This window comes from Panthera uncia, chromosome B1 (genome assembly GCF_023721935.1).
Source record: "Panthera uncia isolate 11264 chromosome B1, Puncia_PCG_1.0, whole genome shotgun sequence".
Taxonomy (NCBI): domain Eukaryota; kingdom Metazoa; phylum Chordata; class Mammalia; order Carnivora; family Felidae; genus Panthera; species Panthera uncia.
The window spans coordinates 174,915,806-174,985,523 of record NC_064811.1 but is presented as its reverse complement, the minus strand read 5'-3'; the positions used below and the strand labels follow the sequence as shown (position 1 = coordinate 174,985,523).

General features: G+C 44.5%; 1 long non-coding RNA gene across 4 annotated transcripts; it reads right to left on the bottom strand.

Moving 5' to 3' along the window:
* Positions 1–28,655: 28,655 nt before the first annotated feature.
* On the bottom strand, positions 28,656–49,618 carry LOC125923399 (uncharacterized). 4 transcript variants are annotated; one of them, XR_007458023.1, is made up of 7 exons: positions 47,942–49,618; positions 44,325–44,406; positions 43,908–44,034; positions 41,086–41,284; positions 37,917–38,027; positions 33,695–33,896; positions 28,656–28,733 (listed from the first exon to the last, which is right to left on the bottom strand). It is a non-coding gene; the product is annotated as an uncharacterized LOC125923399 (long non-coding RNA). The 4 variants fall into 4 exon arrangements; XR_007458024.1 differs by lacking the exon at positions 28,656–28,733 and adding an exon at positions 31,818–32,770; XR_007458022.1 differs by lacking the exon at positions 28,656–28,733 and adding an exon at positions 31,818–32,765.
* Positions 49,619–69,718: the final 20,100 nt, after the last annotated feature.

Sequence of the window (69,718 nt, the reverse complement as noted above, 5' to 3'; positions counted from 1 at the left end):
TGAGTTAAATCGTCGGATGCCCAGCTGGTGTGTGCTTCGTGTGGGGGGAAAGGACCCACACATTTGGTGACCAGAAGTGAAGCGCTCCGTGTGGGAAGTAAAGGAGGCACACTGGGGTGCGGGGGAGAACCAGAGGATTTTTTAAAGCATTCAGCTTCTATTACGGTACCGGTTAATACCATTTTCCAGTAAAATCCGATGTGCCTCGCATCTTTTCAGCTTATGGTGAGGCATAATCCTGAGAAACGGTGGGGCAGTACGATCCCATCTGCTAGCATGTACTGCCCTCTTGGGTACATGTTTCAAACCAAAAGGAATTCAGAAATTGAAAAAATAATGACATGGCCTTCAAAAAGCAGAGGAAGGAGTGTGAGAAGAATTGAAAGCCTAACAAACTATTTAAAATCAGAATTTTTAAAAGTTTATTTACTTAGAGAGCATGAGCAGGGGAGGGGCAGAGAGAGAGAGAGAGAGAGAGAGAGAGAGAGAGAGAATATCCCAAGCAGGCTTCTGGATACAGTGAGAAGGCTTCAAGCCCCATCAAGCATATGTTTACTTGCTGAAATAAGTCCAAAGAAGCTTCATGAGAAAAATTCCCATAGCACCGCTCCTCAATTTCCAGTGCCCACAAATCCACAATAAAAACATTAAATGCTGTTTTCAGGATATGGACAATTGATGTTTTTTCAACCATTTGTTTACAACGTGAATGAGAATAAAAGCAGCTAGGGGCGCCTGGGTGGCTCAGTCTGTTAAGTGTTCGACTTCAGCTCAGGTTCATCTCACAGTTTGTGGGTTTGAGCCCCACATCGGGCTCTGTGCTGACAGCTCGGAGCCTGGAGCCTGCTTCAGATTCTGTGTCTCCCTCTCTCTCCACCCCTCCCCTGCCCACGCTCTGTCTCTCTCTCAAAAGTAAACATTAAAAAACTTTTTTTTTTTTTAAAGAATAAAAGCAGCTATTAGAAAGCTTTGCTATTTTTTGATGATCTGTACTATGCAGTATAAAAACAAAATGCTTATGCAAATAAATGCAGCTTTTCAACACATGCCCCACTCACTCTCAGGCTGTAGCCAAGCCCCCTCACATAGAGAGACTCTATGGCAGCGTGCATCATTCAAAGAGTGACCTCAAGGGGTGCCTGGGTGGGTCAGTCAGTTAAGCGTCTGACTTTTGATTTCTGCTCAGTTCATGATCCCAGGGTTGTGAGATCAAGCCCCACATCAGGCTCTGTGCTGGATGGGGAGCCTGCTGAAGATTCTCTCTCTCTCCTTCTCTCTGCCCCTACCCTGCTCTCTCTTTCTCTCTCTCCCTCAAAAATGAAGAATGACCTCAACCTTTTTTACTTGTAAAACAGAACTGGTAAAAAAACTACACACCTTGCACATGGTTAAGCTGATATAGAGACTTCTTCATCACACTTAAATCACTACAAAAGATGTCATTTCTGATGTATTTGTAAATGCTGACATTTAGAAACAAAACTATCAGTCCTTCTAATATATTCAACAGAATCCAAATATTCTAGAGATTTAATAACCACCACGATCCATTTTAAATATGCATGAGCTCCTTTCACAGTAAGACATTTGACATTATTTCTTTTCCTCCTTGTCTCCATTTCATTTCTACCAGAATCGTCTCCTCTGGCAACACTTTTTTAAGCTCGGAACTCTTTTTTTTCAGCCATGCTTCATATTTCTTGGCCACAAAGACATATGTATCTCAATAGAAATTTGAATTTTTTTTGTTTCCAATCATCATAGAACTCTGTTACAGTTTTCTTCCTTTGGATTGATTACCTTTACAACTAGTGGTACATAATTTTAATCAAAGCAACATCTTTCAGGATCTTTCAAATTGTGATAAATATTCAGCATAAGAAGTGAAGACACATTAGAAGTACATCATTTCATTACGTGAATGGGGCTCTTTTATTGCTAACTTCCTGTAAAAAAAAAAAAAAAGACTGAAACGAAGAGAAAGGTCATTGACATAAGTAAATAAGTGGAAATGGTAGCTATGTTGTTACATCCACCTCTTAAAATTGCTCTGCAACGATTCCTCTACACCAGGAACTGCGCCCTGATCGATCATATCTTCATTTCCAATCTTCTGTCAGCTGACAAATCAGCTCTTTCATTCTGCTCCTGACTTGCAAAAGCACTTGTTACCCTGACATTACAGCCCAGCAGACACCAATATATAAAACTGTTCTTTTGCTAGTCACCGCAGAGTTTTTTGCGCTGCAGGGCAGAATGGGCTTGGAGCGGGCGGGGTGTGGAAGCAGAGCGGGTGGGAAGGGCAGGGCGTGTTGGGAAGAGGCGCCCCCTGGTGGCGTCACACCTTCAATTTTAGACAAAGGGAAGGATTTTAGCACAAAGGGAAGCGACTTATCTGTAAACAAGTGTCTGAAGACCGGCTTGCAAGAAACTCTTGTAAAGTTCCCGTGCAAGCTCAGAGCTATCTATACCTCTGTTTGAAGACTACAGATTCGGAACCCTGGCGCTAGAGGATCTTGCTAAGAGTACAGGCTGCTAAGAGAAGCGCTAGTTGGGCAAGGTGCAGAAGGGGCTTGGCAACAGTCCCCTTCCCTCCCTAGGGTCTATTCGTCTCCAAATAAGCTTCCTGGATCACCTGCCTCTGATATGGCCTGGGCGTTTATTTATTATATTTAACGTAAGGATTTCTAGACTCCGCACCAGGTCAACTGAACTGGAGTCTTTAGGAAGAGAGACCTAGGAAGCTGTTTTTATTTAAGGAGCGAGCCCTGTGTTTCTTAAGCACAGTAAAGCGGGAGAAATAGTCTCTCGGCAATCTATTTTTTCGCATCTTGCTGAAGCATCAGAGGGTATATCCTTAGCTGTATCTTTTGCCTACGGCTGCCTTTACTAAATTTCATCCTATGTCTTAGGATTTGCATAAGTCACACTATTACGTCAGTTTATTACATTGTCATAGTGCACATTGAAGTCTCTATCACCCAGTCTCCTACATTATAAGCCTCATTAAGGAATGTAATTTAGAAAGCAGTGCTTAGAAATATAGTTATTTCCGGGGCGCCTGGGTGGCTTGGTTGGTTAAGCGTCCGACTTCGGCTCAGGTCATGATCTCGCGGCCTGTGAGTTCGAGCCCCGCGTCGGGCTCTGTGCTGACAGCTCAGAGCCTGGAGCCTGTTTCAGATTCTGTGTCTCCCTCTCTCTCTGACCTTCCCCTGTTCATGCTCTGTCTGTCTCTGTCTCAAAAAAAAAAAAATGTTAAAAAAAAAAAAAAAAAAAAAAGATAGTTATTTCCCTCGCTGGTCTGGTATGAGATGCAACACATTGCAATGAAAATGTGCTGACCCGTGCAGAACATGAATGTTTTTTTCTTTTTGCCCTAACTGCCTGAAGCTCATAAGTTAATTTAAAGTTTAATCACACCAACTACGTTGAGCTTCATAATTTAAAAAAGGGATATTCTTTTTTTATTGATCCTGAATTTTTACATCATTTTTTTTTTTCCAAGTCAGTGTCTGGGGGCATCTGGGTGGCTCAGTCCACTGAGCGACTGACTCTTGATTTTGGCTCAGGTCATGATCTCACAGTTTGTGGGATTGAGCCCCAAGTCGGGCTCTGCACTGCTAGTGTGGAACCTGCTTAGGATTCTCTGTCGCCCTCTCTCTCTACGCCTCCACTGCTCACACACTCTCTCTCTAAATAAATAAATAATAAAACTTTAAAAAAGTCATTGTATATGTTTTTGTAATAAACTATATTCAAACCTAAATCTAAGTATTTTTTAAGGGGAGCCTGGGTGGCTCAGTTGAACATCTGACTTCAGCTCAGGTCATGATCTCACAGTTGCTGGGTCCAAGCACCCCCTCCATCGGGCTCTGTGCTGATAGTGCAGAACCTACGTGGGGTTCCCTCCCTCTGCTCTTCTGCTGCTGTCTCTCTCTCAAAAGTAAATAAATAAACATTAAAAAAATAAATATTTTTAAGCACTATTTATTTAAGTAATCTCTACACCCCAGGTGAGGCTCGAACTCACAACCCTGAGATCAAGAATCACACGCTTTTCCAACTGAGCCAGCCAGATGCCCCTCAAATGTAAATATTTGACAAGACTTTCTGCAAGTGACTTAGGCCAAAGGTTTGATTATTTCCTTTTTATATTTTATTACTTTATTTATATTTATTACTTTATTTTATATTTTATTTTATTTTAAAGTTATTACTTTTTTGTTTATTAGAATAATATAGGTTAATTGTATATAATTTTGGAAAGCCCAATCAATGTATAAAGAAGAATCAATCCACAATCTTATCATTCGGAAATAGTCACAGTTAATATTTTCTTGCTTTTCTTTCTTTCTTTTTTTTCTGTACATATAGAGAGGTTTTTTGGGGGGTGGGGGGTTGGTTTTGTTTTTACAAAATTGGAATCATACCATACGCTGTGAAGCCTGATTTTTTTTTAACATGATTGTATCTATCAAAAAGCATTTAACCGTGTCATTAAATATTCTTGAGAAACATAACCTGATATTTATCTCTTTTTCCGGATCTATCAAAATACATATATATCCTCTGGTTTCTTCTGCTCTATCAATACTGTGATAAGCATATGATAACGCACATCTGATGCTCACCTGTGCATCAGATAAACTCCTAGAAGTGGTGGAGGCAAACTCCTAGAAGTAAAATTACTAGATGAATAGGTAGGAACATTTAAGTCTTTTGTGATGTTGCACCAATTCACTTCCTAGAAATGCTCCCTGAAATTTGTTTAATTCCCCAAACTCCACAGCAATAAAACCCATCAATTCTCCTTCAACAAACTTCCTTTATCCACTCCTACTGCCCTGGTTCAGGTCCTGCCATCTCTTACCGGGGCTGTCAGGAGCCCCTCCTGCCCATGGGTCCATCTCTGATTCTTCTCTTCCCATTTCCCCTCCCCTCCCCTCCCCTCTCCTCTGCCTCCTCCTCCTCCTCCTTTTTTTAATTGGGAAGCTTTTTCTTTTTTAGTATCTTGTTTCCCTTTTGCCCAAATTAGCTTTTCCCCCTCTTTAATGAGTGAAAAGTTGTTCATTCCATGAAACAGAGCTTTCCAGAAGTGGCAAGAGTAGTGAGCAACATTCTTCATCTCTTGTTGAAAACGTCCAAGTCCTTCTCTTTATTAGGTGAGGAGCTTGGATGCCCTGTGTGTGTAGGTGGAGAAGAAGCCCACATTTGGCACCCAAAGCCCACACAGCTTGGACAGATAACTCTTGAATCGTGGATCTGACTCTCTTACTTCTTTGCTTAAAAACACTGAAAGGTTACCTAATGTTTGATTACCACCTGGATGAAGTCCACGTTTCCTGCACAGTAATCAAGACCATCAAGATCTGTCCCCCGCCTACTTTCTAGCGTCATCGCTCATTACTTGTGCCTCATGAACATGCTGTTCTGACTCCAGCCAACATGCGCTGTGGGTCTGCTGAAAATTCCCCCAGTCTGTGATCTCATCCCTCCGTTCGCCTTTCCCTATATTCTCTGTCCGGATTTGACACAGACTTCAACGTCAGTTTTCACGCTCCTCCGGGAAGCCCGCCCCAACCCTCTGCTTTGAACCTTCTGCTCTTGTCGTTAACAACCACAGATCCTGCTTTGCCCAGTGCTCCCACATCCTTGCTTTGCCTCCACCACAAGCCTGGTGAGTCCTCAGGGCAGGGTCTGTGTCTTCTCTACATCCACCTCTCCCAGCCGAGGGGCTGCCACATGTTTATGCTCAAGAGATGTTTGCTGTATTAATGAATTAATACTAAGTGGAAAATGCAAACATGAAGAAGATGGAAAGAATGGTTGGGACACCCCTTCCCCAAATAAGGCTGGTGCTTAACTGCATACACTAAAGAGACCCACGATGGGATGGTCACGACCAAAAGGTAGCCTCCGATCATCTCTATCCGATGACATATGTTTTCTATTATATTAAAATCATGGGACACCTGGGTGACTCAGTCAGCTAAGCATCTGATTTTGGCTCAGGTCACGATCTCACAGTCTGTGGGTTCAAGCCCTGCATGGGGCTCTGTGCTGATAGCTCAGAGCCTAGAGCCTGCTTCAGATTCAGATTCTGTGTGTGTGTGTGTGTGTGTGTGTGTGTGTGTGTGTGTGTGTCTGCCTCTCTCCCGCTCACACTCTGTCTCTCTCCCAAATAAATAAATAAAAATTTAAAATAAAATAAAATAATGTACTGAGACAAGGTCCTTGATGGAAATAGCAGGATAATGGGATGAAGGATAGGGCCGTGCCTTTAGCTTTTGGAACCGTGAGCTAGCAAAATGGAATGCGTGAACACCTATTTGCTGAGGACCCTGTAATCCTTCTAGAAAATAGTGACAAGAACTTTGGGATATTTGTCAAAACATTAACTATTCTGATTAATATTTCTAAGCCAAGCCTGGCGATACTCTCCACTACTCCACCGGCAATCTCAGTGAAGGACAAAAAACCTGGTAATTTGTTAGTCAAGTGCCCTTCAGCCCAACGTCTGAGAATTTATCTTAAAGGCCTTCATGTAGGATATTGTAAGCTAAGAGAGTCAAGTTACCCATTGGAAATCTAATTAATGGCTGAAAATGCTGGTGGGTAAGGAAAGTCAGTCAGGAAGAGCCCAGAGTGCAGAGTGCAAGACAGCATGGGGGAAAATAGCAATTGCGCATTGTAACCACCAGGTGGCGGAGCAGAACTCCAAAAATCTCAGCGGTAGAAGGCAAACCCATTCCTTGGCTGTTCTCCCCAAAGAAAAGAAAGTCTTGGAAACGGAAATTTGTCTGGGGGAGTGCTCAGAGTCAGACACCATTGAGACTGTAACCCAATACCTTACTTTCGTCCTTCTTCCAATTTTACACTAAAAAGTAGTTCCATAAAATATATTATCTGATAGAACGGATTCTTGAAAGCCAATTGCTAAATTCTAAAATGAGAATTAGATTTTATAAATTTACAATTAACTCATTGTATTTAAGCTAAGGTAATAAACACTCAACATTTTTACTGTTTCCTAATTCTTTTATTACATGTTACTATTTTCTGTGCCCTTGAGGTTATATACATCTATTGTAGCTCTAGGATCCAAACACTATCTAATAGGGTGCACGTCCACATGATATAAATACTATATAATGGGTGCTACTTCATGTCTTTTCCCAACTCCATGTTCAGTGACATCAGGCTGGTCATTGGAAATTGGCCACTTGGAAATTGGCCCTGGAAATTGGCAAATGCTACAGACCAGCTCTTCAGAGGGCCGGTTGTTAAACATTAGCCAGATACCAGTGTGCAAGGAAAAGGGGACATGACACATAAATTGTGCCTGGAGGCAGAGGGAAAGGAATTTGGCATTCCAATTTGCCTCTGATAATAATTCAGACACAGCAAAATGCAGTAGCTAAAAACTTGTATTCTGTAGTCAGGATTCAGGCTTTGAATCTGTTCTCTGCCACTTACTAGCAGTATACCTTCAACTCTCGACTCTCAGTGTCTATTTATGTATAATAGTACCTACTTCATAAGGTCATTGTAAGGATTCCATGAATTCGTATGTATAGAAGCCACCTTAATTAGCTGCATGTACTGGCTCTTGCTATTGCTAAAAGGTGATGATGAATTAACACCCACGACAAAATTAATGACCCAAACAACAGAGACACACTTGAATTGTAAAATCCTAAGGCTTGTTACATTTTTACATTTTATTTCCCATCATGATTTAAATTCATTTTCTGGAAGGAGACTAAACACAATGCCAAATTTCAGTACAGAATCATACATGTGTCCTATCATACCTTCCCTTATTTCGGAAGTAAAATTTAAACGTCCAGGGTTTAGTTGTACAGGCTTTTATCCTGATTTCTTAAATATTTTGTAAATATCAGAAACTCAGTTGGGTTTTCCCAGAGAGCATGCCATTTAACCCAAGAGTGTATTTTAAATTGTTGGAGTCAAACAGAGAGGTTACTCAGAAATTGGGGTCATCGAAACTCCATGTCAAATTCCTCTAATGAGGGGTTAAGAATTTTTCTCCATGTTTGAATGGCCGCAGCCTCTGAGAATAAATTTAAGGAATACTCTCTCCTAATGACAGAAAGGAATGAGAAGAATTTAGAACAATGAGACATGTGATTCTCTTTCCAAAATTACAAACTAAATAAAGGACCCAGCTTTGCAATATGAAGAGCTTGATCAGTTAGGACTGGATTTTTGAGTGATATAAAACTTAGGATGTCTGCTTGCATATTAGCTGTGAAAGCTCTTTCCAGAAGTTCTGGCGAATGTGGGAGTGCCGCCTGCCCTCTGAGATCCTGAAGTCTTAACACTTTGCTGCAGAGGAAAACTCAGTGATCCACCAGAGTCACCTCCCAGTTGCAGACACCGGAAAGCTGTTACGTAAATGGGTCAGAAACTGTCAAATCGATTGCATAATCCAGACTTTAAAATCCGGATTGCAGGGGCACCTGGGTGGCTTGGTCGGTTAAGCATCCGACTTCGGCTCAGGTCACGATCTCCCGGTGGGTGGGTTCGAGCCCCGAGTCGGGCTCTGTGCTGACAGCTCAGAGCCTGGAGCCTGTTTCAGATTCTGTGTCTCCCTTTCTCTGTGACCCTCCCCCGTTCATGCTCTGTCTCTCTCTGTCTCAAAAATAAATAAACGTTAAAAAAATAAAAATAAAAAAAAAACAACAACCCGGATTGCAGAGCCCTCTACTCACGCCTGTCCCTCACACCTGACACTTAGCTAACACTAGTTAGCTAATCAAACTAGTATTTACTGGCTCTCTGTTATTTATGCCCAACGTTGTGAGAAACGCTGCTTTGAGGTTTATTTTTAAAACTGTAGCTAAAGGAAAAAGAATACTTTTCCAAGACACACAAAAATTAAGAGGGCATGTTCTGCAAATCTGTAATAAATAACAATTCGTGCTAAAAAAAAAAAATCAATGACACTTTAACCATGTGGACATAGTCCAAGTTCATCACTGTGGGTCCCATAGGCCACCAGAAAATGACAGGGTGTTTCTGCACCAGAGTATACGCATTGCCATTCTCAGAATTCCTTCTGTTACATGATATACTCGTGGCCTCAGGGGATAAACATGTGACATTCTAAGTCATTTGAGACTACAGCTGTCTTACTGTCACAGTCCCATTCAGAACTATTTTGGCACAGCCACAGCTGCTGGGAGGGCCCAGATGGGTGTAACCATGTACGAGGAGAGTAGTGATCTGGCCAAGACAGCTGAACTGACAAGGTGCCATCATGACATCAACAGTCACAGCCCTTGATCGCGCTTTTTAAATTTTCAAATATACATTATGTTCCAAAAATAGATACATGCCCATGATTGAATACGTACAAAATATAAAAGCATAAAGGAGATTGATTTCCTTTTCTTTCCCCCAGCTTTATTGAGCTATAGTTGACATACAACATCATGTAAGTTTAAGGTGTACAACATTATGATCTGACACAAGTATAGACTGTAAAATGTTTACCACACTTAGGTTCGTTAGCACACCATTCATCTCACACAATTGCCTTTGTTGTTGTTGTTATGGTGGGAACATACAAGATCTACTCTCTTAGCAATTTTCAAGTGTACCGTGGACTATCGCTAAGTATAGTAACCATGCTCTACATTCCACGGCCAGAACTTACTTACCTTATAAGCAGAGGTTTGTAAGCTCTGACCAAGATGTTCCCATTTCACCCACCCCCTGGCAACCACTATTTTGCTCTCTGTTTCTATAGGTTCAGTTCTTTTTAAATTCCACATCTAAGTGAAAACATATAGTATTTTTCTTTCTCTGTCTGACTTATTTCACTTAGCATGATGCCCTCAAGGTCCATCCGTGAATAGCAGGTTTTCCTTCCCCTTTAAGGCGAAATAATATTCGTGTGTGTGTGTGTGTGTGTGTGTATAATATTCTATTGTGGTGTATATATATATACATATACATATATGTGTATATATATACATATATGTATATGTGTATATGTATGTATATGTATGTATGTATGTATATGTATATATGTATATATATGTATATGTATATATATATACACAAATACACATATATACCATATATACACACATATACACACACACCATATTTTATTTATCCACTCGTCTATCAGTGGATGCTTAGGTTGCTTCTGTGTCTTGACTATTATAAATAATACTGCAATGAACATGGGCAGATACCATTTTGAATTAGTGTTTTCATTCCCTTTGGATAAATACCCAGAAGTAGAATGGCTAGATCATATGTCAGTTCTATTTTTCATGTTTTGAGGAAACTCCATACTGTTTTCTTACAGTGGCTGCACCAATTCACATTCCCACCAACAGTGCACAAGAGTTGCCTTTTCTCCACATCTTCGCCACTATTTGTCCTTTCCTGTCTTTTTGGTAATAGCCATTCTACCAGGTGTGAGGTGATCTCTCGCTGTGTTTGGATTTGCATTTCCCTGATGATGAATGATGTTGGTTATCTTTTCGTGCATGTGTTGGCCAGGCATATGTCTTCTTTGGGAAAATGTCTGTTCAGGTCCTCTGCCCATTTTTAAACCAGTCTGCTTGTTTTTCACTATTGAGTTGTATGAATTCTTCATATATTTTGGAGTATTAACCCCTTATCAGACATATAATTTGTGAATATTTTCTCCCATTCAGTAGGTTGTCTTTTCATTTTGTTGATGGTCTCTTCTGGTCAGAAGTTTTCTAGATCAATGTAGTCCCATTTGTTTATTTTCACTTTTGTTTTCTCTGCAAGAAGATTAATTTTAAATGTAATATCCAACCATCTAGATATTAACACTCTTACAACATTTTTTTCAGACATGTTCCTATGTGTTTGTGTGGGGAGAGAGAGAGAGAAAGAGAAGGGAGGTGGGAGGCAGGGAAGAAGGGGAGGGAGGGAAGGAGGAAAGGAGAAATATTTTTCCCCCTTACTATCTCTACCACTTATTTTGAAATGGTTTCAGGCTTACAGAAAATTTGCAAAAGTAGTATAAAAATTCCAATATGCTCTTCACCCAGAATCGCCAAATGTTAACATTTTATTATATCTGTCTTCTGTGTCCACCCCCCTTTTGTGTTGCATTTTTCTGAACCATCGGATGGAAAATTGCAAACTGATGTCCCCTGTCCTCTCAATACTTATGCCATATTTCCTAAAAACAAGACCAGTCTTATACATACCCACACAGTCTTAACAAAATCAGAAAATTAACAGTGATGCTCTCATATTATTTAATCTACAGAATTCACCATTGAATTTCACTTATTGCCTCCTTATTGCTCTTTTAGCAGAAGGGGGAAAAATACAGTCCAGTCCAACATGACTAATAGAATTTAGTCTCTCTGGGGTCTAATCTGGACAATTCTTCAGCCTTTCTTGCCGGCTCTTCAAGATTTTCTTGCTGGACATTTTTGAGGAGTACAGGCCAGTTAGCTCGTAAGAGAGTTTGGAGTTTATCGATGTTTCTTCATAATTAGATCCACACTTCAGCAGGAATGCCACAGAAGTGAGACAGTGTTTGTTCTCAGGACATCAGATCGGAGGCACGTGTGCAGGGTTAACATATTACTGGAGATGTCAGGTTTGATATGCCAGTTAAGGATGGGGTCTGCCAACATGTTACTGTAAAGGGTACTATTTTACCCTTTGTAATTAAAAACTGTCTTGTGGAGAGATGACTTTTAATACCATGTAAATATCCTGCTAACCTTGCATTTCTTTTACTCACTATTTTTACCATCCTGGCTGATTGTTGCCGGAATCGATTATCATTATGGTGTTTATAAATGTTGATAATTCTCTAATTCCGTCACTCTTCACTTATTAATTTACATTCTACTCTAAGGAAATGCTTTTCCTCCTCCTCCTTTATTCACTTATTTATTCAGGATCAGTACTCATGGATTCTCATTTTAATCTTTATTTATTTTGATGCTTATATTGTCTCAGACTTGGTCATTGGGAGCCCCTCAGTCTGGCTGCCATGTCTTCTTGACATGTGCCCAACATCCTTTGAGTACGTCCTCGCTGATGTGCACAGTAAGAAGGTCCAGCCCTAGAATCAGCCAGTTTGCGAAGTATTCTAGGTCCTTTAAGTGGAGAATGACATTTAAAACCCAGATACGGGCACTGAATGTGTTTGTTGCTCCTAAGGTGTCATTGTTGACGGACATCTTGGCAAACAGGAGTATGTTTGGGTCCTGAGATTCATGATCATTTCCAAATCTGTATATTTAATAACCGTGTTTATGCTAACACCTCCAAATCCAATACAACTTTACAGGGTACGTTCTAGCCTTCTCCCTTCATGTATTTGTAACTTTATTCCCTGATGGTGAAAAACCTGGATCCCATTATTTGTTCAATCTAAGAGCCTCCATAACATAGTTTCAGAATTGCTAACATATACCACTCTGGGCAGGGGAGGGGGATAGTGGCGGGGACTCCTAACTAGTCAGTAGTTTTTGTCTAGCCTGCGGGTATAAAATCAAATCACTGTCTTTAAAAATTACTTAATTGATTTCCTATGCTCCCTTTTTGTAGGGTTGTTATTTATTTTATTTTTTTTTAATGTTTCATTTGTTTATTTTGAGAGAGAGAGAGGGAGAGAGAATGAGTGGGGGAGGATCAGAGAGAGAGAGAGAGAGAGAGAGAGAGAGGATCCCAAGCAGGCCCTGTGCTGTCAGCGCGGAGCCAGATGTGGGGCTCAAACTCAGAAACTGTAAGATCATGATCGGAACTGATATCAAGAGACAGACGTTTAATGGACTCAGCCACCCAGGTGCCCTGGGTTATCACTTATTTCAAATAGCATTAGGATTATTTATGTCTGCTCACGTTCTATTTCAACTTTTATCCCGTAGCCAAATTGATCTATTTATCAATGTGCTTATTTATTTCCTCTTTGAGTATGTGAAGAATAAACATGGTTCTAAAAGTCAAAACTATACAAAAAGCTTACTCAAAAGTGTCACTCTCCTCATCCGTTCTACCCTATTTCACCCATCTACCCTGAAAGGTAACCAATCTCATTTATTTCCGGTCTATCCTTCCATTGAATCATAGGATTTTTTAATCTTTTTATTATTTTTAAAATTATTTTTCTTATTTATTTATCTTTGCTCCAATAAACAGATAAAATGAATATTTTCTTATTTCTCCACGTCTTTGTTACACAAAAGGTAGTAAAATATAGATACTCCTTTGCGCACAGCTTTTTCATTTAATAGCATATTCCGAAAATTACTCCGCAATCAGTCCATTGTGAGATCTTCATTCTTTTTTTTCTTTCTTTTTTTTTACAGCTCTATTGTGTGTATATATCATGGTATATTCAACCGCTCTTGTATGCAGGCACTTGGGTTGTTTCCAATATTTTAAACAATGCTGTAGTGCCTAACCTTGTGCATATGTATTTTAATTTTGCTGGAGTTCATCTGGAGGATAAATTCTTTTTAAGTGTATTTTAGTTTATTTTTAAAATTTGTTTTAAGTTTATTTATTTTGAGAAAGAAAGAGAGAGAGTGGGGCAGGGGGGTGGGGCAAGCAGAGAGAGGGAGGGAGAGAGAGAGAGAAACCCAAGCAGGCTGTGAGCTGTCAGCACGGAGCACGACAGGGGGCTGGAACCCACAAACTGTATAAAGTCATGACCTAAGCAGAAACCAAGAGTCTGTGGCTTAACTGACTGAGGCACCCAGACGCCACTGCAGGATAAATTCTTAGAAATGGAATTGCTGGGTCAAAAGGTAGTTTTAAATAGATAATGTAATTACTAGATATTGCCAGAAACCCCTCCAAGGCATTGTATGGGTTTCCTATTCCCACCTGCAGTGCATGAGCTTGCCTATTTCCCACAGCATCTCGAATTGAGTTTGTTGTCATACTTCTTAATTTTCGCCAATCCAGTAGGTGAGAAATGGCATTTCAGTGAAGTTGTAATTTGAATTTCCCTAATTATGAGTGGAGTTGAATATTTTTCACGTGTTTAGGCTGTTTGGGATTTTTTTTAAAATTAATGATCTTTTGCCTTTTTTCCTATCAGGTTTTTGGTCTTCTTTCCCTTAATTTTAAACAGTTCTTAATATATTGGGGGACATTATTCCTTAATCTGTGATAAATGTTGCAAATATTTTCTCCCAGTTTATCGGGTATATTTTGATTTTGTTCATTGTTTTTGGCAAAATATTTTTATCAAACGATTTTTTTCATATTTTTAAATTTTTTCCTTTGAGTCTTAGAAAACCTTTCCTTATATACATAGTATAATAGATTTCACTCCTGCTTTCTTCTAAATTTTTTATTTAAGGTTTATTTATTTTTGAGAGAGAAAGAGAGAGAGAGAGAGATAGACAGAGTGCGAGTGGGGAAGGGGCAGAGAGAAAGGGAGACACAGAATCCGAAACAGGCTCCAGGCCCTGAGCTGTTAGCACATAACCCGACGCAGAGTTTGAACCCACGATCAGTAAGGTCATGACCTGAGCCAAAGTCAAAGGCATAACCAACTGAGCCACCCAGGCACCCCTTTCCTTCTTTCTTCTAGTACTTCGTATGATTTGATTTTTTAAAAATTCAGATAATAGATTTTGTGTCCTTTTAAAAAAGCTAACATTATATATGGAGACTTTCTTGTGTTGATAAAAATTATTTGAAAATCTAGATTTAAAATGCTGCACTTTCTTTGAGGGATTGATTATAATTGCTTGATTCATCTTTTATTGTTGGACTGATAGGTAGCTTCTACTTTTTTGATAATCTAAGTAATGCTATAATATGTATACAATATATATATAAAATATATAATAAAAATAATTTTTATCCTTATATATATCCTTATATATAAATCTTTGAACATGTCTATGATTATTTCCTTAGAATGTCTAGAAAAATATAATGGATGATGTTATGTCAGTGGGCAGGTGACTCAATAAATAAATGATGGTAAACCCACCCCATGGAATACTACTCAGCATTTAAAAGGAACAAGTTACAGTCACGCAACAACATGGATAAATCTCACCGTCACTATGTTGAATGAAAAAATAGAGACCAAAAGAAAAAAAAGGACGATGTAATATGTATTATGTAATTTATATAAAATTCTTGAAAATGTAATTAATCTACAGTGACAGCAAGCACAGCAATGGTTCCTTGTGGATGGAAGTGAAAAGTGCACTAGGCTATAAAGAAATAGATTATAACAGGTTATAAAGGGAATAGATATTACATAGAAACATTTGGGGGACATTTTCTCAAATGATAGCTTCATGAGTGTATGTGTATGTCAAACTTATCAAATTATGTCCTTTAAATATGTGCAGTTTATCGTATGTTAATTATACCTCCTTAAAATTGTAAACAAGATATCAGGACAAGTAGACCAGGAGAAAAAAGATAGCAGGTCCTTCAAAGGCCCTTAATACTTACTTAACTGCCAATTCCCTGCCATCTTCTGCTTTACAGAGTAGATGTGTATAACCACCTCTCCATATCATTAACAGCAACTTTGTGCCTTTAAAAATCTTTGTCTTTTACAAATACCAAAACAATCTAAGTTGTTCTAAAGTGCATTGCATTAATAATGCAGTTCAACATTTTCGTATGTATGCCTGTGACTTGTATTTCTTCTTTTATGAATTGTATAGATTCTTGACCATTTTGTTAAATTTTAATTTTTAAGTAGGCACACATGAGCGGGGGAGGGGCAGAGAGAGGGAGAGAGAGAATTTCAAGCTGACAGTGCAAAGCCCAACATGGGGCTCGATCTCACAAACTGTGAGGTTATGACCTGAACCGAAATCAAGAGTCAGACGTTCAACTGACTGAGCCACCCAGATGCCCCAACATTTCTTTTCATAATATGCCATATCTTCATTCATGTATGTTGCAAATATTTCTTTAAATTTGTCTTTTACTTTCTTATTTTGTCTAAGATATTTTTAGATGGAAAGAGTCTTTAAAAGATGCATGTAATCAAATGTGGTGATTTCCTTCATGGCCCTTATTAGAAAATCCAACCATATTCTGAAGTCAATTCACTCTATTTTCCTAAAGTGTTTAATTTCAATTTTTACACTTAATCTCCTCATTTCCCTCTGGAATTTACTCAGGTGTATACTAAGAAAAAAAATATCTAGCTTTTTCCCCCCCTCAGTAGTAGTATAACATATTTCTTAAGATCATTTTGGTGATATTTCTAAAGAATAAATGGCCATTAAAAAAAAAACAGGATTTCTATTCATACTGTCCTAGTTGTCCTATCAGTAAAATAGGTTTAGTAATTTTCACCTCATCATTGTTTTACATATAGAGAACATTAGCTTATGTCTTACTTACGGAGCTGGTCAGTTCTTACATACATGATAAGCATTTTGATTTTTTTTAATGTTTTATTTATTTTTGAGAGAGCACGAGTGGGGAAGGGGCAGAGAGAGAGGGAGACACAGAATCTGAAGCAGGCTTCAGGCTCTGAGCTGTCAGCACAGAGCCTGATGCGGGCCTCAAACCCACAAGCTGTGAGATCATGACCTAAGCCAAAGTCAGACACTTAACCAACTGAGCCACCCAGGTGCCCCTCTATGAATCTTTTTAACAAGATAGTTGTCCTGGTACACTTAAACTCTGACCCAGCTGAACAAATACAATGTTCGTGGGTGGAGAAAATTAAGCTTATGCCATTTCTGTTTGGCTTTTAGTCTGTATATAGCTGAACTTCTATCCAGGGAACAGTGATCTTTTTGACTTTCATCCAGAAAGTGCTTTGTAAGTAGACTACTATTTTAATACTGTAGGAAATCTTTATAACACTTTATGATCACAGGCATGGATAAACTGTTGGCTACATTATGCACTTATAAAGCAGTCACAAAATAGAGACATTGCATCCTTAGCAAGGATTCCACTTAACATGGCCAGCTTTATTAGCATTTCCAGCCTTGTGGATATTGTTGTTTTTTCTTCCCTCCCAGGAAAACATACACAAACATTTGGAAGAGTCTCTGCAGAGCCTCACCATGCTAATGTCACCAGTGAAGCCTTCTTGAAGGGCTTGCATTTTGGTGGTCTGTCTCACCAGGGGTGCAGTCAGTTTCCTTGTGTGTCTACCGGTATGTCTAACTCCATTGGATCTGCTATAACAAAATAGCACAGACTGGAGGCTTAGACGTCCCAGATAAAAGTGCTGGTAGATTCGTTGTCTGATAAAAGCCTTGTTATGCCCAGAATTCGTGATCCCCAAAGACCACCAGGGAGCCGAGTCCGATGCAATAGCAAAGAGCCTTTATTCGAGCTAGCTCGAGCTCAATCCCCTACCTGCACCTACACAGCGGTGAGATACTGGAGAGAGAGAGAGAGAGCGAGTTTCAAAAGCACAAAGATTTTATAGGGGTCTAGGGGCAGTTGGTGAGGTAATGACTGTGGCCTCACCCGATTGGCTGGGGAAGGGTCGTGGCCTCGGCCGATTGGCTGGGGAAGGGTCGGAGTCCTGTTAAGCAGGTCGCAGGGCATGTTTTGATCAGGAAGTTTGAACAGGTGAGCGGGAGGTTACTCAAGGGGAGGAGGCGAGGTCTGAGGTTTCTGCGATTTTCCCGGAAAGGGGCCATGTCGGGGACATAGTCACTCAAGGTAGAGGACACAGAACAAGATGGAGTCAGCCGGCGTAGGTCCACTCTTTCAGCCTGCTTCCTGGTCCTTAGATGCCCTTCTTGCTGAGTCTTCACAGGGCAGAGGGGCAAGGGAGCTCTCTGAGGACTTTTTTATAAGGGCACAATCCCATACAGGAGGGCCCTACCCTCATAGCCTAATCACCTCTCTAAGACCCCACCACCTAATACTATCACAGAGGGGGTTAGATTTCAACATATGAATTTTGGGGGGACACAAACATTCAATCTGTAGCATGGCCACGAAAACGTTTTAACGCTATGGATTCCTTTTTATTTTAAGGCCAATTGGTAGCCACCTCCAGGGTGGGGGCCCATCCTTTTGGGAGAGGGTGGGACTTCAGATTTCTTTGGTGTGTACAGAAAGTTTTAAGAGGAGGTAGAAGAGAAGTAGAGTTGGGAGAATTCTGTCCCAGAGAGGAGCAGGGAAAGAGTTCATGGCTGTCGCAGGGCCTCAAAGAGGAGGAATGGTGACGGAGGGACCTACCTCTTAAGGCTTCAGGGATTCTGTGGACTGATTGCAAATCCTGCCTTGTGGGCCAATCCTCCCCCCACCTCCTCCCCCACTTTCACACCATTCAGCAGAAACACACCATCTGATGGAGACAACTGGGGGTGGGGGGCAGGCTCCTCTCTCTCTCTCCATCAGTTATAATACAATGGTTCTCCAAAGATGGATCCCAGGCCAGCAGCACCAGCCTAAGTTGGGATATGCCGACTGAATCAGAAAGCCTTCCGGTGGAGCCCAGCAGTCTAGGTAGAAGAAGCCCTCCAGGTGATTCTGAGCTTACTAAATTTGAAGGACCGGCCTGCTCTTCTGTAATTGTATGTTAACTCATCTCTATTCTCAAGACAGAAAGTGCTTTAGGGGCAGAGACAAATGTTTTTCCCAATGCCTTTAAAGTACAGAATAGCAAATATGTTTGTTGAAAGAATGAATAAAGCAAAGGGTCTCCTGTACAGTCTTAACTATTTAATAACTGCTTGGTAAATACTTTTGACAGCATCAGACTCAAGGTGGATCTCTAAAGAAGCACAGCCCATGAATGGCTGAGAAAAATCCCTCCCCTACCGGAGAAATAAAAGACATCTAGCTGTGAAAATAAACATTTCTCTAGAAGCCATCTAGGACTCATTTAAGTAAATGTCCTTTTTTTTTCTAATGGGAAATGGAATGCAGTTTCATTGCCAAACAATTAGAAAATGCAAAGAAAGTATAAAAAAGAAAATACGAATGTATCTCTTACTCCACCTCCTTCTGAGTCTTTTCTATGTACCATTATACTTATCCCCCAATTATAATATTAAAAATAAAAATAAATCTTTTCTTTATACTGGAATGCAACACATGCTCACTCAGAAATATTGGAAAATACAGAACAGCATCACAGAGAAAATCACGTCACCAATAATTCCATCATTCAAAAATGTAAATACCCTGGGGGATCTCCCTCCAGACTCTGTGTGTGTCTTTATGTATGAATTTTAAAACCTGTATATGTTCTATAACCTTCTCCTCTGTGATTAGCACCAGCTTTTCATGTGATTACCTCCTGTGGCATGTAGTGTACAAAGCACATCCAGGATTAGACGACCTTCCGGGAAAGCCCCTGTGCTAGATGTGGCCCAAAGGCCCAAGGCTTGAATCTGCTCTCTGATTTTCCTTAGCACCACTCTGACTTTTTAAAGGATGAGTTAATGTAATGGGCAAAATGCTGGAAGCTTCTTAGAGTCCCAGGCTTTCACCGAATGAGAAGCCTGTTCCAAGAAAAAGTGTGATCACCTGGGCTTTCCTGGACGATGGGGTTGTGTTGGCATCATTCAGCTCTCTTCTGGCACTTGGGTAATGGTTAGGATTTCAGAACCAAGCAGTCATCCATAAATGCTCATCTTGCTGTGTTTCTTCCTTTTGTCTTCAAGATAATCATTTGAAAATAGGTAGTTGCCCCCACCCACCCATCCTGGAACTCTCCACTAAACCCATCTATATGGGCTGGGACACTTGGGATCCTCACCAACAGAAGTGAGTTCTGTGGCTTTGATCTTCTCATTTTCAGTGTATCTGTGGGGGGAAAAGTGTGGTGGTGATGAATGGGGAGACAAGGCAATCTCAGATAAGGGTGGTGGTCATCTAAGGGACACTCACTGATGTTTTGTAATACTGTAATTTCAACGCAAAGGTATTGTGGGTAACTTGCAAAGCAAAGTGTAAAAGAGGAAAGACAATCACCTGTCCTCCCAAATCTCATGTAATCCCTCTTGGCATTTTGTCTTTCAGCTTTTTGTCTGTGCATTTATCTTCATGAGCACTGAAAAACTATTTTCTGTAAAACTTGCAACCTCATTTTTTTTCACTGAAAATTATAGCAAAAATTTTTGTATGTTATAAAACATTCAGAACATATTTTTAATGCCATTTCCCATCATATACTCTCCTGAATCCTTTCCCCATGGTTACTTTAAAATTTTCAAGTTTATTTTAAAGTTTGTTTATTTTGAGGAGCGAGAGAGCTCATGTGAGTGGAGGAGGGGCAGAGGCAGAGGGAGAGAGAGACTCTCAAGCAGCCTCCACACTGTCAGCATGGAGCCCAACTCTGGGCTTGATCCCATGAACCATGAGATCATGACTGAGCTGAAACCAAGAATCGGACGCTTAACTGATTGAGCCAGTGAGATGCCCCTTAAATTGTCATTAAAAAAAAAAAAATCACCTGGTGCTCATCACACAAGTGTACCCCTTAATCCCCATCACCTATTTCATCAATCCTTCTACCCACCTCCCCTCTGGTAACCACCATTTTGTTCTCTGTAGTTAAGAGTCTGTTTCTTGATTTGTCTTTCTTTTTTCCCCTTTGCTCATTTGTTTGTTTCTTAAATTCCACATATGAGTGAAATCATATGGTATTTGTCTTTCTCTGACTTACCTTATTTCACTTACCATTATTATATTCTTGAGCTCCATCCATGTCTTTGCAAATGACAAGATTTCATTCTTTTTGATGGCTGAATAATATTCCTGTGTGTGTGTGTGTGTGTGTGTGTGTGTGTGTGTGTATGGGTGGTGTGTATAAAACATCTACTTTATCTGTTCATCAGTCAATGGAGACTTGGGCTGCTTCCATAATTTGGCTGTTGTAAATAATGCTGCTTTAAACATAGGGGTACATGTTACCCTTTGAATTAGTGTTTTTGTTTCTTTGGGTGAATATCCAGTAGTCTGATTGCTGGATCATGGTGCAGTTCTATTTTTTTCTTTTTGAGGAACTTCCACACTGTTTTTCACAGTGGCTACACCAGTTTGCATTTTTACCAACAGTGCAAGAGGGTTCCTGTTTCTCTATATCCTTGCCAACGCTTGTTGTTTCTTGTGATGTTAGCCATTCTGACAGGTGTGAAGTGATATCTCATTGTCGTTTTGATTTGCATTTCCCTGTTGAGCATCTTTTCATGTGTCTGTTGCCCATATGCATGTCTTATTTGGAGAAATGTCTGTTCATGTCTTCTTCCCATTTTTAATTGGGTTACTTGTTTTTTGGGTGTTGAGTTTTATAAGTTCTTTATATATTTGGATACTAACTCTTCTTCCATTCCATAGATTACCTTTCAGTTTTGTTTCCTTTGCTGTACAGATACTTTTTATTTTGATGTAGTCTCAATAGTTTATATTTGCTTTTGTTACCCTTGCCTCAGGGGACCCATCTAGAAAAAAGTTGCTATGGTCAATGTCAGAGAAGTTACTGATGGTACTCTCTTCTAGAATTTTTATGGTTTCATGTCTCACATTTAGGTCTTTAATCCATGTTGAATTTATTTTTGTATATGGCATAAGAAAGTGGTCCAGTTTCATTCTTTTGCATGTTGCCGTTCAGTTTTCCTAACATGTTTTGTTGAAGAGATTATCTTTTTCCCATTACATATTCTTTCCTGCTTTGTCAAAGATTAATTGGCCATATAATCGTGGGTTTATTTATGGATTTTCTATTCTGTTCTATTGGTCTATGTGTCTATTTTTGTGACAGTACCATACTGTTTTGAGCACTACAGCTTTGTAATATAACTTGAAGTCTGAAATTGTGATACCTTCGGCTTTGTTTTTCGTTTTCAAAATTGCTTTGGCTATTCAGGGTCTTTCGTGGTTCATCTACATTTTTGGACTGTTTGTTTTAGCTTTATGGAAAATGCTGTTGGTATTTTGAAAGGAATTGCATTAAATCTGTAAACTGCTTTGGGTAGTACAGACATTTTAACAACATTTGTTCTTCCAACCCATGAACATGGAATGTCTTCCCATTTTTTGTGTCTTACTCAGTTTCTCTCATCAGTGCTTCCTAGTTTTCAGAGTACATCTTTCACCTCTTTGGTTCAGTGTATTCCTAGGTTTCTTATTATTTTGGGTGCAGTTGTAAATGGGATTGTTTTTGTAATTTCCTTTTCTGCTGCTTCATTATTGGTGTAATGAAATACAACAGAAGTCTGTCAATTGATTTTGTATGCTTCAACCTTACTGAATTCGCTTACCAGTTCTAGCAGTTTTTGGGTGGAGTCTTTCAGGCTTTCCTATATAGAGCATTATGTCACCTGAAAACCATGAAAATTTTACTTCTTCTTTACTGATTTGGATGACTGTTGCTTTAAATTTTTGCTAAACATTCTTATATATGTAGCTTTGTCCATATTTCTGTGAAGTTGGGATAGATTCCTGAGAGTGGGATGAAATTTAGACATCGGTGGCTTTGATAGCTATTCCTCATTGTTTTCCAGAATGGTCCAACTTCCACTGTCATGGCCTCAGTGTATGAGCACAAAAGAGGCAAACACGAAAGGTGCACTGTGTGGGAATGTTCACAGCACCAGGTGGCACAAGATGTCAAATCTAAGGTGGATTTACTGACATGGTCCCTCTTAGCGTCTTCATTTTACAATCCTAACAATGCAACACAAATCTGTTTTATTTTTATTTGTTTGTTTTTTAATGTTTATTTTTGAGAGAGAGAGCACGAGTGGAGGAAGGGCAAAGAGAGAGAGGGAGGCACAGAATCTGAAGCAGGATCCAGGTTCTGAGCTGTCAGCACAGAGCCCGATGTGGGGCCTGAACCCTCAAGCTGTGAGATCATGACCTGAGCCAAAGTCAGATGCTTAACTGACTAAGCCACACAGGCACTCCTGTTTTATTTTTTTTTAAGTTTGTTTATTAATTTTGAGAGAGAGAGTCAGAGAGAGAGGGAGGGAGGGGCCAAGAGAGAAGGAGAGAGAGAATCCCAAGCAGGATCTGTTTCGCATTGTCAGCACAGAGCCTCATGTGGGGCTTGATCTCACGACCCTAAGATCATGACCTGAGCCATAATCAAGATTCAGAAGCATAACCAACTGAACTACCCAGGCACCCTGACACAAGTCTGTTTTAGATTTCATCTGGGGAGTTTGGCCTCAGAAATGCCTCACATTATAGCCTGGTCAATCCCTTTTCAAAAACATGGGTTTCAAGAACAACATGCTAGAGGCGTCCCTGGGTCTAAACATTTCTAGTGCAGCTAGATGTACTGGTTTTCTTTAACTGTGTTGAATTTTTACAAGAGATCACCCTTGCACAGAAAATGTATCACTCATCCAACCTCTCCACTTAAGAACTTGAACATTTAGTTCTTTTCACTTGAATTTAAAAATAACACTATGATAAATTCCTCAGAGGCCAGTGACCACATGAATTGGTTCAGTAACTGTTAGACCCTGCTGCTGAGGAGACAGAAGTCCTAGAGGCTGGTTCTTTAATATCATGCATGGGTAAGAGGAAACGTGTCACAGCCCAGCCAAATCCCACTGTAGGACAGACGCAGACTTAGTCACAAGGAGAACCAGGTCAGGACATGTGTGTAGTTCAGTATAGTTAGAACAACGACCCAAATGTTGGTGAGTCAAGGTCATCATGTGGGACAATAGTGTAATGACCTGGTATAGATGTAACTCAAACTGTGAAAGGGACCTAAGCAATTATTGAGTATACCGATGAGCAATCTCATGAAGTCAGAGATGTGGCCAAGATCCCATGGCTAGTTAGTGGCTCTCTGGGTCTTCAACTAGGTCTTCTGATTGCAAGCTAAGTGCACTTTCTGGCCCTACATTGGCTGCATCTCTGGCCCATGTCCATTGTGTCTTGGCAATGTCAGAGGGGCCTGGCAGAACGGATTGAGAGAGGAGCCCGGACTCGTGAGAAGACGTCCCTTATTATTTGTGTTGCTGCCACCTGCAAATAGTTAGTGAAATTTTCTGGTGCAGCCCGGAAGCTGACAGTCATCCACTTATCTTCATCTGTGTCTCTCAGGATGAAATAAAATGCACTTAAGAATTCATTCCTCTAGCCCCTTATTTATAGCAAGCCCCCTATGCATGAAGGAATAGCTCCAACTCGAGATTCTTTTCCGATGAGATACAAACCAATCTGCAGGGAGACATGTAGTCAGAGGACTGTAATTTCCTGACCTCAACATCATTAAACCTCAGCAAGGCCACCACATTAGCTCGTTTTCGTGTAATTGTATAAACACGGGTTTGCCAGTTCAAAGCACTTGGGAATATTTCACCATGCCTTCTTCAGAGCTAGGCGATAGTGACCACGTGCCAAAGCTTAAAAAAAAAATAACAAGCTTGTCTGAGCTAGTGATGATTTGGATTTGTAGGAAGGCAGCTGGACAAGTCTTCAGATACATGCCACCATTTTGTGACCATATGCTTGGATGTAGAAGCTGGGAATGAGGGAAAAGGGTGAATGCCCTCCTCACTTTCTCCCTCCTTAGTTCCTCGTAGGTTGAATTTGATTCAGTTGAACTAATATGCATTGAAGGGATCTCGTGTGGAAGGTTCAGTCATAGGCCCTAGGGGAGGAGGACTCTGGCCTATTTCCTGACCTCAAGGAGTTCAAGTTCCTGAAGATGAGATGGGCATGTAAACAACTTTAACTCCAGGCAGAATGGCAGGAGTGCCATGATGGCTACAGAAGCGCTAGCTACGTAGTACCAGAAAGAAGGAAATGAATTTTGCTTGAGAGCTGCCAGAAGGCTACAAGCAAAGGGTAGCATTTAGCAGGTGAAGGGAATTCTGTGACGAGAATCCACTCTAAACACGGGTAGTCCAAGCACATGGCCAGGGGAGTGCAAGTGCAGGGCATGGGGTTGGGGGTAAGGAATTCAGTGTGAGTCGTGAACGTTACTGTGACCACAAGAAAAACAGGTCTCTGCAGAGGCCCAGTCTGCCTCAAGTAGTGTTGAATCTCCAGCGTGCCAAATGGCACTTAGTGTGTAATGAGCGGCTGGTAACGGAAAGAGGTCCTGCTCCAGCCGGGTGTTTTTGGTGCACACGCAGAGATCCATTCAAGTTGCCTCTAGCAATGGGTGGTTCATTTTGATAACATAGTTGGACTGGAACTATGGAGGCAATTCTAGGGACCAGGGACTGTCTGCAGACTCACTCACAGCAGGTGTGGTCTCTGGAATGCTTTCCTGCATTGGTCAGCTCTCCTCTCTTCCAGCCAGCTTCTTCTGCTTCAGCCAAGTCTCTGCTCCATCTTTACTGAGTATGGAAGTGGTCACAATCGCCACTCTGATCCCTCTTTCCATGTCACGACCTTCCCCCTGCTCCTGTTGTTGGTTGGCTTGGTCCCTGCGTGTCTGATGCCAAGAGCAGGAAACGTGCTTGCATACATGGCCACCAGATGCCCATGCCTACTTCAACCAGCCATGCTGGACTGGCAGAGGGCTAGCACGAGCTGTGGGCAAAGTGTCTCCCTTAGAATTGGGTGTGGTTGCTCTGATAGTCTTAAGCACACCTGTGGCAGAAATAGAGCTGAGTTAGGTTTATGCCAATTGACCATGGAATCAACTGTATTCAGTAGGCGCAATGTTGTGGAAGGCTTTTATCAGGGCATAGCCTGCTGGCTCCCTATCTTTTCACATCCTCAGACTCAACCCTGATGCTGGCCAGCAGTCTAACAACTCTTTGCCCTAAAATATTTTCCTTTATTTCACTTGAAAACCTCATCACTCCATTCTCAATTTGGCTCCATCACTCCCTTTGTTCTCTAAATCGTTCTCATGGAATCCTTGGCCTTCAGCAGATTGCCCCCTATGAGTGGGCCTCATCTAATCAGTTGAAGGTCAGAGGCGAACAAAAGATTCACCCTCCCCTGAGTAAGAGAGAATTCTCCTGCCAGATGGCCTTCACGCGGAGACATCAGTTCTACAGATTTTGGACTTGGCAGCCTCCAGAATCGTGGGAGCCTGTTTCGTATCGTTAATCCCTTTCCAATACATGTTACTGGCTCTGTTTCCCTGGATACCCTGACTGCTACAATGGGCCCTAAGAGAAACCCATCACCCTATTAGTAGTCATTCCCTACTCTCCTCCGTCCAGCCCCAAGCAACCACAATATACGCCTGTACTGGATATTTCATATAAATGGAATCATACAATGTGTGATCTCCTAGGATTGGCTTTTTAACATTCCTCCAAGTGATAGCATGCATTGGCACTTCATTTCCTTGTATTGCCAAATAGTGTTTCAATTCTGTGGATAAACCACATTTTAGTCATCCATTCATCAGTGGATGTCTATTTGGATTGTTTCTACTTTTTGGCTCCGATGAATTGTTCTGCCATAAACATTTGTGGACAAGTTTCTGGATGGAGGTGTGCTTTTATTTCTCTTTGGTATAAACTTGGAGCACGGGAGTGGAATTGCCCAGTCATAGGTAACTGTATGTTTGAAATTCTGAAACACTGCCAAACCATTTGCCTAAGTGTCTTCACCGTTTTACCAGCAACGTAGAGAGTTCCAATTTCTCCACATCCTTGTCAACACTTACTACTTTCTTTTTTTGTAGCCATCACAGTGGGAGCAAAGTGGTATCTCACCCAGGTTTGGCTTTGCATTTCCCTCAGAGCTGATGACTTTGAGTATCTTATGTGCTTATTGACCACTTGTATATATTCTTTGGAGAAAGGTCCATTCAAATCCTCTGCCCATTTTAAAATTGGGTTATCGTTTTCCTTTGTCTTTAAAAGAATTTTTTTTAAACATCTATTTATTGTTGAGAGAGAGTACAAGCAGGGAAGGGGCAGAGAGAGAGGGAGACACAGAATCGGAAGCAGGCCCCAGGCCCTGAGCTGTCAGCACAGAGCCCCACGCGGGGCTCGAACTCACAAACCATGAGATTGTGACCGGAGCTGAAGTCGGACACTTAACTGACTGAGCTGCCCAGGCACACCTGCTTTATATAATATTTTTAAAGAAGCTGAGGGAAGAAAGAAGAAGAAGTATATACCATAACATTTGTTATAATAACTTTCTTATTTACCTTTTGGTAAATTTCATTCCTTTCTTCCTTTCGATTTCAATTACCATGTGATGTCAATTCCTTACTCCATTGCAGTTGAGTTCCACTTGCTTCCTTTGTGCTTATATTGTTGAATATATTACATTCGTGTACATTCTCTTATATACATATTGTTTTGTCCGATTGTTTTAAATCAGTTAAGAGAAGAAAGAAGGCATACGCAATCACACAGTTTTTACCATCACCTACGTAGTTTCCTTTACTGGGGCTCTTTGATATCCCTGCTCAGATTTCCTCCCTAGTTTTTATCTTTTAGCCCAGCAACATAGGGGCTGCCCCTGGTTCTGCATAAGTCCCTTGCTGGTCCAAAGTTGTGCTTTAGCCCCCTCCAGCCATTAGATGTCCACCCTGTACTTTTGGACGCGTGTGCGTAGCTTGTAGGTTGCTATCACACTTTAGGGAATTTACATTTTGGGCTCCACGTTCAGCCAGGGACTAGTAGCAAGGAGGTCCTCTCCGATCACTCCTGAGAGAGCTCAGTCTTGGACTTGCACAGTCTTCTCGGTTCCCAGGAATAAGTGTGGTTTTAGTTGCAAGCCTGCCTTTGTAGGAGTAGCCCCTTAGCCAGAGTAGCTCATTGAGTTTGCTCAGAGGTTATGTTGGAGCCCCTTGAGCCAGTGAGGCTTCTGCCCTGTGGTGATGGGGCTGTGAGTGCCTGGAGGATGCTTTGGAGTCTGCCCCATGTCCTGATCTGATGACTCCTGAGTGGGTGCAGCCTAGAGCACCCCCAGAACTGACTGTGATCCCAGGAGTTCTCTTCTTGGCTCTTTCCCTGGTTCCATTAGCTGCTCTGTTTCCCTTGGATCCTGGAGCTACTGGCCTCCAAGATATCCCCTGGTTGTCCCAACATCCTGACATATGCCTTTCCCCGGGCCCTGTTCCAAATAAAGTCGGTCTTCTTGGGCAGAGCTGTGGGGGCCTTCATCCTTATGGCCTGCCTTTACTCTGGACAAACCCCTGCGACTCTGCACTGAGGGTGGGATCCACTTTTTCTGACCATGACACCCCTGCTCTTCAAGCCGGCACTGAGGGAGGAGGAAGCAGTCTTCCTCGCTTGCCTCTCCTGGGGGTGAGGAGAGGCAGGGACCACTGAGGCCTCAGGATCCTTTTCTGCCCTGCCTGCGGTAGAGCTTCACCTGCAAACAGGAGATGGCCCTCGTCCTCCCGGTCCCTCTTGCCTGGAACAGAGCTTCTGGAACAGAGGGCTGAGGAGGATGAGAAATGCAGGAAGCCTGCCTCTCCCAAGGAGAAACCGCAGCCCCCAGTGGGGAGTTGAGGGGAGAGAGAATCTCCATCTTCTGGGCCACATCTGCCCAAAGTAGAGGGCCTAGGGTACCACTTCTGGAACCTGGAGCTGTGGGGGCGGGGGGTGTGGTCAGGAAGGTCATGGCTTAAAGGTCACAGACCCTGGCTGATTTTGTATTTAGTAGATTTTCTTGAATGGATATTTCTCCATTTGCTGTATGTCCTTAGGATGATTTCTGGGGATTTTAAATGACTGTGTTTTTTTTGTTTGTTTTTGTTTGTTTTGTTTTGGTTTTTAAACAATTCTCCCTATTTTGTTTTGCTGGGGAGAATTTACACTGAGCTCCTTACCCTGTCATTCTGGAAGTCTTGCTCATCCACCATCCTGGCATACTCTCTGGAGTAGGAAAGAAAAGAGTGAACGGATCACTGGTTTGCCAGGCATTAATTACACGTATCCCTCAACACAACTGGGCATGTGGCCTGTACCCAACTTAATTTCATGCCATGATTTGGTTCCTCAAGTACTGACTATAATATAAATCCAAGGGATGTGTTCTGTTCTACGGATCCCAGATCGGTTATGGAGATTCTGCTTTTGTTTCTGATGAGTGAAAACGGGATTCCTTTTTCGGTCTGGCTTCAGTAAAATATCCAGAGAGAAGAAATGTTAAATCTATAAGGGTCTTCTGCAAAAACTAATTCAAGTTTTCACACATCTAACCAACTTTCTCATTCAAATTTCAGTTGTGTTCCTATGAAAACTCTAGCTGCACTGAAACATTCCAGATGCAGCAAAACTTACTTTCAACTTCAAATTGAAGAAATACCAGTTTTCTAGCAAAACGCTACCCTGCCTCCTACGAACATAAAAGGCAGCAAAGAAGCAACCACACCTGCGCCCGATAGCACTGGCACCACACGCCCCATACCCTGGAAAACCCGGTCCCCGAGGGCATCTGCAGATGACTCGGGAAGGGCCTCCTTCCACATTCACACGTGGAGAAACGCTGCATGGAGGTCCGTTCCCCTCTGGGCCACTCACAGATTGCAGTGGCATCCAAGAGCTTCTCAGAGGCCTGCGGCAAAAACTGTGCTGCTTTATTTCATGCGGCATTTCTCACACTTACTAAAAGCTCAGGACTCCTTTACAGAGGAGCACGAGTTAGCATCTCAGGAGATACAACAGTTTCATGGAGCCGTTTGAGAAAACTCTCAATTAATCTCAGAGTCAGAATGGAATCATTTCATTCAAAGATATTTCTCGTATATGCACATGAAAAAGGCACTGCTTCCCTTGAGCTGAAATATTCAAATAGGGTTTCTGCTGCCAGGTGAATTTTCTTATGCCTTCTAACCCAGATAACTTCCAAGCCTCCTCTGCTCAATAAAACCTCTTCCAGCAACTGTGTGTCCCCTCCCTACTCGGTGCAAGAGAGTCAAGTTCTAGGAGGTGAGGCCCTTCCTTGTTGCCAGGACCGCTGGGCGCCAGAGGGGTGGACAAGGGAAACCCTGGGCTTTTGAATTCAACGCTTGAGCAGCCGCACCGTGTAGTCAAAGCAAACCTGGAATCGACTTCAAAAAGCTCACAAACAGCCTTGAGAGGTTATGAGCTGGGCGATAAATCATGTGCAGTGGCTGTCACCACTGGCACCTGCTGATCGGTGACCTGCTCAGCAAGTTTAAAGAACTCTGAGTTTCTTGGTTAAAAAAAAATAATCTAAAACTGGGCTCCAAATGAGGACTTCTGCTCCTTGTATGCTCTTCAACAGGAGAGGGAGCACTAGGGAGGACTCCACGGGCCTGGACACATTGCCGGGGCAGGCCTATCTGCAGGGAGCACACGGCCTGCTTCGCTATCCTTTAGAAAATTCTGGGGGTGCCTGGGTGGCTCGGTTAAGCATCCGACCTTGGCACAGGTCATGACCTCGCAGTCAGTGGGTTGGAGCCCCGCGTCAGGCTCTGTGCGGACAGCTCGGAGCCTGGAGCCTTCTTCGGATTCTGTGTCTCCCTGTCTCTCTGCCCCTTCCCTGCTCGTGCTCTGTTTCTCTCTCTCTCTCTCAAAACAAATCAACATTAAAAAAAGAAAATTCTGATGGCCACAGCATGGTTTCAGCTGTTCCGCAGAGGCACTTGGAGGCTGGGGCCCCTAGAGGCGTCACCTGCTTTCTCAGGAAGTACCGGGTCAAGGGGCCTTTCTGCCCTGGGCCTCAGGGAGGGTTTTCCTGCTCCCGGTCCCTCCCGGAGGGTGTTGCTTTTGCGAGTAGCACCCACATTCTTTTTTCCCCTTATCAACTTTTTTTTTTTTTTTTCCATAGGGGGAATAGAGCCTCGGACCCAGTACCTGCAGGTCCTGTGAGTACAGACCCCTCTTGGCGCCCGGGCCAATATTTACAAGGTGGTGGCAAAGACTTCTGCTAAGAACCCTTGAAAAAAAAGCTCAGGGAAAGGGGATTTGCCAACCGTGTCACAGACTCAGAAGTTTAAGAGTATCGCAGATCACTGAAAAAGGGTCTGACTGAAGTGAGAGCTGATATTCAAGAATTGAATCTCTAGTCTGAAGAGAGGCAGGGTTTTAACCAGGGACCCTTCAGTCTTCCTTGTGGGGACTCCCCCCCCCCCCCCCCACAGGGCTGGCATCATCCATCTCCCACAGCTCAGAAGTGACCTACGAACTAAAACTACGAATCATATTTCTATAATTGAAAGTAAAGAAATCAAAAACAAAAATAACTAAACTCCGGAAATATAATTGCTTAACCATTTCTTTGTATTTTTATTGAACTTTCTTGAATTTTTTTTTTTTTTAATTTCTGCCCAGTCACGACAATTAAGTGGGAAACCACAATGACAATTTACAAACTGTGGCATGAAAAAGAACACACACCCCATCAGGAGTTATACCAAACCCTTTCCTTTTTATTCATTCAAAAGAGTCCAACGCACAAATGTCAAATATGAGCACTGTCATTTTTTTTCTTGGAAGGGGGAAAAACATTTATTCTGGCAGCACTTTTACAATTCCAGGAAGCGGTTTTGATACCATTGGTTGCAAGAATAGAAACCATAACAGACTTGAAGGGCGTTTGTTTGCCAGGCGAGGGACTACTTGGTCTGGAAAGACTCCCCCTTGTGCTTTGTGAACTGCCCGTCCACCTCGGCTGGCTGAGCCTTCCCAGGTATGGAAAGAGAAAACGGAATTTCCTGCACAGACACTGAAAATTCCAGTAGAGCAGAGTGTTTTCTGTATCTCCAACCCCCCCCCCCACCCTGAAGCAAGTTCTCAAGCTTTTCTGGAGCTTCTTTTGGTCACATGACCCTCAATCATGACGACCTTTTTGCCGAAACACATGTGACACCAAGATTCCTTCTTACACTGCTTCTCTAGGGTTCAGGTGACAGCACAAAACATCACTTGTCAAAAAATAGCAGATATTAAGAATGTGGGCATTTATGTTCATAATTATAATAAACACCTTGCAGGGTATGTCACCCAAAGGAGCATTTTTTTTTTTTTTTTCACTTAATATGGTCCCCTGGGGAGTTAGCCCGAAGTCACATCCTTAAGTGTCCTTGCAAAAAAAGACTGGTCAAAGTCAGTTAATTTGACAGTTTGGGAACTGTCTCGTGCCAATTACAAAACTCCTATGCCCAACAATTCAATGGTCCATAAAGCAATTAAATGTTACCATTCAGTTTACACACACGCACACACGCACACAGAGAACTGTGACCAAAGGATTAAGCAGGTAATCTCGTGACTGTGTTCTAAAAGAAAACGAAATCTCAAGATTGAGGTGTCGTATTCAAGTATCAAAAAATGCAGAAATAGTCTGATCCCATTTGATTTTATGATCATGACAAATCATACTTGTTTCACTGAGGTTCTGGAGTTAGTGAAGTCAACTCCTGGGGCACAAAATCTACAAAACTCAACTTAAGATTTTTCACAATGCAGCTGCTTTGCTTGTTTCTTTTAAAAAATATGTTGAGACTTTGTATAGTGGCATTCCAAGAGTCAATACTTTATAAAAGAAGGAAAAGAATAATACCAGCTGACTCACTTTTCATGCCTTACACTGGTGAGAAAACAGTTTGTCTTACACATTCTTCCATCAACACACAGAGGAGGCAGCTGTAAACAGAGTCCTTTATACTCTTCAAGGAACGTGTTACTATTGCAGCAGATACTGTTTGGCCCCAATTAGGAGTAGACGAGAGCAATTTGCTTTGCTTTTCACGTTTTACTTGGTGGAGATTTTAAAACAATGGTTTTACTAGTTCTTGGCAGCAGACCATCCAATCAGAGGCTCTGTATTTATAAATAACCAATGCGGGACTATGCTCTCCAGTTAGGGAGCTCACTATCTCAAGGTCTGACCACCAGATGTGAAGGGCTTTCAAAGTGCTCTGCTAAATTTCACAGACTCTGTTCTAGAAAGAGAGAGAGAGAGAGAGAAGTACTCATTAGCAAAGCTCTTTGCACCATTCACAACTGACTCCTGATTATCTTAAGCTATTGAAAGACTCAGATTTTCCATGGACTCCTTGACCCCTCTGTCCCCCTCCCCTGAAGAATCCTACCACCAGGCTTCCACGACCCCTCTGTCCTCTGCCCCTGAAGAATCCATTAGCACATCATCTAGTGACAACGTAATGTCAACAGGAAGCTGGGAGCAAGGAACATTCTGCCCAGCACCACTGGAAATGTGGGCAAAGAAAAACAAGAATCCCACCAGCCTGCCCAAGGAACAGGCTTGCAGGCAGGGACCTTTATTTAAAAGAAGGGGAGGAGACACTGCCTGAAATACAGGTAAGGTTCTTGCTGATTATCACAACCTCTGCAAACCAGCACTTAATCCATGGGCAGACAGATGCGTTTTTTAAAATCTCAGAAGGACTAAAGATTAAAGAATGAACAGAAAGGCCTTTTGCTAAAATAAGAAACCAGCCCCATCTTGGCACAGTCCTCATGCAGAATATTGCACCCAGTGTTAACTAACCCTAGAAGCTTCGAACTGTATAAATTTAAATGTATTTGCATATTATAAAAATAAAGATAAACATATACATATTTTACACTAGTTACGGAACAGCAATGAACGGTCAGTCGATCCTTCTTTCACATTTAACAGAACTGAAATCTGAGTGCTCAAAACACGGCCACCTGTACTGCAACTATGGCTTATATGTGCACAGAAAACAAAATCCCTGAGAAGCCATTCGACTTTTTTTTTTTTTTTCTTTTCTTCAAGTAGCGCTCTCCTTGGAGGATCACAGTTCTGAGGTTCAGGTTGTAAAACATTTGCTCCATGTTCTTCCCCCCCCCACCCCCGTCCTCCCCCGCCCCTCCCCCACCTCATCTACAGGCCAGGTGCGCTCCCTCCTCTGCAAGCACCCTGGACAGTTATTACTCAAGTTCACGGAACGCGCGTGGGAGTGTGGAGGGTTTGCCGGGTACAAAATGATGGTCCAGGTGAGTTCTGATGCTCTCTTTTCTCCACGGAAATTCCATAGCCATAGAAGTCATTGGTTTCTGTGCTTTTCACCAACGTTCTTCCTATACGGGTAGAGCAGAAGAAAGCACACACATGACAAAAGGTGACAGAAGGATATTCTCAATTCTAAGAACAGGAAGCAAAACTAGGAATCGGGTTTTTTTTTTTTTGCACCAATTTTAATTTTTACTTCTAGAATTCCTTATAAAAATGTGTCAGGCAACTAAGGATCCTACAAAGAAAAGCGTCTTTTCACTAGAAGGCTGGTCGAACACTTCTGGTTGTGACATTAAGTTTAGGCATAATGAGGAACTATACAAATTAGTAATAAGCACCTAAGCCATTGTAATTTCACAGCTGAATGAGATTTATAATCAAGAACCCCAAACACTAACCACAGCACTGAGTCCTTTCAGGAAACACACACACACACACACACACACACACACAAGTGCTCGCGCGTGCGAGCTAAACAGCCCTCTAGGAATAGGAATATATACTGAAAAGTGAGAACTTTTACGATGTCTCACTGGCCTTAAAAGGCATGATTTCACTTGCAATGTTACATACAGGCAAGGCTGTCAAACTAAAAGCTGGAGTTGGATGAATATAAAATAAACTCCTGTATTGCCACCTAATTAAACAGAGTGGCATTCAATTCAGACAAAATGATTAGAGAGAAAGAGGTCAAAGGTCCTCATCCCTTATGTCACCTTTCCTATAATGACATGCAGCCCCTCCATCCCCCCCCCCCATCTCTCAATGGTGCTTGATTTCACAGAAACTTTGTAAAATATTAGTAACATTACCAAAAAAACGCACCTTCCATTTACTAACAACTTACTACACATCAGGAATCACACCCACTCACCACAGTGCATTACTGGATTAATCCTCAACTCATAACACGCCTATGGGGTAAGCTCCATCCTACTCTACATTCACCAAGAAGGAAATGAAGGTTCCCAGAAGTTAAATAACTTCTGGAGGGAACACACCAGGGTGCGAGAGAGCCAGCCTTTAGCAAGGGTTATTTGACTCCACAGCGTGCTTGACAGCTAAAAGCCAGGTTGGGATGTTCGGAGCCCTGGGGATAGCTTCGTGTTTCTATGGCACTCAGCCACGAAGACTTTTTGAAGGCCTATTAATATATAGCAAACTTCCCAGTAGAGAAAGTTTTGACAACTGCCTCAAATTCGAGTAATAAGAAAATAAATCTAACGTAAAGAGGATGGCAGTGTGAAAACTCCCATCTCCACCACGCAGTTAACTTTGGTGGTTCGAGTTCTGGGTTTGTGAGAGGGATGCAAATATTTTCCTCACGGAACCCAACAAGCCTTCGGAAATGCAGACAGTTGTGTCTGGCTGTCTGTTCCCCTGAGCCACACGTAAGACAGAAGCACAAGGATGTCGAAGCAAGGGCACCCAGAGCCTATAATCACCAGGAAGCCACTTGAGGCTTTTAAACACAGAAGTGGCCAGGGTCCGACGTTCAAAGATAATATTGGTTCGTAGGGGAAAAAAAAGACATTAGAGGGACGGAGGCCAGTTGAGACTCAGTCACAGGTATCTTGGCAGGGACAGGTGCATCTAGAGGAAAGGAAGGGCCAAAGAGACGGTTGTGTGGCCAAATTTGCTCGTGTCAAGATACACTGATAAGACGGGAGAACAGGTCTCGGGAAGGCTGTGTGTCTGCAGCCGCAGCCCCTGGCTCGGTGGACGGGAGCGAAGCAACGCCACTCCCCCAGGCGGGAAGCAGACCGACGAGGAGCGTTGAGGGGCAAGACAGTAACTCACACCAGTGAAGCCTAGAGCCCACGGGACACCCAAGGGAGCTGCTGTGGGGCGCTGGGGGAAAGGACAGCGTGGGGGCTCAGACCCAGAATCCTCTCGGGGTTCTGCACCTGCTCTTGCTGGAACACAGCACACACAGTCCAGGTATTTAGAAGCTCAGGCTAACTGAGGCTCTACCATGTTGTATTAATTAATCAGGTCTTTTATTTTCTGTATTGGGATTCTTCGACATCCGGGCCCTCGCTGCCCCTGGAGGCCCCCCCTCCCCCCGCACTAGCAGGTTCCTAGAGACCCTAAACAACACCGACGTGAGCGCGCTTCTCGGTACCCACTCGGTACCCACCCACTATCCGGAGCCCGCACCCTGCAGCCACCGCCTTTATCAGGCTCCGACACTGCGGGCCACCCTCTATCTGCCCCCCTCACTCCAGGGCCACGTGCCAGGCAACCAGGGACCCTCCCTGTGCCCGAGGCCCGCCCGAGCCACTCAGGCCTGTGGAGCCCAGCCAGCACCCGCCCTCGGCAATCTCACTCGCGCTCTTGGTCACAGTCCCCTCTCTGTGCCTCGTTTCCGCCCCACCCCCACCCTCCATGGCACAGCATACACCCTCCTCTAGGGCCCTGTGAGTCCTAAGCTGTCTTTTTCAGTGGCAGTCACTCCCTGATCTGTTGGCCTTACCGTATGTGCAAGGCTCTGTTACGATACTACATGCTAAGACAAATGCGTAAGTAAGAGCTTGTGTGAAAACAGCACTGAACTGGGAGCCACGGTGTGGGTTTCAGGCCGAGGCGCGTCACTGGTGACTGTGACTGTCGGCACGTGGCCTGGTCTGGAGTCCAGAGACCCCTGGCCTATGTGACTTACAGGGCGGTGCGGGGCCAGTGAGCCAGTGCGTTGGGGGGTTTTGTTCATCTGGCACTGCAGGCGTTTGTGATTATAATATGAAAGAAATGATACCACTCATCCATCCCCACTTTCCCCCTGAGGATGGGGCCAGGACACTCCAGGTGGCCTTGTAAACGGATCTTCCGGGGTTACTTGGCAACGCAGGCCAGCCCCCCTGCCACCACCTGTCCAGCACAAACGTGCACCCTCCCTGGGCAGGCACCTCAGTTAATAAACTAAATGTTGGGGCGCCTGGGTGGCTCAGTCGGTTGAGCACCCCACTTCGGCTCAGGTCATGATCTCACCGTTCGTGGGTTCGGGCCCCGCGTTGGGCTCTGGGCTGACAGCTCGGAGCCTGGAGCCTGCTTCGGATTCTGTGTCTCCCTCGCTCTCTGCCCCTCCCCCACTTGCACTTTCTCTCTCTCAAAAATAAACATTAAAATTTTTTTTAAATAAGTAAATGTTGCTAGGCAAGTCGGTGAGCACATTTTATTCTAGTATCTATATCTGCCTTTGAAGTTTTTTTTATGATTACCTTGATATGCCACCCATGGTGCACACCATTAATATTCCTAGTGGAAAAAGCAGCAACCGAGTTTATTGAGCGCTGTTTGCTCTGTGGAAGGAATAATGCTACCTGGCCTCCCCAGCAATGGCCTCTCTAAATGCTCACGACAACCCCACAAGACAACCGCTTCTGGGATCCGCTTCTGACAGAGCTCTACAGCCACGGCACCAACAAATGGCAAAGATTCACACTCGGGCAGTGTAACTCCAGCACCCAAACTGCCTTGAGAAAATAAAGGCAAACACTACTTTTAAGAAGCTATTTGCTGTGTCGATCCGCTCGAGCTTTTCGTGATGTTACATTCGTGCATATTACATTTTTTTAAACGACTTTTTTTGGGCGCCTGGGTGGCTGAGGCGGCTGAGCATCCAACTCTTGATTTCGGTTCAGGTGATGATCCCAGGGTCATGGGATCGAGCCCCGCATCAGGCTCCCCAAGAGCCTGGAACCTCCTTAGGATTCTCTCTCTCTCTCCCTCCCTCTGCCCCTACCCCGCTCGCGCATGCATGCTCTTTCTCTGTCTCTAAAAACAAAAATAATAAAGGTAATCTTAAAAATAAAATGCCTTCTTTCTTCCAGCAAGGAACTGAGATTACTAACATACGCAATATCATAATAAGTTAGGCCAAAGAATCAAGCAGTTTCCTGATTCTTAATTCTCAGTGTTGTCTTGATTCTGAATAAGCAAAAGATTTGTAACCTTAAAATGCCCTGCTCTATATATGAAGAGGTCTCTTCATCCCAAAGCCCACCCCACCCCCGTTTCCCCCTAAACTCTCAAGTCCTTAGGAAGTCCCTAATTCAAGAAACCCTCTCTGCTTCCCGGAGACTTACCCTTAAAACTTGGTGCTCCTAAAGTCACAGATTGGGTACAGTAAAAATGATGACATAAGGGAAAGAAGCACTATCTTTTCCACTTAATTTTCCAAGAAAGTATGGAGATACCTAAGCAGAGAGGGAACAAATTCTAGTATCAGTGTGGCTGATGGGGCACTGAATAATCAAGAGACACTATTCCCCCTCGCCTGTGAAAGGACCGAGGCAATGAGCGGTCTCACTCCTTACAAAAAACAAAGCAAATCAACACAAATCAGCGTGATACACCCCACAGGCCACCTCCACATTCCGCTTCCTTTCCTTCTGAAATACCATCCCATCCCCACCCTCCGTGTTTCACAATCCTGTGGTCACTGAAAAATCCCCCATCGTTCTAAAGCCAAGTTTGTGCTGCTCCGTTGCTCTTGTAAAAAGAAATTATTGGGTCCATACTAACGAACCTGAGTGTAATTAAACCTACTTTGCCCGTTTATCTGATGAGATAAAGGTGACAGTGTCTTCATGCTACTTTTTATAAAGGGCTATTTCAATTGGTCTTAAATATCCCTGTGTGGTAACAATGTAACTGCCAAATTCTCATGCGGAGCAATCACTGTATCTTTGGGACTACTTACAAACGTATATATACAATAACCCAAGTGTAAGAGGTAGTTCTGAGATGCAGTGTCTCGGCCCTTTTACCATTAGTCGCACTTTCTGGAAAAGGAGAAAGCTTAGCTTGACAACTTTCAAACTGGCCCATATTTTCCAATTCTGTAACACATGACCTGCCCAAATCAGAATCTGCTTCCCTTTTAATTGCCACCATTCCACATGGAGTGCAGACAGACACGGAACCACCACAAGAGAAACGGCAACTGTCAGGAAATAAAAATGATATATTCCTATGTCCTGTATGTTCCAGGGTCCATTAGGAAACCACATGGAAGAATGTGGGTTGCATTTCAGGATGCCTTCAGGTAACACATTTCTAGATGCTAACCTATTGGATCCTGTCTTTTAAATGAAAATCAGTAGAGGGACAGCTGGGCAGCTCAGTTGGTTAAGCATCCGACTTTGGCTCAGGTCATGATCCCACGGTTTGTGAGTTCGAGCCCATGTCGGGCTCTGTGCTGACAGCTCAGAGCCTGGAGCCTACTTGGGATTCTGTGTCTCCCCCTCTCTCTGCCCCTCCCCTGCTCATGTCCTGTCTGTCTGTCTCTCTCTCTCAAAAATAAATAAACATTACGGGCGCCTGGGTGGCTTGGTCGGTTAAGCGTCCGACTTCGGCTCGGGTCATGATCTCATGGTCTGTGAGTTCGAGCCCCACGTCGGGCTCTGTGCTGACAGCTCAGAGCCTGGAGCCTGTTTCAGATTCTGTGTCTCCCTCTCTCTCTGCTCCTCCCCTGTTCATGCTCTGTCTCTCTCTGTCTCAAAAATGAATAAAAAATTTTTTAAAAAAATTAAAAAAAGATTTTTTAAAAAAAATTAAAAAAATAAACATTAAAAGAACTTATTTAATGAAAAGCAGTAGATAGATTGGGTTATCTAGCAGTTTATCTGAGTATATACTTGGTGGGGGCTGGGTTCCTCTAAACCTCTTTGGAAATGAGAAAGAGGAACATTGTACAGGGTACCTAAAATTAAAAGCAAACAGTGAGCTGCCATTCGCTTAAAGAAGTTCACACTTCCCTTCTGAACTGGAATTTTAAGTGTCTCAATGTACAGAGCAGCAGGACAAAGACAGGAATTCACAGATAAAATTTTCAAAAATAAATTAAAACAATGAATCTACTTTCTCCTTACTTTTCCCACTGAAAGTAGGACTCTGCCTTTAACGGCTCATAATATCCAAGACTCAGTATCCCTTTAATGCCTAGGGGTCAGTTTGGCCGACCAGAATTTCTGGCGGAAAGGGATGGGAAGTGACGGACGGGGTGATTAGCGAGGTGGTGAGAAGCTCTCACGATGTATCATATATCACATCACCACGATGAACACTTTAGCCATCGTACGATTTTATTTGTCGCTTATACTTCACTGAAGCTGAAGAGAAAAGGTCAAAGGTTGCCGGGGGTTAAGGAGGAGGCGGGGACGAGGAATAAATAAAGAGAAGGAGGAAGAGGACCTTTAGGGCAATGGAAATACTGCCTTTCATACTACAATGGCGGACATAGAAACCCATGGAACGTGCAGCACCAAGAGTGGACCCTGAAGTAAACCGTGGAGCTTGGGTGACGATGATGTGTCAGTGTGGGCCCATCTAGTACCACAAATGTGCCGCTCTGGTTGAGGGAAGCTGTGCAGAGTGGGGCAGGAGGGATGTGGGATCTCTCTGTACCTTCTGCTCAATTTTGTCGTGAACCCAAAGCTTCTCTACAAAATAAGTTTGTGTTTTAAAACATTGCCTCCTATACTAAAGGAAGGAAGGAAGGAAGGAAGGAGAAAGAAAGAAAGAAAGAAAGAAAGCAAGCAAGCAAGCAAGCCTGAAGGAGGCAGGTCTCCCTGCAAGCAGCCCCACTTCTCTACTGTCCAATAAATGGGGGGCTGGCATTGGGGGTGGGGGTGCTAGTCAATTCACTGCCTTTAGACTGAACGAGGCCAAGAATAACACGTGATGAGAATTTCTTTGAAACTCACAAATCTGCTTAATACCAACACCCTAAGCAGCAAAGCCATTCTGAAAGCGGCACGAAAAAATTTCTTGCCTGCCCGGAACTATATGTGTTGTATTAGACACCAGAGGGCACAAGTTTCTTTAGGAGTGATGAACATGTTCTAAAATTCGATAGTGGTGATGGCTGTGAACCACATAATAAATGTCAATAATCACTGAATTATTTAAAAAGTGTATCAGACAGAATCCACATCCTTAAGGAGGTCAGAAGTTTTCAGAGCCACCTAGCAAATGTGTCACTAGGTGAGTCTTCACCTCATCTCAAAAGCAAATATCCTTGAAAATCAGCCCAGAAGAGCCAGAGTATGGAGAGGACTCATATTTCTATCTGATAATTAGCAAAGACAAGAAGCCACTCAGCTCCTCAGTATCCCCCTGGAGGGAGAGGTACAGTAGAGGCATTTCTTTCATGCGATCTTTTCCCAATGGAAAGCTGGTAGGGACCCCAACCACCAATCATCAAAACAATGGATGAAAGTAAATCGTCTTAAAAAAAAAATCACTACTTACTCTTTATTCTCTGTCTCTCCCCATAGGGAAATAAAACACAGAAAAATTTTTAAATGAGAAATAGAAAAACTTGGAATTTATAAGGAAGATCCAGTTAAGTAACAGTCATCGATGGTTTTTCTTTATAAAGCGTATGGCAGCACCATTATTTTACACATGGTCAAAGGCAGGCAGTTAAATGACAAGTCTCTGATTTGACCTGTAAAGGAGAGGAGTAAGCTGGTTAAAGAGCTTGGACTGTCTTTTCAAAAAACCACCATGAGATCTAGATCAATGACATAGGAGTAGGGTGATAATTCTTGTATGCCTTGAAGAGTTTACTGGCTGGCCTGCTGTCCTGGAATAATTATTAAGAGCCCTCCTGTCAACCTCAATCCTTTCCTGATTTGAACAATAAGTTACTGATCCATGTAGCACACGGATCAGCTTTGCCTTGGTGCTGACAATCGGTTGCTGACCAGAGACAGGCTCTATAGACAAAGATAAAAGCCCACTGGCCAGGGAGCCCACGCTTACAGTCATGGAGGGGGCCCCAGAGATCAGAAAGTCCGGCATACACACATTAGAATCATCAGGGGGACTATCGTTTTTTCCAAAGACTAGTGCCTGGCCCTTCCCTCTGGAAATTCACATACATATGCCCGATTAAGAAAGATGGATCTCAACCACCCACCTGCATCTTAGTGGGATGATAGAGAAGTAAAAGATCACTCTACTATGCCTTGCTAAAAAGTTAACGGGCCTAGAGTTGCAAAGCCAGTGCAGTGGTCCAGATTCCTAATTTCTACTGCCTGTTGGCACCCCCAAGTTTAATCGTCAGGTTCAGACCCAAGCTGTGACTACATAATAACCACCACCTGTGACGGCTTTCCTCCTCAGTCCCCCAAATCTCCTGCTTTCAATACACAGTCATCGACATAAATCAGACCTCCACTGGGCAGGGCCGGACCTGAGTGTCTGTTTGTTTTCATGGATATTCCTTCATTTAGAATTGAGACTTACACTCCAAACCCGCTGTCCATTGTATGAGGCTTTAAAACAAAACAAAACAAAAAATCCATTTTGAAATAAAACTATTCACATAGCTAGGTCAAAAGCAGTTCAGTCCCTAAAGGTATTCTCTCCAGCATCTAGATGTCTGAGGCTACGCGGCTCTGATTACCCAAGACCTTAAAGCTGCTTATTCAATTTAAGTATAATAACGTGTGAGAGACAGAGGAGGTGATAGCATTTTTTTTTCCAGGCTGGTATAAATGTCTTTCTGCGGCAGCACAACGAGAAGCCCATGGGAAAGCACCGATAAAGCTGGCTGGCTGCCACTGTGGTTTCTTGTGCAAACTGATACTCGAACTTCTACCTCTATCTCGCCTATTAAATGCCACGCGGCTACGGCGAAACAAGAGGTTAACGTCTGTGCTGGCTCAGGAAAACCTACGCCAGTGCAACGGTTTCCCTCACCCCCTGCTACTTCTGTAAGCCCCCTCATCCTCTCCCCCCTGTGTTTCTGAAAGAAAGGGGCCAACGTCCACCAAAGAACAATCACATTTGTGTTTGATATATTCACACAACAGACAGGGACAAGGGGTGCTCTGGTTAGTATGAAGCTACTATGTACTCGTAAGAAGTGCTTCACAATTTCCCAATGTCCTACGGGCCCCGTGCGTGAGGAGTCAGACCATGTGCGTGTTAGCTAAAATAGCATTCTCAATACACAGCATCAGATAAGTTTCCCGTGGGTGTTTGGTGACATCTTCCAGCAGAGATGAATTAGGGATGTTCTAATGAGTCACTTGGTTTGGACAAAGCACCCTTCTACTGCAGCCGCAAAGGAATGAGCACCCACTGAACACCTCGCTCTGCAGACAACACGTGAAAGTCAGGCAAACGGACACTTCCGGGCTGAGGCCTGAGCTCCTACCTCGAGGGGCTCTTGTGGAACCCACCCCATAACGAGTCTCTCAAGGTGAGGTGGACAGGCCACCATTTTCAGATGCAAACTGCAGAACCTCCCTATAAAAAGCTCGTCTGTGAAAACAAAATTCTATGGGGTCAGCTCGGAAGAAAAACACAAACTTGCCGCATGAATGCCTTGCCCTACAAGCCACGTCGCTGCTGTCTCCCGGAGCATCTCCAAGAAGACTGTGCCCTGCTCCTTTGCAAGATTTGCAGCAAAAAGGGATTTTATCTCACTTTAAAAGTGGCCTGTGGTTCTTAACACTACAAAAAGAACTAAACAAAAACCCAAAACAGGAGGAGTTCGATCTGTAATGCCAAGTCAACACCGTATCTAAAAGTTCACGCGTGTACATTCTCTGTGTTTCAGGCCGTTTGGGGGACGGTGGGGGCAATCTGCACAGCCATGATTATCAAGGGCTGAGAATCAGAGACCTACAGAAAAAAATTATCTACCACGGATTTGCTGTAGGCTTTTCTTACTTAGAGGGCACTCACTATCCATAAAAAAATGTTCTTTTTGGATGTATATACCTGCAAATGTACTAAAAACCAGCTACACACCTTAAATGAGTGAACTGTATTGCCTATGAAATGACAGCTCGATAAAGCTGTTAAAAAATGCTTTTTTTCAAATGCTCTCACTTTTAATCAGCAAAAGTAAAAAAAAAAAAAAATCATAAACAATAAAAAATAAAAATTCCTAGTTTGCTACATAAGCCATGGTGCCTCTGTCACCCAGATACCTAGGTCTGCCTTGGGAGAGCATCCAAAGTTTCCTGGAAGGCACTTTCACTCGGCCTTTTGTATCACACCTACCAGAGCAGGATGGGGAGTGAGCGACCGGGGCTACCGTGTTTGGAACTCACTTGGAACAGGGGCTGATCACAGTCGGTGTAGGTGGGTAAACCAATGCAACATTCACTCGCTCGCTGCCGTTCTTCGGGCAAATGATCTCGGCCACTCCTTCTGGTCTGGGCTGACTCAGCAACTCCCCTGCAGGAGGAGAGAGAAAGTGTGTTAATGAGGTGTGCCTTCATAATGGGACCATTCCACAGAGGAATGCAGCGCCCAGGGACTGGGGAAGCCGGGAGGAGGGCAGGTAGTGCGTTGTCTACAGACAAGGGACTCAAGAGAACAGATATGAGCCCGGAATCGCAAACCGGCCCTGCTCCCTGCCTCCCCGCCTACATTCTCATCTGCATCACCATGGAGAACGTTCTAATGGCTGTGGCGAAGAGGCCATCCTTCCAGACAAAGACAGCATCTGCCGCTATTTTCCTCACCTTCCTTTTCATGGACTGACTCCGGAGGTCTTTATCTAGATGTTGTGGCAAATTGAGCGCGGATCCCTAGGGCCCGGAGAAGCTGCCAAGGAGGTGTTCATAATTAGCATTTGGGGCAGATGGGATTCGGACAGACCGTAGCAGCCCTTCAACAAAGCCCTGCATAAATGATCTCGACACGCAGCCGACCAAAGGTGTTATCTAGGTAAACAGCCCAGCTTCACACTGGCAAGAGGATATCCTGGGTAGGTCTGTGTGGGGATTTGAAAGCACCAGCATAAGACTATGTTATGACTAATGGGGTCCAGTAAAAACAGACAGTTAACTTAATGGATTACCACAACACCCAGAGGAAATCTGCGTCCTCTGCACGCCCGGATCTCATCTCTCTCCAACTAGACCATTAAATCCCAAAGAGCAGTGAGGACTTCCATTCCTTACTTTCCCCTCCACCTCGTCTACTTACCAGCAGCACCCTGCCCTCTCTCTATTCTCACGGCTGGCACTGTGCTGTCGCTCAGAGAAAATTCAGTAACTAGCTTCTAGCTGAGGACAGCACTTGCTACTGCCTAAATCCCCCTACGTAAACCTAGAAAGTAAACAGACCAAACCAAGGACACAAAACGTTTGCCGACTGGGGAAAGATGCTACTGAAAATAAACATCAGCCCTTTGGCAGCCATCACTTAGTAGAACTGATTTGAAAATTCTCAGGGCCCCAGGGGCGCCTGGGTGGCTCTGTCAGTTAAGCCTCCCACTTCAGCTCAGGTCGTGATCTCACAGTTCGTGAGTTCGAGCCCGGCGTCAGGCTCTGTGCTGACGGCTCAGAGCCCGGAGCCTGCTTCAGATTCTGTATCTCCCCCTCTCTCTGCCCCTCCCCTGCTCACGCTCTCTCTCTGTCCCTCAAAAATGAACAAAGCGTTAAAAAAAAAATTCTCTCCCTCCTTCTCCCCTTGCCGCTCCCCTGCTTGCATGCACTCTCCCTCCAACTCTCTCGAGAAATAAAAATAAATTTAAAATTAAAAAAAATTCTAACGAACCCAAAGTTAAGCCAACAAGGGATGATTAGAAAGTCCTTGGCGTCAAAATACCGTATTGTGAAATGCCTCACCTTCAGCGGAACTCTCACACTGATGAGGCACGCCCACGTGCCAGCAGTGAACCGAGAGCTATAAATGTACCTCTCATTTCGTCTGTGAGATGTCTCTAGGAGGGTCATCCTCACTTTACAAACGAGGTCAGGGTGGTTATGTGGCATACCCCGAGTCAAGGGCAGGCGAGTGGCAGGCTTGGAATGTGACCTTGGGAAGCCATCTCTGGGATGCTTACTCTTTGCCACGACCGTCCAAGACCTCCCAAAGCGGGAACTGCTTCTTTATGCCAGAACACGTCTCTTCTAAAGGAGCAATCTAAAAACACTCTTCTTACATAATGAACTAAGTGTTGACATATTTGCAGTTCTGCGATAGGACATTCGTTTCCTGCTTCGAGCATTTTTCCGTGGCTTTGGACAATATGAACTGAATGTAATTTGAAGTTCCTTAGCCAAACTACTATAAACACCCAACAACTGCAAAAGGTAATTTCAAATGATTAGCTTGTACCACGGGTACATGGGTATCAGAGCCATACTCTGACACCAACTAAGGAAAGATTCCAAAACATAAAAACGCAAGTTAAAAATGTAAACACTAAAATGCTACCAAGGCCATAACACGAACCAAAGTGGTGTAGCACGTTAGAGCTGGACGGAAAGTTGGAAGTCATTTGGTCCAAACGCGACCTTCTAAGTCAGAAACCCTCTGAGTCTGTCGGGTCTGTTCCAAGTGCCATGGAGAGCTATGCATCCCCGGGGAGACGGGACGAGGTCTGCGACCCTGGTTCTAAGCCCCCTGTCGCCTGCTTCCTTACCTGACATTTCTACTCTGCTCTTTCTGTCCCCAGGATCACCCCCAAGGCCTGGACACACTCAGCTTCCATGGTTTCCCCTGAGAACGCTCTTCTGGCGGGCAGAATGCCCACAGGCCTCCTGCAGCCACCCGAGCGCGTGGGATTGCAGCTGGTTTTGGGGGAGCGGACCCATTTGCCAGGGTTGCAATTATTTGCAGTAGACCATTAAGCACCCGTTATGAATTTTTTATTAAACTGACAGCTTTAGTGCCCCCTACCCCAGATTCCCAGTATCCTACCGAGCCAGGTAACTGGTTTCGTGGAGGCCCTACCCCCAGCAGCACTGCCAGCCGCAGGGGGGGCATGAAAGCTGCAGGCGCCGAGAAGCCTCCCAGGTGTGAAAACTCCACTCAAGGCTGCAGAAAACCGAGCAGCCAAGCTGCACGGTTCACAACCTCCCGCAGGTCCCCACCCTCCAACAGGCTCCTGCAAGGTGCCAGGATTCTTAGGACGGAAGGAATGTGCCCTGTCGTTAGATTCAGAAAATGAGGAAAACAGCCTTTTCCTCTCAAAAAACATGATCACAAATACAAAAGTGGTTCATAATATGTGTTATCTACTAAAACAGAAGCTGGTCATCTCAAGTTTCTTGCACACAAACTTGATTTTCAAGCTAAAATATTAGCCAGCGAGCCTGCGTGGCTCAGTCAGTTAAGCGTCCGGCTTCGGCTCAGGTCATGATCTCGCAGTTCGTGAGTTCGAGCCCCGCGTCGGGCTCTGTGCTGACAGCTCAGAACCTGGAGCCTGCTTTGGATTCTGTGTCTCTCCCTCTCTCTGCCTGTCCCCCGTTCATGTATTGTCCCTCTCTCACAAAAAATAAATAAACATTAGAAAAAGCAACACCAGAATACAGCCATTCACTCAGTATCTAAATAGGGAGATCTTACTGTGTGTGAGGAGACACAGGGGATACCGGAGTCTAAGTCAAGGCCTTTCATATGGAGGGTCCCAGCATCTGAGAAAGTCACATGTGCATAAAAGGAACTGTAGTCCTGTATGTTAGGGCCCCCCGAAGAAAGTTATGAAATGTTAGAAGGACAACGAGAAGGACAGAAGAATACTGATTTGCAGGACTCCAAAAGACCTCCAAGAGCAGAGAACACAGTCTCAGAAGACCCATCACATCGATTATCCAGGACTCCACGTTACCAGCACGCTGTTATATACGTCAAGGTAAATGACATACAGCAACCACAGAAGAAAAAACGGTGATCGCAGTAGCAGCTAACATTTATCGAGCACTTATTATGCACTTAGGGTGTCATTGTATCATGTCACTTAGTCCTTACGACAACACTATGAAGTACCTACAATCCTGTCCTCATTATATACAGAGGTGGCGAGGGAGGCTCAGAGCGGTTAGGTATTCGCCAACAAGGAGGAAGTGGCAAAGCCGAAATTTGGACCCAGGACTATCTATCTGACTTCACTCTTAACCACCACGTAATACTGTCCCGAGGCGAGGACATCGTGATTAAATCAGATAACACAGAAAGTGTTAAATGTTGTGTCCAGGATCCGGTAAGTTCTTGACACTATGACACACTGATGAGATTTTTTTGAAAAGCTTACTTTTCCAACTATATAAAGAATTCATGCGAATATGTGATCGTACCCACATTCTCTGTAGTAAAGCCGTACGCCAGGATTAGACCGTAAATGATTTACCTGCAAAATACCGCGTCACCAGAAATTTGAAAACTTCAAATGAAAAAGTGTTAGATTTATGACACGTCTGTCATCACTAGCAAAAGCCAGTAAGAAAGATAAATCCCAAAGCTGGTGGAAGCTGAAAAAAAAAAAAAAAAAGCTACATTTACATAAAATGTGCCGGTGGTGAAGTAAGGATAAATACACATGTGACCTGTTATATTTCCATTTTCAGGAACTTGCTTCCAGGAAGTAGGCCTTTCTCTCTGACAAAAATTATACAATGATTGCTCATAGCAACACTATTTATAAAACAGTGAAAAACTGGTAACCCTTTCAAAGGTCCAACACTGGGGAAATGATTAAAAACTCCGACACACCAGTAAGATGGGATTCTCTGTAGTCGTTACAAATCATGAGACTGACATTTCTGTGCGTCAGTGTCTGCTTAGAGCTACATTCTAATTAGAAACATCAACTGACCAAGAACACAGATGAATTCAGAGGGAAAGCGGTCCCTCAAGATTTAAATGGTCCTGGGGTTATTTATTTACTTATTTTATGTTCGAGTCAGTAAGAAAACGAGGCGAAAGCATGCCGCACACCCAAGGGGGATGCCAGTTTCGAATGCTAGTGCTTTCTCTACGGTTGGAGATGGTCCGTTCACGTGCGGCACACAATGAAGTCAGTCTTCCTGAAAAAGCAGAACTTTGGCCCGAAGAACAGAACACTGCATTCACTGAAGCTGTTTTAGGCCACTGCCCAGTCTCCTTGTGCCCGTTAAAGTTATGAAAAACCGTCCTTAATTACTCTGGCTCAAGATTTCCGGAATTAAAAAGCTGCCACATCAACCGTTTTCCCCCCTGTGGAAGAACAGAACGCTAAGTTTTATTATGGTGTTTTTTTTTTTTTAAAAAAGAAACTCAACAGAAGTGGAAGGAACTTTTTCATCTTTTTCTGCAAAGCATCAGAATTCTCAAGCATTGAGCACTTTACACAGAATACGACAAATGTGTCATACTGATGAGTCAAATCGCAATATTAAAAGCTCCTTACATTTCTTTTTAGTGCAAATAAAAGCCACTTCCCTGATCCAGAATGAAGATCTAAATAACCAACATCCCTCAAAACAGCCAAAGTGGTCTAGACAGTAAAAGAAACAAGTATATAGGTTCTATTAGGTAAGGAACTATCTAGATGTCTTCAGGACCTCTTCCGCTCTAATATTCTAAAATTCACCCCCTCGCTCTCCCCACCCCAAAGTCTACTGTTGTACTTTAATTAAATGTGACTCTGGATGTAGCTACGTTGCGATCCATGAATACTGTTTCCCACATCTCCCCTGGGCAAAGGCAGCGTCCTCTGAAACCAGTGAGCAGAAGTCCCCCACTTTCCAAGCCCATCGAGGTATCAGGCAGCAAATACCAGAGAACTACACCCTGGTTACTTCATGTGGAAGAGGAAGGCCGGATAGAGATAACAGGACACCCTGTCTTAAGACAAAATAAAGCCCAGAAAGTATATACACAGCAGAAGTAAACATCCGACGTTAAAATGCTCAATTTAAAAACACGCCACCGTGCACACCTGAGGGTGTGAGAAAAGGCAGAAGAGACCCCCCCGATATCTGCTGGTTCCAACATAACCATCTGCACACTTGGCTGCCATTTCAGAGGAGGACCCCCCATGCCTGCACCCCACCCCCCCACAGGACCATGGCTGGGTGGCTCCTGGCTGGCCACCGCTCAGAAGAAATGAAATAAAGAGATCAGGTTGTATGTTTTGGTAATCTCAACTTTAAAAGAAATTCCCTTTTGTTAAGTAGCTTTGGTCTCAGCCCTTTGATTGTGAATTATAACTTTTTAGGGGGAGAGAAAGTGACATGCAGGAGGGAGTGGGGCACGTCTTTGTAAAGAGCAGAGACAGAGCTGGGCCAGAAGTGTGCCCATCACTGGGAATCACCTTTCTCAGGATAGGGAATAGTGCAGACCCCCGGAGGGGTTGCCCCAGGCCAGACCCGCCCACTCTTAGCCAGCCGGCAGGGACCTATCCTCTGGGCGCGGACAAAATTGCCTGGGAAGCTGTCTGGAGGTGGGCAGAGCGTGCTGTCAAACTCAATGGATGGGGCACTGGCTGGAGTCCTTGGACAGTTACTCCCATGGGTGCTGCCGAATTTATGGGAACACCCGCTGGGACACCGTCAAGACTCTCTGGAAGGTGCCCAGGGAGCTGCTACTGAACTTGCCAGGAAACCGGCTGGGGTACCCGGAGACTCGGCAGGAATCTTCCCGCTGGGTCACTGGAAGTCAGCTGGGATGCCTACAGATACTGTCCAGCACTCGGCCACACGTACTTGTAGAGAGTTCCGGGACTCAGACTGGTCCCCTAAACTGCAGGGATGCTGCTTTCTTCCTGTGAGCAGAGTTTGCTTTTGGCTCAATTCATTCCTCTTGGAAATGAGTCCACGATAGGACCAGTTAATAGCCAGATGCATCCTAAGGCACGCATTCCAAAGGCAGCTGCAAAAACTCACACCATCAGAAATTACGAACTTCTTGTAGAACCGTATTTTCATTTTCACTACACAGCCCTTCAATTCTTCAAATTGTAGGCATCTACTGAGTTCTGGGCGATTTAGCAATGCAAAGACATTGCCGTCTCCAGCCATTTGTTGCATTCCCAAGACCAGTTTTGACTCTGAAAGCTGAGACTTCTTCAAAAAAAGAAACAAGAAAACCGCCCACATGCCCTTCTGTGCCATGAGGCTCTGGGGACAGTTTACAAAGTCTTATCCGTAAGAGTACACTCTCTAAGCCAAACAGAAGCAGGCCAACTGGGGTCATGGAGATGCCCTTGAACTAGAGGTGCGACTCAGGACCTATCTTCAGTGAGTCGTCATGGCCTGCTCTCAGGCTGCACTAGACAAATTCAGTGTCAACACTTGGCTTCAACTTCCTCCCAACGTCCTCCAAGGTGGTGGCTGGCGGTGGTGACAGTTACAGGCAAGAGGAAAAACAAAGGTCATGTGCTTGATTCCTCTATGACTCACACAACGATTCTCACCTGTGAAGTCCTCAGACTCTCCTGATGAGTAGTGGAAGCCAAGCCAAGGGGGACCCGCCCCACTGGGCACAGATGACAGACACCTTTCATATTCCTTTTATGGAAGATGCTCCACCTGGAGTGAACGAGCTCGGCTTCTCCTTGTTTAGCCCAGTTCCCAAGAGGGGATGACTGTCCTCATAGTAATGTCTGCTTACTAATCACATAAAGCTTTGTTTGCTTGGTTGGTTGAGGGACAGACGGAAGTGACTGAATACCTCAGGCGTGCTAGGCCGAGAAGAGCTGCATCCCGCCCCTCCCTGGTGGATAATGACTCAGGTCTCTTCTAGATCAGAAGAGTTGTGACCTAAGAGCACAGCGCCCCTTTCCAGAGCATTCGACCAGAGTTCAACCGAGGGAAAACTGCCAACACAATTTCTTTTCAAAGCGCCACCTGAGTTTTGTCACTTCCTTCACATTACAATTCCTACTTCCTTTTCTTCATGTCTGTTTACCTTTTTTGGTTTTTTATTTGCACACATCCAATCCTCGGTACCATACTCCCCTACCACTGCCTCACGCTTGGCTCGCTCAAGTCCCCTTTCCTACGGCACCCTATCTCCATCACCGCCAGTGGAGTAAGAGCCCCATCCCCTCCCCGCTCAGGCCGCTCCTCTATCTAGACTCCCCACCTGCTGAAAAGCTTCAGGGTCTCCGAATCGCCAGAGTTGCCTTCCCCGGGTGTTCATCACAGCACTGGGACAAGACACCAGGCTGAAACTTCACGAGGCTTCCACCTTTAAGTGTGAGGTTCCAACAGACACCACATAAATATTCCTGGGAGCCGGAATAAACTTCCAGGATAGCAGGTGAACCTGGCTGGGGCGGCATTTATTAACACGGACGAGAAATGATTCCAGGGAAGGTGCAGTAAGCTCAGGAGCCTACCAGGAAGGCCTTTGTATCTAAAAGAGTGAACGCTAGCAAAAGAAATGATTATATCAAAGTTCTTCACCCTTTCTGATCTCAAAGTCTCCATCAGTCCCACATTAGCCCAGATAACACACAAATTGCAATGACACCAAAACAAGATACCTTACCTTTAGATTATATACAAGATTTCTCCTGAATGTCTAAAAATAAACCACCGTTCATCCTAGAAACGTAGAAATATGAGGCACTACTTGAACCTTAGATGAGGTGGTTTTCTGACAGGAAAGCATTTCATACCAATGGCAAGCACATTTTATTTTATTATTTGTTGTAAAGTTTATTTATTTTGAGAGAGAGAGAGAGGGCACGCGCGCGCATGAGCGTAAGCAGGCGAGGGGCAGGGAGAGAGGGAGAGAGAGAATCCCAAGCAGGCTCTCTGCTGTCAGCACAGAGCCTGATGCAAGGCTCTATCTCACAAAGCGTGAGGTCATGACTTGAGCCAGAACCAAGAGTTGGATGCTCAACCGAATGAGCCACCCAGGCGCCCCAACGTCAGCACATTTTAAAAACTCGCCACCCACAAGAAGTACCAAGGGCTGGTCCAATGAGTGCCAACAAATTCGTGCGAGTAAATCAATAATGTGAGAAGGTAAAGCTTCCGGAGTTGAAGTGACTCACAGAGGCCAGCTAAGGCCCTCCACAACACTACTCTCGTAGCAGCAACAACAAACGCGAAGCAAATGAACCCACTACATACGTAACGAATATCCCACCAGAGTTATGATCTGAAGTTAACTGGTTGGCTTCTGGCTCAGCAGAAACGGCCCCCGGAAAATGCTCATGTGGACTTAACACTATCCTGTCCTCAGTGACCCTTAGAAGGTCGGCCAGGGTCTAACCCAAACCAAAGCTGGCCGGGGGCAGAAAGATGCACTGCCCCTTCCTCTTCTGTCACTGACTCAACAACTTGCCTCTCAGACGCACGGGCCTGTCACTTGGCTCCATTTTCATTGCTAAGGGTTTATAGAAATACAAATCCACCCAAGAAAGGAAAAATATTTCCCTTTTTCCTGCTCTGGATAAAGTTCCAACAGACTTGGCTAAGGATTAGACATCCTTCACAGATCAAAGTGTGTGGGGGGGAAGGTGGTGGGGGAAGAAGCTGAGCCCGAACCCAGCTCGGCCTTCCCACTCTCAAAATGCAAGTGAGGATTATAAAAAGCCCCCGCCGCTGGACTGAAGTGCTTTCAAAAGGTTACTCTTTATTTGGAGAGCCTGTCACCTACTTCTTACTGGAAACGGTTCCAGGCTCGGAGAAGTTCACGCAGGCACATGGAAGCGTTCTGACTAAAACTGTCTCTCTCCAACCGTAGCTTTCCATCCAACTGAAAATGGGAGGAACTTTTATGGCCTGACCTGAAATTTAATTTTTTTTTAATGCTTATTTATGTTTTGAGAGAGAAAGAGAGACAGAGTGTGAGCGGGGGAGGGGCAGAGAGAGGGAGACACAGAATCGGAAGCAGGCTCCAGGCACAGAGCCCGATGCGGGGGCTCGAACTCATGAACCACGAGATCATGATCTGAGCTGAAGCCGGACGCTTGACCGACTGAGTGGCCCAGGTGCCCCTACCTGGCCTGAAATTTAAAACACTGGCCCAACAGCCTTATCAAAATCGACCTGATTCGGAAATACTAGGCTGATCAGAAGTCGTACATTTGCCGGTCTCCTAACAGGGAAGATGAAAAGATTTCTGCAAATACATTTTTCTCGGAGGGAAAAGGAGTGACTGTCAGGCTAGGTGCGGGGAGCCGAGGAGCCCCTGCAGGGGCCTGGGAGACCAGAGAAGCCCACAAACTTAAGGCTGGAAGGAGCCCTGAGATGGTCCAGCTTGTTTCTTCTGCACACGGTGGGGATCTCCCACCCGCATAAACAAACACCATAGGAGAGCCTACTGTAGCTGGGGTCCTCATTCAACATGAGCTTCGCTTTACCTACTCCCCCTGCCCGAGTCTCATTCCCAGGAGATGCAGACTGGACCTGGGGCCACTGTAAACAAGCAACGAGCATCCATGATGATCTGGGAAGTATGGCACCAACAATGGAAACCCAGAACTCATTGGCCTAGCCTCTCAAAAGGGGTCATTAAGAACAAGAATGAACTCCTTATATTTCACTGGCATCTCGTCTTGAAACAGATGTAGCTGGCTTCCAAACATAAATACATGTTTGGACATGTATACATGTCCTAAATACAGTTAGACAAAGAAAAGAACGCAATCCTGACGCCATTAAAGCCCATTAGAAAGTGTCACATCGCCAAACAGGACTAGCTTCACCTGGGGAAACGGTAGCGCCGCAAAGGAACCAATTCTCGGAGCAGCTCGATCTGTGCGGAGCCCATCACTTGACGAGGCCACTTGCCTTGCCATGGCCTCCATTTCCCCTGTCTTGAGTTTTCACTGATACATCGGACCAAGATGCAACTACCTATGAAGCACTGTCACCTGGATGCTGACATGTCCACAATCAAACTCTTGACTCCACTGGCCCCATGTAAGCACCACAAGCGCGGGGACTTCCCTTGCTCACTGTTGGATCCCAAGCAACCAGAACAGTGCCCGGCACACAGCAGGCCCTCGGTACATGGTGAACAACTGAATCAGCCAATTGCTGAATCCACAGATTGAGGGCATATCCAAGGCAGCCTCTCCATGTCCCTCAGGTCTGTGGTTCCAAATCTGACACTGGTCAGCACACAGTCAGGCCGTTAGGGCCAAAGTCTGCACCCTCTTCTTCCAAAGGGTACCCAGATGCCCAGCGAGGGCAGGTTTCCTAACCTCCCGCACGATGCTGCCGGGTGCGACAACCAGAAGTGCCGTGGGAAGTCAGCCTGCTTCTCCGTCGTACTTGGTTCTGTCGTCTTTTTCAAACTGAAGAGAAAGCCATCACAAAGTCAAAATCCATTTGGGGAGATTCTAATGCCAACGTCTTAAAATATTTTCTAAACTTTAAGGATTGCATCGTTCAGAGACTCTTTAGGGAAACCTGTAAGTGTAGCTAAAAATGCCCTCTGCTGAACTGTAGCTGAAAATGGGTTATTTTGAGAGTAGTAGGGGTGAGGGTGGGGGGGGGGGCATGGGGAAGCAGAGGTACCACAAATTATTTAATGCTCCAGATGTGGGGAAGGGGAGACTACAGCTGCAGTAATATCTCAGCGCCTCCTCCTAGGGGGTTCAGTCGGTTAAGTGTCCGGCTTTGGCTCAGGTCATGATCTCACGGTCTGTGAGTTCGAGCCCCGCGTCAGGCTCTGTGCTGACAGCTCAGAGCCTGGAGCCTGCTTTGGACTCTATATCTCCCTCTCTCTAATGTTCCTCCCACACTCGCTCTCTCTCTCTCTCTCTCTCTCTCAAAAATAAAGATTTAAAAAAATAAAATTTAACTTAAAGATCTCAACGCCTCCCTTCTGTCCCTGGGCTTGTGGTTTCCTCACACCTGTGCGCTGATCAGCACCCTGCCAGGTTCTCCACATCGCTGGAGTTCTCCCTCTTCTCCAGTCTTCTATCCTGCAAACTCTAGTTACCTCGGTCTCCTTAATGCAGGGAATCTGCCAGGCCGCCTCAGTGTCGCTCCCTGCACTGCAGCTGAGGGTACTCAGCTGGGGCAGCTATGGGGTTCACTTCCTTGGTTTCCCATCTCTCAGGATCCTTGTCCTTTGTTGCCTAATGCTCAGGGTCTTGAAAGTCATCATTTTATATATTTTGTTGGTTTGTTTTGTTTTGTTTTCGGGTGCGAGGGTCAATACAGTCTCTGTCACTGCGGTGAGCAGATAAGACCTCATCGTGTATCCATAGGATGGAATACGAGTCAGCAAGAAAAAGGAAGGAACCCATGGACGTATGCCACATGGATGAATCCACAAGTACCTGCTGAGTCAGTGAAGCCAGAACAAACGCGAGCACATATTGTACGACTCCGCGAAATAAAACTCTAGAAAATGCAAGCTAAACTATAGTGACAGAGATCGTGGTTGCCTGGGGTGAGGTGGGGGACAGTAAGAGACTGGGGTGAGAAGAGGAAAGAGGAAATGTTTGAGGGAAACAGATTTGCTCATTATCTTGATTGTGGTGATGATTTTATGGGTATCTACATATCAAAACTTACCGAACTATATGCTTTCAAATTATGCATTTTACTCTATGCCAGTTATATCCCAACTATATCTCAATTAAAAACAAACAAAATTAGGGGCGCCTGGGTGGCTCAGTCAGTTAAGTGTTCGACTTGAGCTCAAGTCATGATCTCACGGTTCCTGGGTTCGAGCCCCGTGTCAGGTTCTGTGCTGACAGCTTGGATTCTGTGTGTCCCCCTCTCTCTGTCCCTCCCCCACTCATGCTCTGTCTCTCTCTCTCTCTTAAAAACATTATAAAATGTCTTTACCGGTGCCTGGGTAGCTCAGTCAGTTAAGCGTCTGACTTTGGCTCAGGTCATGATCTCACAGCTTGTGAGTTTGAGCCCCACATTGGGCTCTGAGATGACAGCTTGGAGCCTGGAGCCTGGAGCCTGCTTTGGATTCTGTGTGTCTCTCTCTCTGCCCCTTCCCCAGCTCACACTCTGTCTCTCTGTCTCAAAAATAAATAAACATTTTTAAAAAAGTCTTTCAAACAAACAAACAAACAAACAAAATAAAGCCAAACCCTACAATTAATCAAAAACCTAAGCTATCACCAAGATACTCCAATTGGTGTGAGGGCATGAGTATCCTACCCAAGAAAATGAAGTGCCTGACAGAGTCTGGGGAGGACAAATTTCATTCACCATATCCCATTAGTTTCATGCTGAAGAATCAAGGATCTCAGATCAAATGCATAGAAGGCAGAAATGCCATATACGCATGTATCTTTTGGCCAAGATTCTTTTCCAGCTTGTATTTACGATTATTTCCCTGGTGCCTCACTGTACTACTTGTAAGAGAAAAAAGTACATTGTTAGATGAATTCAAGCTGAAGCTCTACTCAATCCTATAGGAAGTTCTAATATTAAAAATACTAGATACTAGGGGCACTTGGGTGGCTCAGTTGGTTAAGCATCCGACTTGGGCTCAGGTCATGATCTCGCGGTGTGTGAGTTCGAGTCCTGAGTCAGGCTCTGTGCTGACAGCTCAGAGCCTGAAGCCTGCTTCAGAATCCCTGTTTCCCTCTCTCTCTCTGCCTTTCCCCTGCTTGCACTCTGTCTCTCTCTCTCTCTCAAAAATAAATAAAAAACATGGGGCACTTGGGTGGCTCAGTTGGTTGAGCGACCGACTTTGGCTCAGGTCATGACCTCACAGCTTGTGGGTTCGAGCCCTGCGTTGGGCTCTGTGCTAACGGCTTGGAGCCTGGGGGCTGCTTCAGATTCTGTGTCTCTCTCTCTGCCCCTACCCCACTCACATTCTCTCAAAAATCAATAAACATTAAAAAAATTTTTTAATAAATAAAAAACATTAAAAATTAAAAAAAACTAGATACTATCTAATATCTAATAATAATTGGTAGGTTACCTACAAATGACCATTAAATTAGTAGGACAAAGTAGTTAAAGATCATTGATAGTTTTAAACTTCCAAGAAGTAGCAATATTATGGAAAGCACCGAGGACGGCTTCTACAGGACAAGCGTGCAAGAGCTGGAATATAAAGTAAGTCGAGGGGCAATAGACCCACACACCTCTAATCACCTAGAGACATGGAAACTTGCTTTCTTTCTTCTCTTCCTCTTCTGGAAATTACTCTCTGCCTATTGCAAGGTTAAGAGTACTGGGGCGCATGCATGGCTCAGTCGGCTAAGCATCTGACTCTTGATTTTGGCTCAAGTCACGATCTCACGATTTGTGAGTCTGGGCCCTGCATCAGGCCCTGCGCTCATAGTGTGGAGCCTGCTTGGGATTCTCTCTCCCTCCCTCTGCCCCTCTCCTGCTCATGCTCTCTCCCTCTCTCTCAAATTAAATGAAGAAACTTAAAGTATTATTACATACAAGTGAGACATACACTTTAGTTCCTCCAACACTATTCCACCAAACTTCTAGAAGAAGACAAGGCTAAGGGGGAGGACACTGGCTCCTTTCAGTCTTGAAGCAGAGTAATCCAGTGACGGACTCACAAAATTAGCTCAAAAGAGCACCACCTTCTCTCCACTTAGACTGGAAATTACACCTGGAAAAGTGACCATAATAATCTCTATCATCTATGATAAAATTTGCCCTGCTTTTTATGGGAGGAAAAATCTCCTTTATTTCTTGGGCTGAGAAATTATACCAAATTATACCCAAACTCTTTAATTGAAGCTAAATTTGTATCAGAGGTTACCAGTCTAATAAAGCCATTTGAAACAAAAAAGCATAGGCAGTTGACAACCTATAAACATTTGACTTTCAAAAACACATGGCCCCATGCCTCTTAGCAGTGATGCTTTTAACAATTCTGCCTAAGCAAGCCTTCTCTCGACCTGTGTCCTTGGCCCCAGCCTCTCAGCCTCCTTGCAGCCATGATCCTGAAGCCCATCCCAGTCCACAGATGTGGGAGGTCTTACCTTTTCCTATCTTTGTCCTCACTGTGGCTCTAGCCCATATCTATCCATACAGCCTCACCCATACTTTCCACCATGGACCCAGAGTGCCAAGACCTATGGCCACCAGTGCTCTTCCATAACTTTGTAAGTTAGATGGGCTTTGTGGTCTAGCCAAAGCCAAACCAGTATTCGGAGTATCGCCCCTTCAGGGCCGTGCCTTTCCTTTTAGAGTCAGCAGACAAAAAAGAATTTTTGGAACACAGCCCTTAGTAGGTTAAGGACAATCCACATAATCCAACAGCAAACTTTGTCCTCTCCCCCCACAGACCCCTATTAAAAGGGATTCCTGAGGCACAAGCAATATCACACATTCACAGGTCAACCACAGGTGACATCAGTCTTCTATACCTAGTTCATTGCTTAATGCGTCCCCAGATTTTCTCCAACACAAGAGCGACAGAGATTGCTAATTTTTCCAAGAGAGAGGGGAGAAGGATCAAAATGGGATGAACACTCTGGCAAAGTCTGAAGGCCACTTATCCACTGTGTGACCCTGGGGAAGTTATCTAGCCTCTCTGAGCCTCATCGTATCATCTGTGAACTATGGATAATAAATGCGAAACATACACCTCAAGAATTAAATCGACCTAACCCTATTCTCGGCACACCGTAGCAGCTCACTAAATGTTCATTTCTTCCTTGTATCCTTGCCAATCTGAAACATAAAAACCCAGGCTGATGCAAAAATAACTTCTGAAAAGAGGTGTGTTTACTGATGAGCAATTGAAAAGGTCTGACTTTTCTATCCGGGTCCCTGAAGTCCCTGTTGCTACCATTATCTTATATCCCGCCTCCCAGGCAGCACATGTCTGCGAAAGAGCATCTAGCGCTTTTGCACATTTCTAAAAGAAGAGTAAATTTGTGCCTCTTCTTTGGAGAGAAATCTCCAGAGTACCCTCCCAGGTACTTTTTCTGTGGCTATCATTTGACAAATGTCAAAGGACAGAGTCGCAAGGTCTTCTTTGGTATCGTTTCTAATGTAAAAGACTGAAACAACTCAAATGGTTGTTGAAGCCTGGTTAGATAAATTCAGCTTACATCAATAATATAAAAAAGAGAACCAGACAGCTCCTGACATATCAATACATCCAGAGAGAATTTTTAACTTAAAAAAAAAAACAACAAAAAGACCCAAAGCAGTGCTTCTATTCTGCTACCATTGAGGGGGACGGGTAGACTTCACCCTTCTCCTGTTTATACATGCAAACATATATTGGTAAAAACACAGAGCATCTCTGCAATGATACCCAGAAATCCTGCTTGTCTCCAGCGGGGGCAATGGATGGCCATGGACAAGAGAGAAGACTTTCTTTTCCCCATACAGTCTTTGGCACCTTTTGAAAGGTGCCTACCACTCACATAGACTATCTGTTAAACATAAAACTTAAGTGGCGCCTAACTGGCTCAGTTGGTACAAGCTGATCAACTCTTGATCTCCGGGTTGTGAGTTTGAGCCCCGTGTCAGGCATAGATATTACTCTAAAATATATTTAAAGTGATATTTATATTAAATATTTAAAATAAAAAAATAAACTTAAAACAATCTATACCAGTATAATTGTTTCCCCTTTTCTCTCTAGAATGGCTTTCTTGTTTTTTAAAAAAGATTTCTTTTTTTTTTAATTTTTATTTTTTTAACATTTATTTATTTTGAGACAGAGAGAGAAAGAACATGAGCAGGGGAGGGTCAGAGAGAGAGGGAGACACAGAATCCAAAATAGGCTCCAGGCTCTGAGCTGTCAGCCCAGAGCCTGATGCGGGGCTCGAACTCACGGACCGCGAGATCGTGACCTGAGCCGAAGTCGGATGCCCAACCGACTGAGCCACCCAGGCGCCCCTAAAAAAGATTTCTTTACATTTATGTTTTAATTATAAAAAAGTTAACATGTGCTGGTTTTAATAATTAACATAAAATGTGTAAAGGAAAGGTTATAATCACTTTCCTCCCTTTACTCCTTCCCAAGTATCCAGGTTGCCTTCCTTACCTCTCTCCCTGCTCGGCTCGAACGTAGCGATAATGCATATTTACACACCCGGGATGTTTTGGTTGATTCCTATCAGGCAGAATCTTACCATATGTACAAGTGCAACATTCTTTTCTTTCATCCGACTGCATATTATCTGACAGTTGTGCCAGGATGGGAACTATATTTGCTCCCAGTTTCTTGATTCATCTAGTGTCAACGTCTTTCTCTTCCTCGGCCCTCGGCCCTCTCCTGCCCGCACTCACACAATTTTATATAAATGGACTCAGGTCACAAAATAATTTTTAATGGGGTCTCTTTGTTTAGTTGCTTTCTGCCACCGCTCCCCCCGCCAACCCATTTCCTAGTCTCCTGCACCCTTGGAGGGTGAGTCTGTGTGCCCACATTGCCACCCTGAAGTCCCCCCCCCCCCAAGCCCTCTCCCTCTCTTTCTGGGACCGGCTCCTGCTCTCGGGGCATCTCAGAGTCAGGCGTGCCCTGCGGCCAACTGCAGCCAGCTGGCCAGTCCGCCAAACGTGGGCTCTGGCCAAGTATGAAGTGTGCCACTTCCCTGGAGGTGTCATGTGCATCATGCTATTAAATGATCTAAAAGGAGAAGCCACTGGAAGCTTTTCACAAACCAAATCACACATTTAAGAGAAAATAGCACAAGCGACAGCGAAGAGCTCTCCAGCAAGCAGAGGCTTCTAGCTCCAGCGTCCTTCCCTACCCCTCTTCCTTTAAAAGCCAGCAGAGACGAGGGAGCAGAGAGTGGGAAGGGAAGGGTATCTGGGTCTCCCTGCTGAGGTCTGAGCGGCTCCCTGCCTGGCCTGGCCTGGCCGCGGGGTGACGGGCAGCAGCTGCAGGCTGGAGCCAGAACGAAAGGCTGGGGATTAGCGGCTTCTGTGCGGAGTTTAAAGGGCCTCAGAGGCCCTGTGGCAGGAGGTCCGAGAACGAGGAGGGAGTGGAAACGCAGGGTCACTTGCCACTAAGCCCATTTCCACCCTCCATTTCTCGGTTCTTAGGTTTCATCGCGGCAAATTTCACGGAGTGCAAGGGAGTGCTCACGATCTTTGTTCAGCTAGGAGGATGGTGCCCAGATGATCCCCTCCCTCCCAGCTATGCTCCAGGTCTTCTGTCCTGAGCCGATCTTTACTGACGCCAGGGGCTATGAAAACACCAGCCGGTCTCCACAGATGAATCAAAGTCCGATCTATGCCAGCGTTTCACAGGTTCTTTAAGGGAGGTGGGGGGTGCTTTTTAAAATCCCTACAACCAGCTCGTGGTGTTAAAATCTCACTCTGGTGTTTCTACAAGGACTTGACCTGGATCAAAGAAATCCTCCTCGGACCCCAAGCGTGTGAAGATGTTAGTAGGTACCATGCAGGGTCTCCAGCAAGGTTTTCCTAAAATCCTATTGATGCCAAGTCTACTAACAGACCCAGGAGGCTTAATAGTGACTTCTAAACGTGTGCAAAAGCCAGCTGGGTCTACTTGGCATCAGAGCACGTTGACTTATCGGGAATGCGCGGGTTAGCTCCAGAAGAGCCCAGGAGGAGGACGAGGAGGACGGTGGTGGGGCGCCGACCGTGGAGGCCGGCTCCCAGCCGGACTACCCCCTAGCAGTGGGTCCCTTGGAAATACCTTTGAGGGCACTGAGCCTGAGTTTCCACATGCCCCTGCGAGACGACACAGCACGCCTCATAAGGCTGCTGTGAGGACTGAATGAGATCATACCCATGGGTGTCTAGCACGGGGCTGGCTGCATTTCCCGGGGGCTCCCGAGGCCCCCCAGGCCCCTGGCCCCAGACCAGGGCTGGCCACAGGCAGCCAGTCCTGAAGTATGGTAGCGACTCGCAGCCTGGCGAGCAACGCTGAACTAGGTAGATCGGATGGCTCCGTGGGGAACTGGGAATTGGGGTGACAGAATTAGGGACTAAAGTGGAGCGAGGCTGGGGCGGTCATCTGCATCTGGGCAAGCTGCAGAGGAAGCTGGTCTGAGGGGAGAAAAAAATGGGGCAAGTCCTTATGGAGACAGAGGGACAGAAGATGGGACGGAAACCGAGCCGGGAGACGGGGGGCCAAGGTGGGGCCAGGGGACCAAGTCAGGGCAATGGAGATGGGAGCCGGTGATGGACAAACAGGACATGGGTGTCATGAGACAGAGGATGTGGGACTCAGAGAGAGACGGGGGCAAAGGGACAGAGCGACACGGACCGGTCCCAAGCTCCAAATCACGTGAGGAAAGCCTGGACTCTGTTTCCTTTCTTTGGATTGTGAGGATGGCTCTATTCTTCACATAATCATATTCTTCTTCCCTTAAGTTAACTCATGAGCTCGGACTAGAACATAATAATTAATAAACGGCTTTTACTGAGCATAACCATTTCTTTAGTAACTATAAGCTATTATTTGCAACTAATTACATAGCTCTAATAAGTTACTATAAGAACAGCTTTCGAAGCCTCGGCTTTACGAGCAACGAGGTATTTCTCTGTGTCTAGGAAAATGCTTTGCAAAAGCCCAGGGAGCATTGTAGCTGGAAAGGAAAGAGCGAGGGCTGGGCACGGAGATGTGGGTTCTAATCCCAGGGCTGCGCTAACTCCCTTCAAGTTCCTGACAATCCCTGACTCTTCGGGGGCCCCAGTCCTTTAGCTGCAAAAGGAAGAGGCTGAACTGGTTTATCCCCAGGGTCTGTTCAGCTTAAAATAGTGTGTTCCAGCTTAAAAATACTGTGAAAATATATTTTCTACTGAATTTTCTAGGTTTCTCAAGTTAGACTCCTCGCAAATTGAGCATGAAGTAGAACAATCTGTTAAATAGGCCAAATAAACATGGCCTGGGCTCCCCCAGCCACCCTCTCACTGCTTCCCTACTCTGTGCCCGTCACGCTTGGTTACAAGGTACCGCATCCCACCGGTAGCGAGAAGGGTGCTGTCCGCGAGCTCAGTCTCACGCTCAGCACGGGGAGCAGTCAGGGCTCCGAAAAAGAGAAATGATATGGCCAGGAAAGCCCTCTACTCCGAGATGCATCTGTCTCCCTGGGCTTCAAAGGACTCAGCCACCCTGTGTATAATGTACGAGTTCAAGTGCTCATATGAAAGGTCTGTTACTCTTCTCTATCGTGGCAAATCTCCCTGGTGTGAAAAAAACCAATGGTAAACTGCACAAAAAAGAGTGAAATTTAGTTTTCTATTGAAAGAAAAGTGCTTCTCATTCCCCATTTAGCAGGAAACAACAGTACCTTCCAGGAGCTTGCAGTTCCGTGCATTTAGCCAGACCTAAATACTTCCATCTGTACAGCTCTCTGCTCGGACACCAGCCCATCCGCGACATCCACCTGCTGAGCAGCGAGGCCGCCCCCTCCCACGCATGCAGTATACTTCCTCAGAAGAAACAGGTAAGCAGACAGGCAAACCTCACAAACGAGGGCTCCCTCTCCAGGGGCTCAGCAGGCTCCAGAACGCAGAGGCCAACCTCTGTGCCCCTCAGTCAACCGACGTCTGTGGGAAACGCAGGCCTGGCTCCCTCCTAACCAGGGGCAGGAGCGTCCCTGCAGTCATCGCCCACTGGGACAGGCAAAATGGGCCCCAGAAAAGTTCAAGCCTCCCATAAGCTGGACCACTGCAGGCCATTTCAGAGCCCTGGCCGAGGCCGAGCTCTGGCTTGGACAGAGTGCTAAGCTGGAGTCGCGCAAACCCCAAAAGCGGCGGGCTTCAAGTACAAAGGATCCCCCCTACCACCACACACACACACACACACACACACACACACACACACACACACACCCTTTCCTGCTCCATCAGAAGGGGAACATAATTCTTGCCGATATGTATTTTAAGGCAACTCATAGAATACAGGATCCCACTCCCAAGTCTCACCAGCTGCCCAGATGCAGATCGTCTCTAAGAGGCAAGCCTGTTTGTGGTCCAGATGCATTTAGCAATCAGAGGCCAGATCATCCATCAGTCCTGACTTTCAAGGAAAGAAAACAGATCAGAGAACGGGCAAGCAAGCCGGAGACAGGGCTCCAAGGAGCCTGGGAATGAGGCGTTCGCAGCAAAGACGTCCCGGAGAAAGGCCCGTCAGGGATCTGCCCTAGCCCACATTCAGTATTTCCACGTTCCCAGGCTAGACTCTCTGGGGACCAGCTTTCACCGGGGAAAGGAAGGCAGGGGGTAGCCGAGCCTAGTGCCGTCTCAACTATCCTGGAGATTCTGCAAAACACAGAAGTCGATCTCCGCGAAAGTTTGAAGGGATAGAAGAATGTGTAAGTTTGCCAGCCTGCCGGAACAAAGTATCACAGGCTTGGCAGCTTAAAGAGCAGAAACGTATTTTCTCACAATGCTGGAGGCTGAAGTCTGACACCAAGAGTCATTGGGACTGGTTTCTTCTGAGGCTTCTCTCCTGGGCTTGCAGATGGCCCTCTTGTCCCTGCGTCCTCACGGGGTCTTCCCCCTCAGTGTGTCTGGGTCCTAATCTCCTCTCCTCGTGAGGACACCAGTCACATTGGGTTAGGGCCCTCCCTCATGACCTCATTTAATTTTAATTCCTCTTTAAAGACCCTATCTCTAAAGGGTGCTGTGGTGCTGGCAGCTAGGACTTCCACATGGGGGGGTTGTCACATGCAGCCCAAAACACAGACTAAATAAGAACCTCTTCAAAATGCCAGGTTTCTTTTGTGACCAAAGAGGCGGACTCTTAATCCCCTTCTTCAGTTCCTGGAGACTGTAACCTGTACATGACTTGAGGAGGCTCCAACCTAGAGAGAGTCCAAGATACCAACTGACTGGACAGCTGTCCCCAAGGGGTTCTGATAATGGACTGATGTCAACTTCCTATTGACTTCCTTCCTTTACATTTAGCACATATTCATTGTTAAAAACAAACAAACAAACAAACAAAAGAAATAAAAGAAAAGTCCCGGGCCTTGACCCTGACCCAGGCACCTGCTGGGGATGCCACCAGCTCCCGGAGTCCCAGCCGGAAGGAAGCCGCTGGCGGCGGGAGCGCATGGAGTTTGTGACGTTTGTGCCAGTTCCCCCCCCCCCCCCCCCCCCGAGCCCAGCTATCTGAAGAGGCCCTGGGAGCCCCTGCCATGCGGTCAGTCCATCCTGGTGGCAGGCGAGGACGACATCCACTGGGTAAGTGAGGACACGGGACTGAAGGACCCCAAGAGCTGCACAGCTATATGGAGAGGATCCGGGCCAGCTCCTGACCCCTCCCCCGCCCGCCCGGCCCAGCATCATCGGCCACCAGCCCTGGGCAGCCTCCTGCTCACACTCTGGTGCCCATGGATCCAAGTCCCCTGCCCATGGTCTCTTGAAAGGACGCCTATCCAGGCCCCCTCTGTCCTGCCCCCTATTATAGACCAGGCTCATGAAGAAGGGCTTATGCCCCTTATTTATGGGAACCGTTTCATCCTAATGTTGGGTACAGAATAAATTCAAGGAAACCCGCCCCCCTCAAAAAAAAATCCCCAGTGGGAAATAACAATATAAAGTGAAAAATAAATGTCCCTCTTCCTCCTGCTTGCCGGTCAGTTCCACAGAGGTAACTACAGACGACCCCACACTTCCAATGGTGTGAAAGTGATATGCATCTGGTTGGAAACCATACTTGGAAGTTTGAATTTGGAACCTTCCCCAGACTGGTGGCTTGCAGTGTGACCCTTTCTGGGGACGCTGGGCCATGGCAGTAAGCGGCAGCTCCCAGTCAGCTGCGCGATCACAGAGTAAACAACCGATACGCTTGAACAACCATTCTGTACCCACACATCCACTCTGTTTTTCACTTTTAGTAGACAACTGCACGAGGTATCCAGCACCTGATTATAAAACAGGCATTGGGTTAGATGATTCTGCCCCACGGGAGGCTAATGTAAGTGTTCTGAGCACGTTTAAGCTGTCATGTTCGGTAGGTTAATGTATTAAATGCATTTTCAGCTTATGATATGGTTTATCGGGACATACGATGGGTCTGTCAGGACATAACCCCATTATAAGTCGAGGAAGGCTGCACTGTTATCCACTTATCAAGTGCCTTCCAACTATCTACCTAATATTCCTTCCCTTCTTCTTCCATATTCACAGAATCCTGCATTACACGGGAGGAGAAAACGTGCACCCCGCTAAAATTCTTGCCTTCACAGATTCTCTTAAAGGTCTAGGGAGCCAGGGGACACTTCTAACCAGCGAAACGTAAGCAGAAGTCTGCTGAGTATTTCTGGAAACACTCTGGCTTTTAACAGGGGCTATCCCTTCCTCCTACTTTTCTCCCGATGCCTTTTTCCCACCTGGAAATCCAGATGTGAGGCTTGGTAGGGCACAGCCATCTTGCTAGGACTAAGGGGAAGGAAAATATGAGGACAGAGGCCCACACAATTAGGAACACAGCAAAGAATGACAGAGCATGCCTAAGGCACGGGTGGTGTAGTTGGGACCCTGTACAACTGCTGACGTTTGCAGGCTTCTTGTTGTGCGAGAGAAACACGCCCACTGGGGCTTTTTATCATTTGTAGCTAATACCTTCCTGACCGACATACATCTTTTCTAGAATGCATTTATGATATCAGACTATACACACTGATTTTTTTTTTTCACTTAATATCTGGACTCTTTCACAATCAAGACATTGAGCGGTGCAACATTTTTAATCACTGCATAGCACTCCACTGCATGGCTCCTGACGGACACACAATTTGCTTTCATTTTTTTCCTATTCCACACACTGTTACAACAAATATCTATGTAGCTATTTCTGCACACTCGCTGGAAAATATTTACAGGGTCAGAAGCAGAATTCCTGAGTCTAAGGATAATGACCTTTTAAATTCTGACAGGTATTGTACAAATGATGTTTAAAAGTACTCATCAACAATATGTCTGCCTGTTTCCCTGTATCATCGCTGTAATGAGTATTACTAAACTTCCTCATGGGCATCTGATGGGTAGAAACATGAGATCTCGTGATTTTAAACTGAGCTTCTAAACAGAGTAAGGATTAGTATGTTTTAATATGCTTCTTCTGTCAATTTCAGTTCAACCTCCTCATTGTCCATCTTTTCGTTATTGATTTTTAAGAATTCTTTCCATGTGAAAAGAATTAGCTCTCTGACATACATGTCAGTTATTTTCCCAAGGACATTATTTGTCATTTGACTTCATTTATGGAATTCTTGCCAAACAGAACCTTTTAACATTCGCATGAAATTTTCCTTTTTGGAAAGTCGGTCTTTTCCTTTATAGCTTCTGTGTTCTGTGACCTGCTTAGTGGGGGGAAAAGTCTTCAGTCTCTACTCCAAGATATACTGAATATGTACTCATGTTTCTGTTTCTTTTTTTTTTTTTAATGTTTATTTATTTTGAGAGAGAAAGAGAGAGCAAGCAGGGGAGGGGCAGGAAGAGGGAGAGACAGAATTCCAAGCAGGCTCTGCACTGTCAGCCCAGAGCCTGCCATGGGGCTCAAACTCCCAAACCATGAGATCACGACCTGAGCTGAAGTTGGACGCTTAACAACTGAGCCACCCAGGCGCCCCTCATGTTCCTTCTAATAGCCTTTATGACTTTGTTACTAAAGTGTAAATCTTTGAGCTATCTGTAACGTATGTTTACATGTTTTATCTAAAGAATGAGGCAGGACTCCAGCTTTCTGTTTTTCCAATAGGTATCCAGCTGTCCTTAACACCATGCAGTGATAGTTTGCTTCCCCCACTGATCAGAAATGCCACCTTGCTCACACCTAGAGGCACAGTGCAAAGCAGGCGACGGCTGATAGGACTCAGACACAGGTCCTGCCCTCATGGGCCTCTCAATAATGCTCGTGAAAATATACTACCAGGAAGCGCATACATCATTCAGTTAGCTAATAACCAAAAGAATGAACCAACAGGATGAAACCAGAGATTAAAAAAAAAAAACAAACTCAAAAGCCTAGACCAACAGGATACGTATAGTATGATAAGGGCTATTAGGAATATAGTTAGAGCCTATAATTAGATGCATGAAATTAAAAGCATCAAATACAGAATGGGAAGCAAACACGGAAGCAAAGAGATGTCGAGTCCCCTTTGGAATTTTGTGAGTAGCTTTGATTCATGGTTGTTAAAAAATTAAAGTGATTGCAGGTGACCTTCAAAGAAGCAGGTCTGTATCTTAGGCCATCTTAATAGAAAGAAGGTAATGGCCTAGGTCCCATTCTATATTGCTCAGGTATTCTACATTAATTGAAGCACTTAATTCTGTTCTGGACACTACCCTTCCAGGAAAATATTGACTAGATCATTTCTATGAGGAAGAAAGCAAACAGTAAAGAAAGACATTTAAAACAGTATCGCATGAAGAAGGAACTACTTAAGATGTCCACTGCCCACTAAACCGTGAAACTCTGGGCTGGGAGGCAAGGCCCATGCCTTCTTTATCTGTGCCCTCAAAGCTGAGCAAAGTCTCTAGAAATAATTGGCCTGTAATAATTGGCCAGCTGTTGAACAAAAGTGAAGAATGTAGGGGAAAGAATTTGTTCTTTGGCTTTCTGAGGCAGATCCATCATGGCCCCAGGGGCCAAGAACTAGCTGCTTGCCCCTAGTTCAGTCCTTCCTCATCTTTCCTTTGGACTGTCAAAGACAGGTTGAGAGTGCTCCCTGCCCCCATGTCAATGGGTTCTCCCATTTTTCAGCTAGCATTTCTTTTCCATGGCCTCTGCAAAGCTCCTCTCTCTGGCTGAAATATCGTACCTCTGTCCCTCCAGAACCCCTTCCCCATGTTTAGCTCACTCCAACTCAACCCACACAACTGACTGCACCTTCACCCCGAGTCCTTACCCGACACCCTGATCCTGACAGAATCAACCACTCCCTCCTTTGTGCGACTTCAGCACCGTATCCATGATCTTCACTGAGTCTATCACACTGGACTACTGGCCATTCATGGACATTCCCGTTTCTACAGTAGAAGGGAGCTCTTCAAAAAAGGAGACCGTGTCTTTTTATCTCTGTATTTGCAGTGCCTGGCACATCGGCAGTACCTACAGATGACTTCGAGGTACACCAGGAGGTATAGAAAGACAGATTTCAGATCAATATATATATATATATATATATATATATATATATACACACATATATATATAAACACATATATATATATACACATATATATATATTATACATATTATATATTGATGAGATATATATAAGATGAGAACATATGGCCTACACAAGGACTTACACTTGAATGCTTATATGGCCTTTTCATAA